At 51.7% G+C, this 72,089-nt stretch overlaps 2 protein-coding genes across 3 annotated transcripts; one reads left to right on the forward strand and one right to left on the reverse strand.

Moving 5' to 3' along the window:
• Positions 1-7,790: 7,790 nt before the first annotated feature.
• On the forward strand, positions 7,791-21,314 carry LOC122923404 (protein Njmu-R1-like). 2 transcript variants are annotated; one of them, XM_044274204.1, is made up of 10 exons: positions 7,791-8,106; positions 11,659-11,730; positions 11,817-11,942; positions 18,149-18,274; positions 18,868-18,913; positions 19,540-19,659; positions 19,906-19,970; positions 20,038-20,177; positions 20,385-20,488; positions 20,612-21,314. In XM_044274204.1, exons 1-10 carry the CDS (start codon positions 7,970-7,972, stop codon positions 20,831-20,833), a joined length of 1,158 nt encoding a protein of 385 aa, XP_044130139.1. In that variant the 5' UTR covers positions 7,791-7,969; the 3' UTR covers positions 20,834-21,314. The 2 variants fall into 2 exon arrangements, with proteins under 2 accessions (XP_044130139.1, XP_044130138.1); XM_044274203.1 differs by having other exon boundaries at positions 7,792-8,106; positions 18,862-18,913.
• Positions 21,315-25,107: 3,793 nt separating this feature from the next.
• Positions 25,108-52,948, reverse strand: LOC122923406 (rhomboid-related protein 3-like). The gene is made up of 8 exons (XM_044274207.1): positions 52,723-52,948; positions 39,665-39,823; positions 39,335-39,559; positions 38,773-38,924; positions 38,323-38,435; positions 38,149-38,249; positions 35,227-35,287; positions 25,108-26,090 (listed from the first exon to the last, which is right to left on the reverse strand). Exons 1-8 carry the CDS (start codon positions 52,789-52,791, stop codon positions 25,819-25,821), a joined length of 1,152 nt encoding a protein of 383 aa, XP_044130142.1. The 5' UTR covers positions 52,792-52,948; the 3' UTR covers positions 25,108-25,818.
• Positions 52,949-72,089: the final 19,141 nt, after the last annotated feature.

Genomic DNA, 72,089 nt, shown 5'->3' on the forward strand with positions numbered 1-72,089 from the left:
GAAACTGGTAGGACAGACAGAATATTTAATGAAGTAAAGTAATCAAATAAATCCACGCCCCCATTACCTCACTATAAGAGGCCAAACCCCCCATACATCAGTGTGTTTTTTTCTGTCCTTGGGACTGCAGGACAGACGGGGGCAGCCATTTGGCTGCCACACTCTTAGATTTCATGCTAACCTTGTGTTTCTCTTTCAGGGTTGCAGCTTATCTGATGAAGCTGGTGCTGCCGGCATGTTGGAGGCACGGAGCTCATGCAATCAGCTTCATGTTTGGCTTACACACATTGTGTGCCAGCGCCCTCTGGTGGTTTGTTGCTGAACAACAATGATTAAAGTTTGTTCAAACCTGGCGTCTGACGTCATTTTGGGCGCCAAATTTGAATATATAAAGCCTCCAGTCCTTCCAGGCTGTGCTGTTTGCAGCCTTGTGTTGGTTACTGAGGCAGACTACTTTAGTTACCAGCTTTCCTGTGTCTGGTAGGTTTGCTGCTTCCTTGTTTAGCTAATGAATAGACATTGTTCATTCATTTTTAACTCTTTCTCTGCAGATAATGTCCTCTGCCGGTGATGGGGATCGGACTGGGCGCAAGACGTCATCCAAGCGCAAGCATTTGGCGTGTAGGGATTGTGACACCCCTCTAGCGAGCTCCTATGAATTTAATAGGTGTCCCTCTTGCCGTCCTCCTCCTCTGCCTCCTGATACGGAGCCTACCATACGGGACGTAGTAGTCTGGGTAAAGGACTTTGTGGAGTCCTCAATGAACACCCTAAGGGATTCCGTGTCATCCAGAAGACCCAGTGTCCGATCTCCTCTGAGACCCACTCCTATGCAGGAGGAAGCCTACCATACCGTGGACGAAGTCCATTCCTCTGAGTCTAGCGGGGAGGAAGAAGAGGCTGGAAGGTACGCCTTTCCTGTAGAGAAGACCCAGAGGTTACTTAGATCCATCCGGTCGGGGGACCAGGATGTTGATCCCGGGGAAGCTTCAGAGTCCACCTCTAGGGGGCCAAGGGCCTTCAAAGTGGACGAGACTCTGTCTCGATTAATGAAGCTAGAATGGAAACATCCTGAGAAGGCACCGGTCATCTCAAAGCGCTTCAAGTCCATGTTCCCGATTGTGACTTCCCAATTTGACCAGTGGGGCACTGTGCCCAAAGTTGATTTGGCAATTGCAAAATTGTCTAAGAGGACTCTTGTCCCGGCTGATGACGGCTCCAACTTACAGGACCCGATGGACAGGCGGGTAGAATGCACCTTGAGAAGGTCTTACTCCACTGCTGCTGCTGCTGCATCTGTGGCCATATCCTCTACGGAGGTAGCCGTCTTCCTCCAAAGACGCCTCCGACAGGTGCAGTCGGATATCGACTCTGGCATATCCCGTGATGACATCCTGGCGCAGTTTAAGTCCATTCTACTTGCCGTGGAATTTCTGTGTGACTCTGGCCCACAACAGTTAAAATTAGCCTCTAAAGCTATGGCCCTCTCTGCAGCAGGGTAGGAGGCCACTATGGCTAAAACCTTGGGTGGCAGATAATGCCTCCAAGTATAATTTATGCAGCCTCCCTTACGAGCCAGGAAGGCTTTTTGGGACTGAACTGGACCGCATTATGGAGGGTCTTGCCGATAAAAAGGGCAAATGCCTTCCTCAAACCCCTAAGGGTAGGGGTAGGTAGGGTAGAGGGTCCTGATCCTTTCAGGGCCAATCCAGGCCTCAGCGAGGCCGTGGGTCCAGGAGGGGAGGATCATATCGTTCCGGTGGGAACAAAAACAATAAAGCCGACCAGTGACGGCCCTCCCCTTCCGTCAGATCCAGTCATAAATTTGACTCCTATTCTTTCAGACCTCCCAGTCGGAGGCCGTTTAACTTTTTTTCTAAATACCTGGACAGAGTTTGTTCCAGATCCCTGGGTCCTGAATATAATAAGGACAGGGTACAGGATAGAATTTTTATCTGTTCCCCCAGAAAAATTTGTTTTGACAAGATTACTTCCACGCGAGAAGCAAACGGTGTTGGAGGAGTCTATACTGGAATACAGGCGGAAAGGGGCCTTGGAGGAGGTTCCTCCAGAAGAGATTGGATCCGGCGTCTATTCGCCAGTTTTCCTTGTTCCCAAAGCCACAGGAGGTTGGCGCATGATCATAGATCTCCGCTACCTCAACCGATTCATAAAGAAAAGGCGGTTCCGGATGGAAACCATCAAATCGGTAATCAGCATCCTGAGCCCAGGGGACCTGATGGTCACACTGGATCTAAGGGATGCCTATCTCCACATCCCTGTGAGCCAGGCCCACAGGAAGTATCTACGAGTGGCAGTGAGTCTCAGAGGGACGGTGAAACATTTTCAGTTTGCCGCGCTTCCCTTCGGCATCACAACCGCGCCCTACATCTTCACCAAAGTGGTAATAGCTGTAGTAGCTCCCCTCAGATTGAGAGGCCTGGAGATCATTCCATATCTGGACGATTGGCTTCTAAAAGCCCACTCGGTAGAGATGCTTCATCTTCATCTTCTGCAGGCTCAGTCCTTCCTCCAGCACTTGGGCTGGATTATCAATTGGCAGAAGTCAGATTTCTCCCTCCACTACCAGGAGGTTTCTGGGGTTCATAATAGATTCTACCAACATGACGCTCTACCTTTCTCCGGAAAGGAAGTTACGCATTTCCAAGACTGCAGATCAACTCATGGTTCCCCGCCGGGTAACTATCAGAGTATTGATGAGGATGTTAGGCCTAATGTCAGCAGCCGTGGATGCGGTTCCTTGGGCCTTGTGGCATATTCGCCCTCTTCAAGCGGAAGTTCTGAGTCTATGGGATCGAACTCCCAGAGGGCTAGAGACAAAGTGCTCCCTGTCATCTCAAGCTCGCCGCTCACTGAAGTGGTGGAAACAGGTCAAAGATGGGAGGTCCTTGATCCAACCTTGTTGGATCCTGTTGACGACAGATGCATCCCTTCTAGGCTGGGGTGCCCATCTAGAGGAACTTCAAGTTCAAGGATCCTGGAGCCCTCAAGAGCGTTTGATGTCATCCAATCTGAGAGAACTCAGAGCAATCCGGATGGCTCTCTTTCATTTTTTCCCCCTTATCAGAAACAAGGCTGTAAGGGTTCGCTCAGACAATTCTACTGCGGTATCTTACATCAACAAACAGGGAGGCACCAGGTCTCAGAGTCTACTCTCAGAAGTAGGTCTAATTCTGTCTTGGGCAGAGCAGAATCTTTCCCACCTTTTAAGCAGTCCACATTCGGGGGTCCCTGAATGTGGTTGCAGACCAGCTCAGCAGAGGAGTCCCAGCTCTGGGAGAAATGTCTCTGAATCAGGAGATCTTTCATCAGATCACTCTCCGGTGGGGTCGCCTGGACATAGATCTCATGGCGACAAGATTCAATGCCTAAGTGGAAACGTTCTGTTCCCTGTATCGGGAGGACAATCCCTTGGCAGTAGATGCTCTGTCAATTCCATGGGAGTTCAGGCTGGCCTACATCTTTCCTCCCATCGCCATGATACCCAGGGTATTGATGAAGATTCGGCAGGACCAAGCCTCAGTAATAGCCGTGATTCCATTCTGGCCCAGGTCTTGGTTTACCCTGCTCATGCAGATGAGCCGAGGGCAATATTGGAAGCTTCCCCCAATGCAGAACCTGGTGTCCCGGGGCACTCAGCTCTGCCTGGATCCATCCAGACTCAATCTGACAGCCTGGAGATTGATGAGTCCCTTCTAGAGCCTGAAGGGCTATCAGCAGCGGTCTTAAGAACGATGTCTCATTCCAGAGCTCCTGCGACTGTCAAGGCCTACGCCAGGGTAAAGCGCATTTTTATTCTATGGTGTGCATCTCATCAAGTACCATCTCAGGATCCTCCAGTATCAGCTATTCTACAGTTCATGCAGGATGGACTAGATAAGGGCCTCAGCCCTTCTACACTCAAGGTACAGATCTCTGCTCTGTCAGCCGCCTTTGGCAGATCTTTACATCAAGACCCTCTGATTAAGAGGTTCCTGAAAGGAGCCGTACGTCTTAAGCCTAGCATTTCAAGACCTATACCGCAGTGGGATCTCTCAGTGGTGCTTAAAGGGTTGAGTGGTCCTCCCTTTGAACCCTTGGAAGAAGTGGACTTTAAGTTTTTATCCTGGAAGGTAACCTTTTTGTTGGCGGTAACTTCGGCCAAACGCATTTCAGAGCTTCAGGCTTTTTCGGCGTATGAGCCATACACTTTATTTTTACCGGACAGAGTCCTTTTACGTTTTTTACCCACCTTTTTGCCTAAGGTGCCCTCTGTGCACAACATTAATCAAGTTGTGTCTTTGCCTGTGTTATGTTCCTCTTCTTCCTCTGCAGAAGAAACTTCCCTCCATACTCTGGATGTGGCCAGATGTTTGAGAATCTACATTGAGAGATCCCGGGAGTTCAGAAGGTCTGAGAATCTTCTTATCCTGTTCTTTGGCAGGAATAAAGGGAAGAAGGCCTCTAAGCCTACTCTAAGTAGATGGATCAGAGAGGCCATCAGAGAATCTTTCGCTTCCCAGAATAGACCTCCTCCTGCCTTTGTCACTGCTCACTCCACCCGAGCAGTCTCTACTAGTTGGGCCGGATTTATTTGATTACTTTACTTCATTAAATATTCCGTCTGTCCTACCAGTTTCACTGGGGCGGATAAACCCCCACATGTGCTGCTGTTAGGACTAAGGGAAAACAAATTATCGTTAAGAAATTAACGCTTATCTCCTGTAGAGCTCTGTGAGGGTATATAATAGTATTATCTCCTGTAGAGCTCTGTGAGGGTATATAATAGTATTATTTCCTATAGAGCTCTGTGAGGGTATATAATAGTATTATCTACTATAATTCTCTGTGAGGGTATATAATAGCATTATCTCCTGTAGGGCTCTGTGAGGATACCATTATATACCCTCACAGAGCCCTACAGGAGATAATACTATTATATACCCTCACAGAGCCCTACAGGAGATAATACTATTATATGGGGCACATCTGGGTATATTACTGTGAGGGGGCACATCTGGGTATATTACTGTGAGGGGGCACATCTGGGTATATTACTGTGAGGGGGCACATCTGGGTATATTACTGTGATGGGGCACAGCTGGGTGTATTACTGTGAGGGGGCACATATCTAAGAATAATACTGTGAGGGGGCACATATCAAAGCATAGCTACTGTGAGGGGGCACATATTTGGGTATAACAACTGTGAGAGGGAACATATATGCTATAACTACAGTAAAAGGGCACATATCTGGAAAAATACTATAAGGAGGCACATATCTGTCCATTACTGTGAGGGGTAGATATGTGGGCATAATACTGTGAAGGGCACATATCTGGTATAACTACTGTGATTGGGCACATATCTGGTAATAACTACTGTGAGGGGGCACATATCTGGTCAAAATTACTGTGAGCGGGCACATATCTGGTATAACTACTGTGAGTGGGGACCTATCTGGTATAACTACTGTGAGGGGGCACATATCTGGGCATAACTACTGTGAGGGGGGCACATATCTGATATAACTACTGTGAGGGGCACATATCTGGTATAACTACTGTGAGGGGCACATATCTGGTCATAACTACTGTGAGGGGGCACATATCTGGTAATAACTACTGTGAGGGGGCACATATCTGGTAATAACTACTGTGAGGGGCACATATCTGGTATAAATTCTGTGAGGGGCATATATCTGGTATAACTACTGTGAGGGGGCACATATCTGGTATAACTACTGTGAGGGGCATATATCTGGTATAACTACTGTGAGGGGCATATATCTGGTATAACTACTGTGAGGGGGCACATATCTGGTAATAACTACTGTGAGGGGCACATATCTGGTATAACTACTGTGAGGGGGCACATATCTGGTAATAACTACTGTGAGGGGCACATATCTGGTATAACTACTGTGAGGGGCACATATCTGGTATAAATTCTGTGAGGGGGCACATATCTGGTATAACTACTGTGAGGGGGCACATATCTGGTATAACTACTGTGAGGGGGCACATATCTGGTATAACTACTGTGAGGGGCACATATCTGGTATAACTACTGTGAGGGGGGCACATATCTGATATAACTACTGTGAAGGGCACATATCTGGTATAACTACTGTGAGGGGGCACATATCTGGTATAACTACTGTGAAGGGCACATATCTGAGCATAACTACTGTGAGGGGGCATATATCTGGCCATAACTACTATAATATATCTGGCACATATCTGGTAATAACTACTGTAAGGGGCACATATCTGGTATAACTACTGTGAGGGGCACATATCTGGTATAACTACTGTGATTGGGCACATATCTGGTATAACTACTGTGAGCGGGCACATATCTGGTATAACTACTGTGAGGGGGCACATATCTGGTATAACTTCTGTGAGGGGCACATATCTGGTATAACTACTGTGAGGGGGCACATATCTGGTATAACTACTGTGAGGGGCACATATCTGGTATAACTACTGTGAGGGGCACATATCTGGTATAACTACTGTGAGGGGGCACATATCTGGTATAACTACTGTGAGGGGCATATAATCTGGTATAACTACTGTGAGGGGGCATATATCTGGTATAACTACTGTGAGGGGGCACATATCTGGTATAACTACTGTGAGGGGCACATATCTGGTATAACTACTGTGAGGGGCACATATCTGGTATAACTACTGTGAGGGGCACATATCTGGTATAACTACTGTGAGGGGGGCACATATCTGGTATAACTACTGTGAGGGGCACATATCTGGTAATAACTACTGTGAGGGGCACATATCTGGTAATAACTACTGTTAGGGGCACATATCTGGTATAACTACTGTGAGGGGCACATATCTGGTAATAACTACTGTGAGGGGCACATATCTGGTAATAACTACTGTGAGGGGCACATATCTGGTAATAACTACTGTGAGGGGCACATATCTGGTAATAACTACTGTGAGGGGGCACATATCTGGTAATAACTACTGTGAGGGGGCACATATCTGGTAATAACTACTGTGAGGGGGCACATATCTGGTATAACTTCTGTGAGGGGCACATATCTGGTATAACTACTGTGAGGGGCACATATCTGGTAATAACTACTGTGAGGGGCACATATCTGGGTATAACTACTGTGAGGGGCACATATCTGGTATAACTACTGTGAGGGGCACATATCTGGTAATAACTACTGTGAGGGGCACATATCTGGTAATAACTACTGTGAGGGGCACATATCTGGTAATAACTACTGTGAGGGGCACATATCTGGTAATAACTACTGTGAGGGGGCACATATCTGGTAATAACTACTGTGAGGGGGCACATATCTGGTAATAACTACTGTGAGGGGGCACATATCTGGTATAACTTCTGTGAGGGGCACATATCTGGTATAACTACTGTGAGGGGCACATATCTGGTAATAACTACTGTGAGGGGCACATATCTGGTAATAACTACTGTGAGGAGGCACATATCTGGTATAACTTCTGTGAGGGGGCACATATCTGGTATAACTTCTGTGAGGGGCACATATCTGGTATAACTACTGTGAGGGGCACATATCTGGTATAACTACTGTGAGGGGGCATATATCTGGTAATAACTGCTGTGAGGGGGAACATATCAGGGCATAAAGTGGGTTAATTACCATGAGGGGGGATTTAGACTAATGGGATTAGGTGTGTAGTTATGGGCGGAGTTAGGGGCGTGGCCTAGTGCAGAACTCTTGTGCACACAGGGTCCCTTCTTCTCATTAGGTCTGACGTCATACAGCTCAGGGGTCTTCCTGGCCGTCCGCAGGCCCGGGTCCGTCCGCTTCCGGTCTCCGGGTGACGTCAGGTCTTTGCAGCTTTGTAAAGGTCGGAACCTTTGTTTTTTCGCGGAACTGTTGTGTGAGTCTCCAGGGGACTGGTAATGAAGACGGACCGCTGATCTGTCATTCGTGGTGATGTTACCGGCGCAGAGCTCTCTGGCCGAGTCCGTGGACGGTGACGATGTGAGAAGCGAGGATGGCGGCGACGAGAGGAAGGGAGAGCGGCCCGGCGGCCATTACTACTGCCTGTACCTGTACCAGCAGGCCGGGGGGTGAGAGGAGCCCCCAATATCTATTATACCCCCTATATCACTACTACCACCTGTACCAGCAGGCCGGGGGGTGAGAGGAGCCCCCAATATCTATTATACCTCCTATATCACTACTACTACCTGTACCAGCAGGCCGGGGGGTGAGAGAAGCCCCCAATATCTATTATACCCCCTATATCACTATTACTACCTGTACGAGCAGGCCGGGGGGTGAGAGGAGCCCCCAATATCTATTATACCCCCTATATCACTACTACTACCTGTATCAGCAGGCCGGGGGGGGGTGAGAGGAGCCCCCAATATCTATTATACCCCCTATATCACTACTACTACCTGTACGAGCAGGCCGGGGGGTGAGAGGAGCCCCCAATATCTATTATACCCCCTATATCACTACTACTACCTGTACCAGCAGGCCGGGGGGGTGAGAGGAGCCCCCAATATCTATTATACCCCCTATATCACTACTACCTGTACCAGCAGGCCGGGGGGTGAGAGGAGCCCCCAATATCTATTATACCTCCTATATCACTACAACTACCTGTACCAGCAGACCTGGGGGTGAGAGGAGCCCCCAATATCTATTATACCCCCTATATCACTACTACTACCTGTACCAGCAGGCCGGGGGGTGAGAGGAGCCCCCAATATCTATTATACCCCCTATATCACTACTACTACCTGTACCAGCAGGCCGGGGGGTGAGAGGAGCCCCCAATATCTATTATACCCCCTATATCACTACTACTACCTGTACGAGCAGGCCGGGGGGTGAGAGGAGCCCCCAATATCTATTATACCTCCTATATCACTACAACTACCTGTACCAGCAGGCCGGGGGGTGAGAGGAGCCCCCAATATCTATTATACCCCCTATATCACTACTACTACCTGTACGAGCAGGCCGGGGGGTGAGAGGAGCCCCCAATATCTATTATACCCCCTATATCACTATTACCTGTACCAGCAGGCCTGGGGGTGAGAGGAGCCCCCAATATCTATTATACCCCCTATATCACTACTACCTGTACCAGCAGGCCGGGGGGTGAGAGGAGCCCCCAATATCTATTATACCCCCTATATCACTACTACTACCTGTACCAGCAGGCCGGGGGGTGAGAGGAGCCCCCAATATCTATTATACCCCCTATATCACTACTACTACCTGTACCAGCAGGCCGGGGGGTGAGAGGAGCCCCCAATATCTATTATACCCCCTATATCACTACTACCACCTGTACCAGCAGGCCGGGGGTGAGAGGAGCCCCCAATATCTATTATACCCCCTATATCACTACTACTACCTGTACCAGCAGGCCGGGGGGGTGAGAGGAGCCCCCAATATCTATTATACCCCCTATATCACTATTACTACCTGTACCAGCAGGCCGGGGGGTGAGAGGAGCCCCCAATATCTATTATACCCCCTATATCACTACTACTACCTGTACCAGCAGGCCGGGGGGTGAGAGAAGCTCCCAATATCTATTATACCCCCTATATCACTACTACTACCTGTACCAGCAGGCCGGGGGTGAGAGGAGCCCCCAATATCTATTATACCCCCTATATCACTACTACTACCTGTACCAGCAGGCCGGGGGGTGAGAGGAGCCCCCAATATCTATTATACCCCCTATATCACTACTACTACCTGTACCAGCAGGCCGGGGGGTGAGAGGAGCCCCCAATATCTATTATACCCCCTATATCACTATTACTACCTGTACCAGCAGGCCGGGGGGTGAGAGGAGCCCCCAATATCTATTATACCCCCTATATCACTATTACTACCTGTACCAGCAGGCCGGGGGGTGAGAGGAGCCCCCAATATCTATTATACCTCCTATATCACTATTACCTGTACCAGCAGGCCTGGGGGTGAGAGGAGCCCCCAATATCTATTATACCCCCTATATCACTACTACCTGTACCAGCAGGCCGGGGGGTGAGAGGAGCCCCCAATATCTATTATACCCCCTATATCACTACTACTACCTGTACCAGCAGGCCGGGGGGTGAGAGGAGCCCCCAATATCTATTATACCCCCTATATCACTACTACTACCTGTACCAGCAGGCCGGGGGGTGAGAGGAGCCCCCAATATCTATTATACCCCCTATATCACTACTACCACCTGTACCAGCAGGCCGGGGGGTGAGAGGAGCCCCCAATATCTATTATACCCCCTATATCACTACTACTACCTGTACCAGCAGGCCGGGGGGGTGAGAGGAGCCCCCAATATCTATTATACCCCCTATATCACTATTACTACCTGTACCAGCAGGCCGGGGGGTGAGAGGAGCCCCCAATATCTATTATACCCCCTATATCACTACTACTACCTGTACCAGCAGGCCGGGGGGTGAGAGTAGCTCCCAATATCTATTATACCCCCTATATCACTACTACTACCTGTACCAGCAGGCCGGGGGTGAGAGGAGCCCCCAATATCTATTATACCCCCTATATCACTACTACTACCTGTACCAGCAGGCCGGGGGGTGAGAGGAGCCCCCAATATCTATTATACCCCCTATATCACTACTACTACCTGTACCAGCAGGCCGGGGGGTGAGAGGAGCCCCCAATATCTATTATACCCCCTATATCACTATTACTACCTGTACCAGCAGGCCGGGGGGTGAGAGGAGCCCCCAATATCTATTATACCCCCTATATCACTATTACTACCTGTACCAGCAGGCCGGGGGGTGAGAGGAGCCCCCAATATCTATTATACCTCCTATATCACTATTACCTGTACCAGCAGGCCTGGGGGTGAGAGGAGCCCCAATATCTATTATACCCCCTATATCACTACTACCTGTACCAGCAGGCCGGGGGGTGAGAGGAGCCCCCAATATCTATTATACCCCCTATATCACTACTACTACCTGTACCAGCAGGCCGGGGGGTGAGAGGAGCCCCCAATATCTATTATACCCCCTATATCACTACTACTACCTGTACCAGCAGGCCGGGGGGTGAGAGGAGCCCCCAATATCTATTATACCCCCTATATCACTACTACCACCTGTACCAGCAGGCCGGGGGGTGAGAGGAGCCCCCAATATCTATTATACCCCCTATATCACTACTACTACCTGTACCAGCAGGCCGGGGGGGTGAGAGGAGCCCCCAATATCTATTATACCCCCTATATCACTACTACTACCTGTACCAGCAGGCCGGGGGGGTGAGAGGAGCCCCCAATATCTATTATACCCCCTATATCACTACTACTACCTGTACCAGCAGGCCGGGGGGTGAGAGGAGCCCCCAATATCTATTATACCCCCTATATCACTACTACTACCTGTACCAGCAGGCCGGGGGGTGAGAGAAGCTCCCAATATCTATTATACCCCCTATATCACTACTACTACCTGTACCAGCAGGCTGGGGGTGAGAGGAGCCCCCAATATCTATTATACCCCCTATATCACTACTACTACCTGTACCAGCAGGCTGGGGGAGAGAGGAGCCCCCAATATCTGTGATTTTCCCTGTTACCTCTTTTGCTGACATGTGATTCTCTCTTGCAGCGACTCCCAGCATAGAGATGGTGAGGATGATGAGAGTGGTGCTGCAGACACACCATGTGGAGAAGATTTCAGGTGATGTCCTCTGTGTATCCTGCCCCCCCATGACCCCCCGTTATAAGTCTTCTGCTCTGCTGACGTCTCTGTGCTTCTCTGTACAGCCTGTCTCTGGTAGACACTAACCTCGCTGCTGAGGCCGAGCCCGAGCTCCGGACGTTCATAGCAAAGCGCTTGTCCCGAGGAGCCTTGTTTGAGGGTGTGGGGAACGTGTCATCTGTGGACCTTGGGTAAGTAACCCTCTCTGATCACCCAGCTTAATGTTGGTCTGAAGGTGTGAATGCAGTGTAAAGCATGGTGGAAGAAGCTGCCTGAGCCACCGATAAGACTGGAGGGGTGTACATATCCCCCATGGACACTGCAGCTCAGCTACACTCACTGATGATAGCTGTGTCTTAATAGAGCATGGGAGCAGTATAAAGCATGGCGCCTCTGATGTGACCAGAGGTAGATTTCAATCTACCATAGACTCCTATAGCCACCCTCTATTCATGTCCTTCCATAGAAAATGATGCAGAGCATACAGCCCCTGCCTGCTGTCCTTCCTGTTCTAGAGTTGGGTGCGGGTCTCAGCGGTGGGACTTCCCCCCCCCCCCCCCCCCCCCCAATCTGACATTGGTGGCATAGTCTAGTGATTTGCCACCAGTGTCCCAGATGAGTCCACCCATTTATATCATAACAGAGAAATGACGTGTGGAAACCTGGACGCCCCGATCTGCAAGGCCTTCATCAGCAAATGAGCGCAGAGGAAGACTATGGCATGGCCGCCAGTGAGTAAGGAAAACGGTCACACTGGGCCGACAAACCTCGCCAATCAGGGCAGTACGCGCACAAACCGCGATCACACGATCATCCAAAAAAACACGGAAAGAGGAGGACCATGAAGTAAGTCCATGAGAAAGGAAAAGTGATGTGAACCAACACCTGAAGGGGGAGACAATGGGGCGAGCTCCTGTGTATACAGCATATAGCGGGGATATGACTCCTGGGGTATGTACCGAGCTGGGAGGTGTTTAGATGTAAAATGGCTCCAGAAATCTGCTCAGAACAGTCAGGCTGGACTCGTGAAATAGTGATAGAGCAGGGACTAATACCGTACAGGAGGCTGTCCTATAGAACTGCACCATGTCCTGCATGTACAGCAGAGGTCCAGTGAGAGAGCAGGGACTAATACCGTACAGGATGCTGTCCTATAGATCCGCACCATGTCCTGCATGTACAGCAGAGGTCCAGTGATAGAGCAGGGACTAATACCGTACAGGAGGCTGTCCTATAGAACCGCACCATGTCCTGCATGTACAGCAGAGGTCCAGTGATAGAGCAGGGACTAATACCGTACAGGAGGCTGTCCTATAGAACTGCACCATGTCCTGCATGTACAGCAGAGGTCCAGTGATAGAGCAGGGACTAATACCGTACAGGAGGCTGTCCTATAGAACCGCACCATGTCCTGCATGTACAGCAGAGGTCCAGTGATAGAGCAGGGACTAATACCGTACAGGAGGCTGTCCTATAGAACTGCACCATGTCCTGCATGTACAGCAGAGGTCCAGTGATAGAGCAGGGACTAATACCGTACAGGGGGCTGTCCTATAGATACGCACCATGTCCTGCATGTACAGCAGAGGTCCAGTGATAGAGCAGGGACTACGGTAATACTGTACAGGAGGATGTCCTATAGAACCACACCATGTCCTGCATGTACAGCAGAGGTCCAGTGATAGAGCAGGGACTAATACCGTACAGGGGGCTGTCCTATAGATACGCACCATGTCCTGCATGTACAGCAGAGGTCCAGTGAGAGAGCAGGGACTAATACCGTACAGGGGGCTGTCCTATAGAACCGCACCATGTCCTGCATGTACAGCAGAGGTCCAGTGAGAGAGCAGGGACTAATACCGTACAGGGGGCTGTCCTATAGAACCGCACCATGTCCTGCATGTACAGCAGAGGTCCAGTGATAGAGCAGGGACTAATACCGTACAGGGGGCTGTCCTATAGAACCGCACCATGTCCTGCATGTACAGCAGAGGTCCAGTGATAGAGCAGGGACTAATACCATACAGGAGGCTGTCCTATAGAACTGCACCATGTCCTGCATGTACAGCAGAGGTCCAGTGATAGAGCAGGGACTACCGTAATACCGTACAGGGGGCTGTCCTATAGAACTGCACCATGTCCTGCATGTACAGCAGAGGTCCAGTGATAGAGCAGGGACTAATACTATCTAGGGGGCTGTCCTAAAGAACCGCACCATGTCCTGCATGTACAGCAGAGGTCCAGTGATAGAGCAGGGACTACGGTAATACTGTACAGGAGGCTGTCCTATAGATCCGCACCATGTCCTACATGTACAGCAGAGGTCCAGTGATAGAGCAGGGACTAATACTATCTAGGGGGCTGTCCTATAGAACCGCACCATGTCCTGCATGTACAGCAGAGGTCCAGTGATAGAGCAGGGACTAATACTATCTAGGGGGCTGTCCTAAAGAACCGCACCATGTCCTGCATGTACAGCAGAGGTCCAGTGATAGAGCAGGGACTAATACCGTACAGGAGGCTGTCCTATAGAACCGCACCATGTCCTGCATGTACAGCAGAGGTCCAGTGATAGAGCAGGGACTAATACTATCTAGGGGGCTGTCCTATAGAACCGCACCATGTCCTGCATGTACAGCAGAGGTCCAGTGATAGAGCAGGGACTACGGTAATACTGTACAGGAGGCTGTCCTATAGAACCGCACCATGTCATACATGTACAGCAGAGGTCCAGTCATAGAGCAGGGCTTAATACTATCTAGGGGGCTGTCCTAAAAAACCAGGCTCCTGCAGAGTATTAGTCCCTGTTCTTTAACGGATTATCTTCTTGTCCAGTCTGACGGTTCATTGCACATTACTGGAGCCATCTTACCTCTACACACTAGCTGACGGCCATGCTGTAGTACTCCTCTGCTCTCATTTGCTGATGAAGTCCCTGTGACCGTGACGTCCAGATTTCCAGTCCTTCCTCTGTGCTTGTGATTTAATTTCCTAACAGGCCTGGTAAAATTGGAGTAAACCTTCCCCAAAACTTTTTTTTTTCTTGTAGATTTTTAATGTTTCTGCAATAAATCTTGCTGGCGGACAACTCCGGGGACACTATTGTATTTTTAACCCCTTAGTGACAAAATTAATTTTAGCCTTAAGGACCAATATTATTTCCCCCTTTGTGTTCCAGTAGTCATAACATTTTTTTATATTTTTTATTTCTGCACAAATTGGTCATAAAATGTGATCTGATCTTCATCTAAGTCACAACAATAGACAATCACAGTCTGCTTAACCTAATAACACACAAAGAGTTACATGTTACCATGTTTTTATTGAACACACCATGTAATCATTCACAGTGCAGGTGGAAAAAGTATGTGAACCCCTAGACTAATGACATCTCCAAGAGCTAATTGGAGTGAGGTGTCGGCCAGCTGGAGTCCAATCAATGAGATGAGATTGGAGGTGTTGGTTACAGCTGCCCTGCTCTATAAAAAACACACAGCAGTTCTGGGTTTGCTTTTTATAAGAAGCATTGCCTGATGTGAATGATGCCTCGCACAAAAGAGCTCTCAGAAGACCTACGATTAAGAATTGTTGACTTGCATAAAGCTGGAAAGGGTTATAAAAGTATCTCCAAAACCCTTGCTGTTCATCAGTCCACGGTAAGACGAATTGTCTATAAATGGAGAAAGTTCCGCACTGCTGCTACTCTCTCTAGGAGTGGCCGTCCTGTAAAGATGACTTCAAGAGCACAGCGCAGACTGCTCAATGAGGTGAAGAAGAATCCTAGAGTGTCAGCTAAAGACTTACAGAAGTCTTCGGCATATGCTGACATCCCTGTTAGCGAATCTACGATACGTAAAACACTAAACAAGAATGGATTTCATGGGAGGACACCACAGAGGAAGCCACTGCTGTCCCAAACAAACATTGCTGCACGTTTACAGTTTGCACAAGAGCACCTGGATGTTCCACAGCAGTACTGGCAAAATATTCTGTGGACAGATGAAACCAAAGTGGAGTTGTTTGGAAGAAACACACAACACTTTGTGTGGAGAAAAAGAGGCGCAGCACGCCAACCTCAAAACCTCATCCCAACTGTGAGGTATGGTGGTGGGGGCATCATGGTTTGGGGCTGCTTTGCTGCGTCAGGGCCTGGACGAATTGCGATCATCGAAGGGAAAATGAATTCCCAAGTTTATCAAGACATTTTGCAGGAGAAGTTAAGGCCATCTGTCCACCAGCTGAAGCTCAACAGAAGATGGGTGCTGCAACAGGACAACGACCCAAAGCATAGAAGTAAATCACCAACAGAATGGCTTAAACAGAAGACAATACGCCTTCTGGAGTGGCCCAGTCAGAGTCCTGACCTCAACCCGATGGAGATGCTGTGGCAGGACCTCAAGAAAGCGATTCACACCAGACATCCCAAGAACATTGCTGAACTGAAACAGTTCTGTAAAGAGGAACGGTGAAGAATTACTCCTGACCGTTGTGCACGTCTGATCTGCAACTACAGGGAACGTTTGGGTGAAGTTATTGCTGCCAAAAGAGGTTCAACCAGTTATAAAATCCAAGGGTTCACATACTTTTTCCACCTGCACTGGGAATGTTTACATGGTGCGTTCAATAAAAACATGGTAACATTTAACTCTTTGTGTGTTATTAGGTTAAGCAGACTGTGATTGTCTATTGTTGTGACTTCGATGAAGATCAGATCACATTTTATGACCAATTTGTGCAGAAATCCAGATCATTCCAAAGGGTTCACATACTTTTTCTTGCAACTGTGTATATAGTGTATTAAATAATTTGTATTGTCTTATTTTTATTAGGAAAAATAAATAAATTTTTTCCTTTTATTTTGTGGACTTTATTTACGGCGTTCACTGTGGTAAAAGTACCATAATTTCATTATGTGGGTCCCTACAGTGATGAGAGCGCCAGGATTTTTTCCTTTCCTCCTGCAGGCTGTCAGCTCTGCCCACCCTCCTCCTCCAGACTGACATGGAGGGGGGCGGTTGCTGTAGCTGCTCATATCTCTGATTTGGTACCAGCTAGAGATCTGGGCTTTATATTGTTTGAAAGCTGACATTCCAATAACATACAATACCCGAATGACAGCAATATCTTCAGTACATGGGAAGATATCACTGTTAGAAATCAGGGTGCTGTGAACACATCTGACCGTCAAAGCAGGTTTTACTGGCAATAATTCCTGACTCGATTTCTAACAGTGATATCTCCTGTTTAGCTTGGACTAATGCTCTCATTTTGGAATGCCAGCTTTTAAACGAGACCTGTTGCAATCCTCTCGCTGCTACCATTCAGAAGATATCGGGGGGGAAAAAAAGGCCTCCCCCCCTCAGCTCGGCAGAACAGTTAAAGGGGCTGAACCCGGACATGCCCCCCTTTCCCACCTGTATATGAGCATCAGAGCATTTCATCCTCCAATGCTCTTCTTTGCCCTGGGCTGTCAGAGATCCGGTGACATACTGGGCTCTCCGTAGGGACTGCTAGGTGGAGGCTTCTGTGGTGAAAATGAGGGTATGTCCAGGTTCAGTTCTGAACCAGGACAACCCCCTGCAAGTCCTCTGCGCTCCGGCAGAACAGATAGGTGTTGAATACGATCCAGTCACGTATTAAAGTTGTGTGTAATAAAGCATCTGATTGGCTGAGCCCCCGCGAGCACCACAATACTTAGTGGGAGCGCAGGTGTCAATTTTACATTTTGGAAACACAGAAGTGTCGCCTGATTAGTGAGGGTCCTGAGCGCAGAGCGGAGGGCGCACCAGCAGCGTCACTTCACTGTGTAAGAACTTGTGTGTGTGAGTCCATGATGCATTGCAGGGGCCCCAGGTCTCTGATGGCTGTGTGACCATGATGCATTGCAGGGGCCCCAGGTCTCTGATGGCTGTGTGACCTTGATGCATTGCAGGGGCCCCAGGTCTCTGATGCCTGTGTGACCATGATGCATTGCAGGGGCCCCAGGTCTCGTGTGTGTGTGTGTGTGACCATGATGCATTGCAGGGGCCCCAGGTCTCGTGTGTGTGTGTGTGTGTGTGTGTGTGTGTGTGACCTTGATGCATTGCAGGGGCCCCAGGTCTCTGATGCCTGTGTGACCATGATGCATTGCAGGGGCCCCAGGTCTCTGATGCCTGTGTGACCATGATGCATTGCAGGGGCCCCAGGTCTCTGATGGCTGTGTGACCATGATGCATTGCAGGGGCCCCAGGTCTCGTGTGTGTGTGTGTGTGTGTGTGTGTGTGACCATGATGCATTGCAGGGGCCCCAGGTCTCGTGTGTGTGTGTGTGTGTGTGTGTGTGTGACCATGATGCATTGCAGGGGCCCCAGGTCTCTGATGGCTGTGTGACCATGTTTGTGGTGTTCCTCTCTTTCCAGCTCTCCTGACTATGTGCTGGGCTGTTACTACTGCCTGATACAAGGTAAAGCAGAGGAGTGCAGCGCGACTGCGCCCCCGGAACACATCATCTGCTTCCTGGGGGGCAGCGAGAAAGGCCTGGATCTATATCCTTCATATGCCTCTACTTGGCATTGTACACACCTAGGCATTAGTGTCCAGTATATAAAGCCTAAGATGGTGCACCCAGAGTATACCTCCAGTGCCCCCCACATTACCCTGTGTAGATGGCTGTGTCCTCCCTGTTACCCCAGTGCCCCCCACATTACCCTGTGTAGATGGCTGTGTCCTCCCTGTTACCCCAGTGCCCCCCACATTACCCTGTGTAGATGGCTGTGTCCTCCCTGTTATCCCAGTGCCCCCCACATTACCCTGTGTAGATGGCTGTGTCCTCCCTGTTACCCCAGTGCCCCCCACATTACCCTGTGTAGATGGCTGTGTCCTCCCTGTTACCCCAGTGCCCCCCATCTCTGTAGTATAAGATATGTAATTCTATCCTTTCTGTAGAAGATGCTACAGAATAATATCATGGGGTTTATCCTCCTCCACTGGAGGCAGCATTTTGTGTTTTGAGGTCCCCCCTCCCCATATCCGATAAACCAGAGCTACTGTCTGCATCATGAAGGTGATGACTGATGATGGCTGCTCTGGTCCGTCCAGTATTGTCACCTCCTAGGTTTCCTTAATTTGTCACCTTCAGACTTGAGCTGGATCATTATGTGGACGGCCTGAAGAGCAAATTAAAGGTGAGAACCAGATCCAAAGCCTTCATGATATGAGTAACGTCCCCTCTCCTCCGGTTCTAGTCCTCCGTGTCCTCTACTTATAATGTCCCCTCTCCTCCGGTTCTAGTCCTCCGTGTCCTCTCCTTATAATGTCCGCTCATTGTCCGCTTTCCTCCGGTTCTAGTCCTCATTGTCCTCTACTTATAATGTCCCCTCTCCTCCGGTTCTAGTCCTCCGTGTTCTCTCTTTACAATGTCCCCTCTGCTCCGGTTATAGTCTGTGTCCTCTCCTTATAATGTCCGCTCTTCTCCGGTTCTAGTCCTCCGTGTTCTCTCCTTACAATGTCCACTCTCCTCCGGTTCTAGTCCTCCTTGTCTCCTCTCCTCCGGTTCTAGTCTTCCGTGTTCTCTCCTTACAATGTCCGCTCTCCTCCGGTTCTAGTCCTCCTTGTCCGCTCTCCTCCAGTTCTAGTCCTCCGTGTTCTCTCCTTACAATGTCCGCTCTCCTCCGGTTCTAGTCCTCCTTGTCCCCTCTCCTCCGGTTCTAGTCTTCCGTGTTCTCTCCTTACAATGTCCCCTCTGCTCAGTTTCTAGTCCTCCGTGTGGTTATAATCTCCGGTTCTGTCATCTTTGTTTTCCTCCTTGTAGATGGGTTACGTGGAATTGGAGATTCGGCCATATCTCGTTGCCTGGTTTGAAGATTCGGTGTTGCCCATACATCGGGTGGTGAACCTCTTTCAGGAGAAGCTGGCTTATTTGCTGTATGCGGTGAGATACTGGGGGTTATAATATAGTGTTTGGACAATGAGGACTGTTTCCTGAGTAACTATAGATAACGTTCTCCTCATGAGTGTGCACCAGCAGAGCGTTGTGTCTCCTGGAACCCCCAGCCTTCTGCTGCTTTCACCATGAAAGGTGTAGGTTATAGGGAAGAGGGCATCCTGTTCTACATGTATGGAGTATAACCCCCAGCTCACTCACCTATGGTTCCTGTATGTCTCGCCCTTTGTGTAGGCGCTGAGCTACACCCCTGTGGAAGTTGTGAACTCCACTGAGCAGACGCAGAACGATATCAGTAGGTAAGTGACCACCGCTGTGCGCGCACCCCTCAGTGGGGTCCTGCCTGACCCTTGTACTCTGCTGTAGGTTCCTGACCTCGGCCAGTCTGCAGGGCTTAGTCCAGGAGGGCACCATGACATCCCTGTGCCTGGCAATGACTGAGCTGCAGCAGCAGCGATCTGTGACCGTGGACGCCGGTGACGGTCAACCGCAGCTGGGTAATGCAGGTGAGAACCTGAGGGAATACTGCCAACTGGAGGGGGGAGGGAATATAGACCCCTCTGTGTGTGGCACCTCTACCAGCAGACCCCCCCCCCCCATGTTGTATGTGTGGCACCTCTACCAGCGGACCCCTGCCCCGTGACACCCGCTCATTGACCACCCCTCAGGATTTGGGGTGGGGGTCTGCTGACTTTGCTGCTCTCCTCCTGCAGTCAGTAACCGCTTCTGTGAGGACTGGATGCAGGTCTTCATCAACACCTACGACGGGGGCAGCCCCTTTCTCTTCCGCCAGAAGCTGGAGAACTTCAAGCTGAAGGTAAGAATGAATCCTGCGGACCTTGTGCCTCTCTAGTGCAGTATAATGTATGTGAGCCGCAGTGTAAAGCATGACGGACAGAGCCTGAGCCCAGCTGCTGTTTCATTCTGTCTCTCCTCACAGGTCATTCAAGACATGAACAATCTGAAGCGCCTGATCCGCCAGGCGGAGAGCAGCCATTACGCCCTGTTCCGCTGCTACAACTTCCTGAAGAACTGTGGGAATGGCGACCTCCTGCTGCAGATCGTGGCGGTGGAGCACGCTGAGCTGCCCGAGGCCCGGAGCGTGGTGAGGGTGCTGGAGGAGTTCATCCGTGAGGAAGGCTTCCCCGTCCGGGACTCCTGACCCCCCAGGAGTGTGTGTGGTTTACAGTCCTGCCCCCTGACGCCATTAATTCTGACCTACGAGACCCCCGCCCTCCGCATGTGGTGGTCAGGGCTCTGCCATGCCCCCACTCGGCACTTTGTTTGTGGTTTACAGTCCTGTCTGTGCCCCCCCACCCCAATCATTTCTGTGGCCGTTTTTAGGTTTAATCAGGCCGGTTTACACGTGGCCCCCTCCTCGCTGCGGCCACCACCCTGTAGTTGTGCCCAGAGGTGTAATGGGGGGGAATAAAGCCGTCATCTACACGGCAGAGAGGAGGTGGAATGAATTCACCCCCCATCATTACCCGCTCCTCCCCCTGTACTCAGACACTTTATCCTCCAGACATTTCAGGGGTCCCCTGCCCCCCTCAGTGTGTGATAGACTGCACTACTGCTGTCCAGCTGCCTCAGTACTACTGCCCTGTGCTCTGTATTAATAAAGCTGCTGTGCTGGACTGACACTGGGCTCACACTCCCATCATCCGTGCAGTCTCCGCTGAGGCTGGGGGTTAGTCTGGGAACATCTGAGGGTGTAATGACTGCACACCCTTGCAGCTGCCTCAGTGGGCACGTGTGCCCCTGTCCCAGTATGGTATACTGACTGGTCATGTGACTTGCTTGGTGCCATGCGGCCGGTTCGGTCGTGTGCACGTGAAGCTTGTGGGGCTGAGGAGGCTCTTTGGAGCTGGGCTCAGTGGGCACCAGTGTTACCTGAGCGCGGCTGCTGTGGGTTGCTGCGTCATGTCGGATTTGAGAGTTGCAGTCACAACGCTGTTAGCAGTGCATTGTGGGAATGCGGGGCTCAGCCGCATTATTATAGTAAGAAAGGGAGGCAGAATGGGTTAAAAGTCACAATAATTACCTCCCCGATGCTGCTCCATTTCGTGGACTGGCCAGCAGCAGTCAGTGGCGGGGGAGGAGGGGGCTGCTGCTGCTGCTGCTGTTTGTTTTTCCCATTTGGCCCCATAGAAGAAACGCCATTGCTGGCGGACGGAGGAGTCTGGAGAAGGACTGAGGGGTAGAGAAGTGTAGAAAGGTCTGGAGGAGGGGTGATGGCTACCTGCAGAATATGATCTCATGCAGCAGAATTGTGATTGCAGCTCTGGATGTGACTTAATGAGATATTTGGGCAGGATGAGGAAGGAATAACCCTTTACGTATAAATCAGCAGCTTCTTTTCAGTAAGGCCTCATTCACACGTCTATTGACTTCCTTAGGCTGAAGTGGTTTCCAGATCATGTCCCATCCATGTCCTGTCGGTGGTCTTGCTGCACACGGCCGTGACGCTGTACATAATGATCCCTCCGTATTCCTGAGTGCCCCCTACCCAGTGGGGCGAGTCTCCCATCTCCTCGCATGTAATGTTCTTCACACTCTGTAGTGCAGTCTCATCATTGTGGGCTGCACTACTGACTGGTCTCCTGTGAGGTGCAGTGTTGTCATGGAGACGGTCACAACACCAGGCAGCCACTAGGGGGAGCAGCTGGAGCCCCTAGTGACTGCTGCTGGGAGCTTAATGCAATAGCGGATGAGTGGACGCGGCACCGCTAGTCGCCAGGAGGTGTAATGGCGGATGAGTGGACGCGGCACCGCTAGTCGCCAGGAGGTGTAATGGCGGATGAGTGGACGCGGCACCGCTAGTCGCCAGGAGGTGTAATGGCGGATGAGTGGACGCGGCACCGCTAGTCGTCAGGAGGTGTAATGGCGGATGAGTGGACGCGGCACCGCTAGTCGCCAGGAGGTGTAATGGCGGATGAGTGGACGCGGCACCGCTAGTCGCCAGGAGGTGTAATGGCGGATGAGTGGACGCGGCACCGCTAGTCGTCAGGAGGTGTAATGGCGGATGAGTGGACGCGGCACCGCTAGTCGCCAGGAGGTGTAATGGCGGATGAGTGGACGCGGCACCGCTAGTCGCCAGGAGGTGTAATGGCGGATGAATGGACGCGGTGCCGCCTGTCACCAGGAGGTGTAATGGCGGATGAATGGACGCGGCACCGCTAGTCGTCAGGAGGTGTAATGGCGGATGAGTGGACGCAGCTCCGCTTGTCGTCAGGAGGTGTAATGGCGGATGAGTGGACGCGGCTCCGCTAGTCGTCGGGAGGTGTAATGGCGGATGAGTGGACGCGGCACCGCTAGTCGTCAGGAGGTGTAATGGCGGATGAGTGGACGCGGCACCGCTAGTCGTCGGGAGGTGCAATGGCGGATGAGTGGACGCGGTGCCGCCTGTCACCAGGAGGTGTAATGGCGGATGAGTGGACGTGGCACCGCTAGTCGCCAGGAGGTGTAATGGCGAATGAGTGGACGCAGCTCCGCTTGTCGTCAGGAGGTGTAATGGCGGATGAGTGGACGCGGCACCGCTAGTCGTCAGGAGGTGTAATGGCGGATGAGTGGACGCGGCACCGCTAGTCGTCAGGAGGTGTAATGGCGGATGAGTGGACGCAGCTCCGCTTGTCGTCAGGAGGTGTAATGGCGGATGAGTGGACGCAGCTCCGCTTGTCGTCAGGAGGTATAATGGCGGATGAGTGGACGCAGCTCCGCTTGTCGTCAGCAGGTGTAATGGCGGATGAGTGGACGCAGCTCCGCTTGTCGTCAGGAGGTGTAATGGCGGATGAGTGGACGCAGCGCCGCTAGTCGCCAGGAGGTGTAATGGCGAATGAGTGGACGCGGCACCGCTTGTCGTCAGGAGGTGTAATGGCGGATGAGTGGACGCGGCACCGCCTGTCACCAGGTGTAATGGCGGATGAGTGGACGCAGCTCCGCTTGTCGCCAGGAGGTGTAATGGCGGATGAGTGGACGCGGCACCGCTTGTCGTCAGGAGGTGTAATGGCGGATGAGTGGTCGCGGTGCCGCCTGTCACCAGGAGGTGTAATTGCGGATGAGTGGACGCGGCACCGCTAGTCGTCAGGAGGTGTAATGGCGGATGAGTGGATGCAGCTCCGCTTGTCGTCAGGAGGTGTAATGGCGGATGAGTGGACGCGGCACCGCTAGTCGCCAGGAGGTGTAATGGCGGATGAGTGGACGCGGCACCGCTAGTCGTCAGGAGGTGTAATGGTGGATGAGTGGACGCGGCACCGCTAGTCATCAGGAGGTGTAATGGCGGATGAGTGGACGCGGCACCGCTAGTCGCCAGGAGGTGTAATGGCGGATGAGTGGACGCGGCACCGCTAGTCGTCAGGAGGTGTAATGGTGGATGAGTGGACGCGGCACCGCTAGTCATCAGGAGGTGTAATGGCGGATGAGTGGACGCGGCACCGCTAGTCGTCAGGAGGTGTAATGGCGGATGAGTGGACGCGGCACCGCTAGTCGTCAGGAGGTGTAATGGCAGATGAGTGGACGCGGCACCGCTAGTCGCCAGGAGGTGTAATGGCGGATGAGTGGACGCGGCACCGCTAGTCGTCAGGAGGTGTAATGGTGGATGAGTGGACGCGGCACCGCTAGTCATCAGGAGGTGTAATGGCGGATGAGTGGACGCGGCACCGCTAGTCGTCAGGAGGTGTAATGGCAGATGAGTGGACGCGGCACCGCTAGTCGCCAGGAGGTGTAATGGCGGATGAGTGGACGCGGCACCGCTAGTCGTCAGGAGGTGTAATGGTGGATGAGTGGACGCGGCACCGCTAGTCGTCAGGAGGTGTAATGGCGGATGAGTGGACGCCGCACCACTTGTCGTCAGGAGGTGTAATGGCGCATGAGGCGCCAGTTATCAGGAAGCAGATAAGCGGACACGGATTTTCTAGAAACAACACTTTTATAAAACAAACATCATAGAAAAATACTGCTATACATCATGGCTGGGGCGGGGATCAGCATATCATATGAAGTTGAACTGGTGCTCTGTGGGTCTGGAGCTCTCCTACTAGAGGGTTAATATTCATGGGGGGCTATTCTATTTGTCAGCAGCGTACTAGAATTGGGGATGAGCGACTCGATTTCAGATGAAACATCCAAAGTCAATTTGCATAAAACTTAGTTTCAATACTGTACGGCGCGAGCGCTCCATGCAGTATTAGAATGTATTGGCTCCGATGAGCCGAGACTTCGCAGAATAACTTCAGAAATTCATTTATACTGTAAAAAAAACCTTTCCTAAACCCAAGTTCGGGAATTTTTTTTACAGTATAAATCAATTTCTGAAGTTATTCTGCGAAGTCTCGGCTCATCGGAGCCAATACATTCTAATACTGCATGGAGCGCTCGCGCCGTACAGTATTGAAACTAAGTTTTATGCAAATTGACTTTGGATGTTTCATCAGAAGTCGATTTGCTCATCCCTAACTCGAATAATTAATGCTTTCTTAAGACCCCTGCTTGCTGTCACTGAGTGGAAACCTGTTCTGAGCCATTTCTGCTCTTACGGTTGAGGGTTTGTTACAATGTGACCTGTCTAGGCAAGTGTCATGGACTCCAGACTGATGCATTATATCTGCACTGACACACTGTAACAAACGCTGCTGCGTTCAGCTCTCAGAGGACTGTCTGCACAGATACACTGTAACAAATCCTCAGCTGTGAGCACAACCCATTCAGGATGGATTTTCCACCTTCTGGATGTAAACAAGTAAGTTTCTATTCCCTGACAGCAAGCAGAGATCTTGAAACTGGTAATAAATATGTTTATGGAGACTGAAGCACTGGGGAGGTGGGATAAGGGGCCGCCAAGAGTCTTATCGCTGTTCTCGGGGGTGGAGCTTAGATTTCTCCTTTACACTGTGTCCAGAACATGAACAGAATCCCAAGATGGCGGCCAGCGAAGGTCACTTTAGTGAGGAGACGCCAGGACTGCAGATCATGTGACACCCCCGTGTGTAGCCTCGTCATGTGCCACCAAACCCCCCTCCCCGTGGTCAGCCTTGTTGTGTGACACCCCCCACCCCGTGTCAGCCTCTTCGCGTGACACCGCCCCTTGCGTGTCACCCTCGTCATGTCACCCCCTCCCCCGTGTGTCTCAGCCTCGTCGTGTGACCCCCGTTAAGGCGGGGGTGGTAGCCGCAGACCGGCCATGCTGAATGCAAACACGTTCCAGAAGACTGCGAAAATCACAAAGAGCAGGAAGCTGCCGAGGAGGATCCACCAGATCGCCCGATCCCGGAGCCGCTGCTCGAAGTTCCTGAGGATCACAACTCCCAGCGTGATCCCCACCACAACTCCTCCCAGGTGTGCCACAAAACTGGGGTGAGGGCACGGGGCGTACGAGGAGGGGTAAAACCGGAGCCAGACCGCCCTGCCGAACTCCAGACTCACTGCAACGAGAGAATAGACGGGGTCACCCGCAAAGCATTACATCACACCAGAGACCTGCAGAGCATTACAGTGCTCAGAGACCAAGACAACAGAGGCATTCTGCAGGTCTTTATCTCCTGCAGATCATTACACCTTTGACATCTCGATCTGCAGAGCATTGTGCTGTCCTCTCTACCTCCTCACAGTGATACATCCTGCAGATTATTACACCTCTAGAGATCTGCAGATTGTTCCACCATCCTTCTCTATCACTGCTGTGCTTTCAGCTCCTGTCATTCATGTAGAGGCCAGCAGGGGGCGGCCTTTGGATGTGTGTTTGGTCTGCGGTAATGCCCTTGCCATGCTGGGGGGGGGGGGGGGGGGGGGGGATAAATCCCACAGCAAGTTATGATATAAGGGGGAACAATGCAGCTCCACATCTAAAATATTTAAATACGCAGTAAAAAACCTGCACCCCATTTCTCCAGTGCTGCGCCCACTCCTTGAGCGCCTCCGACTGAACCGTCCTCGCCCGACCTTGTAGAGGAAAAAGACGAAGGGACCCCGAGGAGAACATGTGATGAAATGATGGTGATGGCTGTATGAGGGAAATCAGAGGATAATGAGTAAATAAATGCCGAAAATTAGTTTCTTACTTTGTGTTGATTGAAGAATTAACGAAGAAAGAAAAAGCAACAACAGGAAAATTGCTGAAAAAAATGTAACAAAATTCCAAATGGAGTAATGGATGACTAAGGGCTCGTTCACACTTGCGTTATTGTCTTCCGGCATAGAGTTCCGTCGTCGGGGCTCTATGCCGGAAGAATACTGATCAGGATTATCCTAATGCATTCTGAATGGAGAGAAATCCGTTCAGGATGCATCAGGATGTCTTCAGTTCCGGACCGGAACGTTTTTTGGCCGGAGAAAATACTGCAGCATGCTGCGCTTTTTGCTCCGGCCAAAAATCCTGAAGACTTGCCGCAAGGCCGGATCCGGAATTAATGCCCATTGAAAGGCATTGATCCGGATCCGGCCTTAAGCTAAACGTCGTTTCGGCGCATTGCCGGATCCGACGTTTAGCTTTTTCTGAATGGTTACCATGGCTGCCGGGACGCTAAAGTCCTGGCAGCCATGGTAAAGTGTAGTGGGGAGCGGGGGAGCAGCATAATTACCGAAATGCTGAAATGCTTTCAGTTCACTTGCGTTTTTCCGGATCCGGCGTGTAATTCCGGCAAGTGGAGTACACGCCGGATCCGGACAATGCAAGTGTGAAAGAGGCCTAAGAAAGAGTGTGAAGTAGGAATCAGGTTCTGAGAGCCGCAGCGAAGACGCGCAGAAAGTTCCTAATACGAGGAGAGACGGAATAAACGCACGACCACAGTTTGTCTCTCCTTATTTTCACAAATATTTCTCCACATAAAATTTCCCATATAGCCCCACAGATCAGCTCCGTGTATTATCCTATATCCCCACAGATCAGCTCCGTGTAGTATCCTATATCCCCACAGATCAGCTCCGTGTAGTATCCTATATCCCCACAGATCAGCTCCGTGTAGTATCCTATATCCCCACATCAGCTCCGTGTATTATCCTATATCCCCACAGATCAGCTCCGTGTAGTATCCTATATCCCCACAGATCAGCTCCGTGTAGTATCCTATATCCCCACAGATCAGCTCCACGTGTCATCCTATATCCCCACAGATCAGCTCCACGTGTATTATCCTATATCCCCACAGATGAGCTCCACGTGTCATCCTATATCCCCACATATCAGCTCCATATATTATCCTATATCCCCACAGATCAGCTCCATGTGTCATCCTATATCCCCACAGATCAGCTCCACGTGTCATCCTATATCCCCACAGATCAGCTCCACGTGTCATCCTATATCAGCTCCATATGTCATCATAAATCCCCACATATCAGCTCCATATATCATCCTATATCCCCACAGATCAGCTCTGTATGTCATCCTATATCCCCACAGATCAGCTCTGTATGTCATCCTATATCCCCACAGATCAGCTCTGTATGTCATCCTATATCCCCACAGATCAGCTCCGTATATCATCCTATATCCCCACAGATCAGCTCCGTATGTCATCCTATATCCCCACAGATCAGCTCCGTATGTCATCCTATATCCCCACAGATCAGCTCCGTATGTCATCCTATATCCCCACAGATCAGCTCCGTATGTCATCCTATATCCCCACAGATCAGCTCCGTATGTCATCCTATATCCCCACAGATCAGCTCCGTATGTCATCCTATATCCCCACAGATCAGCTCCGTATGTCATCCTATATCCCCACAGATCAGCTCCGTATGTCATCCTATATCCCCACAGATCAGCTCTGTATGTCATCCTATATCCCCACAGATCAGCTCTGTATGTCATCCTATATCCCCACAGATCAGCTCTGTATGTCATCCTATATCCCCACAGATCAGCTCTGAATGTCATCCTATATCCCCACAGATCAGCTCCATGTATTATCCTATATCCTCACAGATCAGCTCTGTCATCATATGTCTCCACAGATCGCTTTATATGTCATCCTATATCCCCACAGATCAGATCCACATGTCATCCTATGGAGCTTATCTGTGGGGATATAGGATGACATGGAGCTGATCTGTGGCGATATAGGATGATCCACAGAGCTGATCTGTGAGGATATATGATGACATATAAAGCGATCTGTGGAGATATATGATGATACACGGAGCTGATCTGTGTGAATGTATGAGGACACGGAGCTGATCAGTGGGGATATTTGATATATAGAGCTGATCTGTGAGGATATAGGATAATACACAGCTGATCTGTGAGGATATAGGTCATCCTATATCCCCACAGATCAGCTCCACGTGTCATCCTATATCCCCACAGATCAGCTCCATGTAGTATCCTATATTCCCACAGATCAGCTCCGTGTATTATCCTATATCCCCACAGATCAGCTCCACGTTTCATCCTATATCCCCACAGATCAGCTCCACGTTTCATCCTATATCCCCACAGATCAGCTCCACGTTTCATCCTATATCCCCACAGATCAGCTCCACAGGTCATCCTATATCCCCACAGATCAGCTCCACAGGTCATCCTATATCCCCACAGATCAGCTCCACAGGTCATCCTATATCCCCACAGATCAGCTCCACAGGTCATCCTATATCCCCACAGATCAGCTCCACAGGTCATCCTATATCCCCACAGATCAGCTCCACAGGTCATCCTATATCCCCACAGATCAGCTCCACAGGTCATCCTATATCCCCACAGATCAGCTCCACAGGTCATCCTATATCCCCACAGATCAGCTCTACGTGTCATCCTATATCCCCACAGATCAGCTCCACGTGTCATCCTATATCCCCACAGATCAGCTCCACGTGTCATCCTATATCCCCACAGATCAGCTCCACGTGTCATCCTATATCCCCACAGATCAGCTCCACGTGTCATCCTATATCCCCACAGATCAGCTCCATATATCATCCTATATCCCCACAGATCAGCTCCATATGTCATCATAAATCCCCACAGATCAGCTCTGTATGTCATCCTATATCCCCACAGATCAGCTCTGTATGTCATCCTATATCCCCACAGATCAGCTCCATGTATTATCCTATATCCTCACAGATCAGCTCTGACATCATATATCTCCACAGATCGCTTTATATGTGTTCATATATCCCCACAGATCGCTTTATATGTCATCCTATATCCCCACAGATCAGCTCTGTGTATCATCCTATATCCCCACAGATCAGATCCACATGTCATCCTATGGAGCTGATCTGTGGGGATATAGGATGACATGGAGCTGATCTGTGGCGATATAGGATGACATATGGAGCTGATCTGTGGAGATATAGGATGATCCACAGAGCTGATCTGTGAGGATATATGATGACATATAAAGCGATCTGTGGAGATATATGATGATACACGGAGCTGATCTGTGTGGATGTATAAGGACACAGAGCTGATCAGTGGGGATATTTGATATATAGAGCTGATCTGTGAGGATATAGGATAATACACAGCTGATCTGTGAGGATATAGGTCATCACATATTCTCACAGATCAGCTCTGTATGTCATCATATATTCACACAGATCAGCTGTGCATTATCCTATATCCTCACAGATCAGCTCCGTGTCCTTATACATCCACACAGATCAGCTCCGTGTATCATCATATATCCCCACAGATCGCTTTATATGTCATCATATATCCTCACAGATCAGCTCTGTGGATCATCCTATATCTCCACAGATCAGCTCCATATGTCATCCTATATCTCCACAGATCGCTTTATATATCTTCCTATATCCCCACAGATCAGCTCCACATGTCATCCTATATCCCCACAGATCAGCTCCGTGTGTCATCACATATCTCCACAGATCAGCAACCACCAAATATCCAGGGCGACTCCTGATAGGCTGCTGGATGGTCAGAGGATGGATCTCCATTATCACCTGCGCTGTGATCTACTGTTGGAAATCACTCGGTGTGAAATCTGGAGCTCCCAATAACCCCCATTATATTCAGACTTCACATTCAAACTTCTCTCAGTTTAAAAATAATGAGCAATGACCGTAAAAAGCAAAAAAAAATAACAGTTTCTGAAAACTGCCTGATATTTGTATTGCATGGAGTCAACCAACTTCCTGTCCCTCTGAACAAGTCTTCCAGTTTAGGTGGCTTGGACTACATTCCACAGTTCTTCTGCATTTTGGGGTTTTTCCTCGTAAATCCTATATGGGACTCAGGTTGGGGGATTGGGCGGCCGCTCCATTACCTCAGTCCTGTTTGTCTGTATTGATCTCTCACTGGTGGGTTCTGGGTCATTGTTGCTGAAAATCCCATTTCAAGGACCTTTCTTCTTCAGCATAGGACAATATGATCTCCTCCAGTATTCTAATATATTCACACTGATTCCTTGTATGTGATAAATAGGCCCAGCACCATGGTATGAGACACATCCCCATATCAGGATATCTGCCCCACCATGCTTTACAGTCTTCACAGTGCACTGTGGCTTGAATCCAGTGCTCGGGGGACAACTGACACTGTCTGCAGCCACTAGACCCATGTCTTTGGGCCTTTGCCGCGAGTTATTTCTGGTAATTTGTCTTCTGATTATAGCAGCACTCACTGGTGACCAGATCTTCTCATCTTTCTGGAGGTGACCATTGGCTTCACATCATCGTTTTCTGATTATAGCAGTGCTCACTGGTGACTTCAGATCTTCCTTCATCTTTCTGGAGGGGATCATTGGCTTCACATCATCGGCTTCTGATTATAGCAGTGCTCACTGGTGACTTCAGATCTTCTCTCATCTTTCTGGAGGGGATCATTGGCTTCACATCATCGTCTTCTGATTATAGCAGTGCTCACTGGTGACTTCAGATCTTCCTCCATCTTTCTGGAGGGGATCATTGGCTTCACATCATCGGCTTCTGATTATAGCAGTGCTCACTGGTGACTTCAGATCTTCTCTCATCTTTCTGGAGGGGATCATTGGCTTCACATCATCGTCTTCTGATTATAGCAGGGCTCACTGGTGACCAGATCTTCTCATCTTTCTGGAGGGGATCATTGGCTTCACATCATTGTCTTCTGATTATAGCAGTGCTCACTGGTGACCAGATCTTCCCCCTCCAGAAAGATGAGGGATCATTGGCTTCACATCATCGTCTTCTGATTATAGCAGTGCTCACTGGTGACCAGATCTTCTCATCTTTCTGGAGGTGATCATTGGCTTCACTTCATTGTCTTCTGATTGTAGCAGTGCTCACTGGTGACCAGATCTTCTCTCATCTTTCTGGAGGGGATCATTGGCTGAGACTTTGCCATTTTGGCTATTCTTCCATATATTTGTACAGTAGTCCCCACTTCCTTCTGCATCTTTAAGTTTTGGTTGCCACTTCCAAGCATCCGAGATCACTTTTGCTGCACTTCTCTGCATGTTTTTCCCTTCGATCAACTTTTTAATCAAGGTACGTTCTTCATCAGAACAATTAGACATTTTCCCCAGTATTTTAGAAGGAAATACACTATGACCAAAATGAGCACCATCCGCCACGCTCCTGCCTTAAATAAGGGCCAAAATTAACCCGTTATTCCACAGAATAAATGACCACTAATCTAACTGCTCACTGCCATTATTTTGAGCCTCTTTCCATTTATTAGTCAATTCTTCAGGATGAGCATGCCGCTCATCCTGAAGAATTGACTAATAAATGGAAAGAGGCTCAAAATTGATGGATCTGTTTATACTATCACACTGGATGAGTAGCATGCAGGTCCTGATTGTTGGGTATGTTTTTACTATTATTCTGGATGAGTAGCATGCAGGTCCTGATTGTTGGGTATGTTTTTACTATTATTCTGGATGAGTAGCATGCAGGTCCTGATTGTTGGGTATGTTTTTACTATTATTCTGGATGAGTAGCATGCAGGTCCTGATTGTTGGGTATGTTTTTACTATTATTCTGGATGAGTAGCATGCAGGTCCTGATTGTTGGGTATGTTTTTACTATTATTCTGGATGAGTAGCATGCAGGTCCTGATTGTTGGGTATGTTTTTACTATTATTCTGGATGAGTAGCATGCAGGTCCTGATTGTTGGGTATGTTTTTACTATTATTCTGGATGAGTAGCATGCAGGTCCTGATTGTTGGGTATGTTTTTACTATTATTCTGGATGAGTAGCATGCAGGTCCTGATTGCTGGGTCGGTTTTTTTATTACTGTACTAAGGGTGGCTGTACACAAGCAGGTTCTTCATCTGGATGCGATGCATGTAGTGAACCGGACTGAATCCTCATCCAGTCATTTTGCACGCATTATGTTTGCATTCAGGACAAATCGCTGCATGTTCTACGAGTTGCTCTACGAGTTGCTCACACAGCTCTAAATAGGGCTGTGTGAAATATGGAAGGCATCTGACTGCAGTGTTCTTCACTGATGGTTGCTGGAAGATGTCATTCTTCAGTTTTTCTTCACGTGTGAAAAATGCTGCAATCTGGATACAATCCCGGACAGGAAAAAAACACCCGGAAAGAAATCGCAGACAAAACGGATTCAACCAGTGTGCAAAACCATTAGATCTTTCCTGAACGGATCCTGAAGCAATCGGGATCACTCATGTGACAGAGGCCTAAGGGTGCTGCCCCACCCCATGGCAGGGCTATGTTTTAGACGTGGCAAAAAAAGCATTGACAGAAGGCATGCAGTTTTAACAACGTACCTGTGGTCACGGCGCTTTTTATTCCAGCAAAGGGGAAATAAGTAAATGATGCAACAAAACTGAATGTCATTAGTCTCAGGGCAGAGCTACACTCAGGTGGTCGAGGTCGCTGGGTTCTACCTTTACAGGAAGAAACTCCCCAAAACCGCAGGGACGTTGTTGCAAAAACTGCATGCAGGTTTTTTTTGTTTTTTTTTTGCCACATCCAAAACACAGCCCGGCGACGCCATGTGCCAGCATCCGGACAAGTCAGTCACCTGCTTGGCAGAAGTATCTCTTCTACCAAGACCTTTATCTGCTAGTTTTCTATATTCATTGCTCCATACGGAATTCTACAGAATTTTCAGCTTCTGTTTAGAACTGTTTTCAGCAGTTTTCTTCTTTTCTTACTTTTTTTGTTAAAAAGGAAAACACAAATAATCCGGCATTTATTTATTCTTCATCCCTCTGACCAATTTCCCTCATACACCAGTCACTGTCATCATCATTGTCACCATCATCACCACCATCATTGTCACCATCATCACCAGCATCATAGGCACCATTATCACTACCATCATCATAGTCACCACTGTCACCATCATCATCATAGTCACCATCATCACCACCACTGTCACCATCATCATCACCACTGTCACCATCATCACCACTGTCACCATCATCATCACCACTGTCACCATCACCATAGTCACCACCACTGTCACCATCACCATAGTCACCATCATCATCACCACTATTGTCTCCATCATGGTCACCATCAGTCCGCACCATTGTCAACATCACCACCATCATCGTCACCATCATCATCGTCACCATCATAGGCACCATTATCACTACCATCATCATAGTCACCACTGTCACCATCATCATCATCATCATGATGATAGTCACCATCATCATCATCATCATGATGATAGTCACCATCATCACCACCACTGTCACCATCACTGTGACCATCACCACCACTGTCACCATCATCATAGTCACCATCATCATCGTCACCATCATCATCACCACTATTGTCTCCATCATGGTCACCATCAGTCCGCACCATTGTCAACATCACCACCGTCATCATAGTCACCATCATCATTGTCACCATCACCATTGTCACCACCATCACCATTGTCACCACCATCACCATTGTCACCACCATCATCATAGTCACCACTGTCACCATCATCATCACCACCATCATCGTCACCACCGTCACCATCATCATCATGATAGCCACCATCACCATCATTATAGTCACCATCATCACCACCACTGTCACCATCATCATCACCACTGTCACCATCACTGTGACCATCATCACCACCACTGTCACCATCACCACTATTGTCTCCATCATGGTCACCATCAGTCTGCACCATTGTCAACATCACCACCATCATCATAGTCACCATCATCATCACCATTGTCGCCATCATCACTGTCTGTTCTTTCCACTCTGGGCTTTTGAACGCTGTCCACAGGACGGTTCAGTAAGATGCGTCTGAGGAGCAGGTGGAGCGCAGGAGAACGGCGTTGCAGGCTTTTTATTGTATTTTAGTCTATTTAAGAGGCGTCTCCCGAGCTGCACCCTCTTATCACTATGTGCAGGACATCCCTGACGGTCTCAGTGCAGGAGGAGCAGCCGCGAGCGCTCGGAATCAGCTCTGCTACATGCTCCTGCCCCTGTAAGCAGCCAGGAGGTACCTCAGGGGCCAGTCAGACATGAAGCAGTTATGGGGTTCACCACCTCCTTATCTCGCTTGACAGATGACGATGATGAAATCTCTGTATGTTCTACAGGCTGAGGGGCAGAGTCCTGGTGCATGGAGGACCCCTAAACTGCAGTCATGGGGGCTTAGGTGTCTCATACTCACTACATATTAAGGCGAAGGACATGCGCAGGAGCTTGAAGTGACAGCGCATCCCGGACCAGTTCTGAGGACAAAGAAAAGATTAGTCATTCCAAAACATTGCACCCCAAAGCCCCTGGACGCCCCACACATCGCAACCCAATACCCCTGGACCCCCCACACATCGCACCCCAAACTCCTAGACCCCCTCACACATCGCACCCAATACCCCTGGACCCCCCACACATTACACTCCAATACCCCTGGACCCCCCACACATCACACCCCTATACCAACCACACATCGCACCCCAATATCCGTGGACCCCCATCACACCCTAATACCCCTGGACCCCACACACATCGCACCCCAAACTCCTAGACCCCCATCACACCCTAATACCCCTGGACCCCACACACATTGCACCCCAAACTCCTAGACCCCCTCACACATCGCACCCCAATACCCCTGGACGCCCCACACATCCCAACCCAATACCCCTGGACCCACCCCACACATCGCACCCCAATACCCCTGGACCCCCCCCACATTGCACCTCGAACCCCTAACACATCGCACCCCAAACTCCTGGAGGCCCCACACATTGCACCTTAACCCCTAGACCCCCCCACACATCTCACTCCAATACCCCCCACACATCACACCCCCCCCTGGACCCCCCACACATCGCACTCCAATACCCCCCACACATCACACCCCCCCTGGACCCCCCACACATCGCACTCCAATACCCCCCACACATCACACCCCAATACCCCTGGACCTCCTACACATCGCACCCCAAACCCCTGGAGGCCCCACATATCGCACTCCAATACCCCTGGACCCCCCACACATCACACCCCAATACCCCTGGACCCGACACACATCGCACCACAAATTCCTGGACGCCCCACACATCGCATGCCAAAACCCTTGGAACTCCCACATACACTACTCACAAAATATTCAGGCTATTTGGCTTTCGGGTGAAATTTCAGGAAAACTTAAGAAGTTCCGGCTTACATAAGAAAAGTTGGGCATTTACGTAGAATCAGTAATGGTGTTTACCGCCGGCCGAGTGACGTCACGACTTGTATCAACTGGCCTGGGAGGGGCTAAGCTCCATTCAAGGGAACAGAGCTTAGCCGCGCCCAGGCCATAGATACTAGTCATGACGTCACTCGGCCAGCAGTAAACAGTGAGAAGGCCGCGGTGCTGCTGGAGCGCCGCTGCCTTCTCAAACAGCTGATTGGCAGAGGTCCTGGGTGTCGGACACCCGCCGATCAGATGCTGATGATCTATCCAGAGGATAAATCATCAGTTTAAACAAAGTGCAGAACCCCTAGTTCTCCTGTAAAGGTTAGAAGCATTTTAGGGTCATCCGGACTTTTTGTGAGTAGTGCATCACATCACAAAACCAAGAAACCCCACATATCACACCCCAAAACCCCTGGAACACCCACACATCAAACTCCAAAACACCAGTCACCCCCATGTCCCACCGCAAAACCCAAGCACCAGACAGAACTCCTGATGGTCACTTCTGGGCGACACTATGGCCCCTGTAGGCATCACTAGATCTTGGGGTTCACGCACACTTCTACTGGCATAGAACCAAGGAGAGGTTCTGTCCCTCGCTGATGGGGGGGAATGGAGGTTCTGTCCCTCGCTGATGGGGGGGAATGGAGGTTCTGTCCCTCGCTGATGGGGGGGAATGGAGGTTCTGTCCCTCGCTGATGGGGGGGAATGGAGGTTCTGTCCCTCGCTGATGGGGGGAATGGAGGTTCTGTCCCTCGCTGATGGGGGGGAATGGAGGTTCTGTCCCTCGCTGATGGGGGGGAATGGAGGTTCTGTCCCTCGCTGATGGGGGGGAATGGAGGTTCTGTCCCTCGCTGATGGGGGGGAATGGAGGTTCTGTCCCTCGCTGATGGGGGGGAATGGAGGTTCTGTCCCTCGCTGATGGGGGGGAATGGAGGTTCTGTCCCTCGCTGATGGGGGGGAATGGAGGTTCTGTCCCTCGCTGATGGGGGGGAATGGAGGTTCTGTCCCTCGCTGATGGGGGGGAATGGAGGTTCTGTCCCTCGCTGATGGGGGGGAATGGAGGTTCTGTCCCTCGCTGATGGGGGGGAATGGAGGTTCTGTCCCTCACTGATGGGGGGGAATGGAGGTTCTGTCCCTCACTGATGGGGGGGAATGGAGGTTCTGTCCCTCACTGATGGGGGGGAATGGAGGTTCTGTCCCTCACTGATGGGGGGGAATGGAGGTTCTGTCCCTCACTGATGGGGGGGAATGGAGGTTCTGTCCCTCACTGATGGGGGGGAATGGAGGTTCTGTCCCTCACTGATGGGGGGGAATGGAGGTTCTGTCCCTCACTGATGGGGGGGAATGGAGGTTCTGTCCCTCACTGATGGGGGGGAATGGAGGTTCTGTCCCTCACTGATGGGGGGGAATGGAGGTTCTGTCCCTCACTGATGGGGGGGAATGGAGGTTCTGTCCCTCACTGATGGGGGGGAATGGAGGTTCTGTCCCTTGCTGACAGGATTCGGGGGTTCTGTCACTAATGGGGGGACTGTGGGGTTCTGTCGGTCACTGAAAGGAGGATTGGGTGGGGTTCTGTGCCTCATTGATGGGGTATTGGGGGGGGGTTCAGTCCCTTACTGACAGGGGATTGAGGGGTTCAGTCCCTTACTGACAGGGAGAATGGGGGGGGGGGTTCAGTCCCTTACTGACGGGGAGAATGGGGGGGGGGGTTCAGTCCCTTACCGACGGGGAGAATGGGGGGGGGGTTCAGTCCCTTACTGACGGGGAGAATGGGGGGGGGGGGGTTCAGTCCCTTACTGACGGGGAGAATGGGGGGGCTCAGTCCCTTACCGACGGGGAGAATGGGGGGGGGGGGGGTTCATTTCCTTAGTGACAGGGGGATTGGGTGGCTCTGTTGCTCACCATAACAATATTGGCCAGGTGGGCGGACACAATGGCGTAGACTCCCCCCGATGATCCCACCACCGGAGCTGTCATGTCGGCCACAGACACGGCGAGGGAACCTGCAGAGACCAGAACAACCATCAGACATCTCCAGACCCCCCGAAACAATGAGCAGCCAACGTGACCCCTCACCTGCCAGGACTCCGGCAACGTACACAAAGCCGATCCTCAGCGCCCCGTGCACCATCTCGAGGGGGACACCCACCAGCAGCTGCAGCACGACGTTCACCCCCAGATGCTCTATCCTGGAAGACACGACCCCCATATTAGAGGATGATGTGGGCCACTGATGGGCGGCGGCCTGTTACATCCCCTCCCCCTCCCAGTGTTAATCACTGATGACATCACACAGTGCGGGCTCAACCCACACATAACCTCCCACTTTGGGTGAGGAGCCCCGAGACCTCTGCATGACCCATATCCTGCACGAGCCAGGAGCCAGTATTAAAGGGGGGGGTCTGACTTCAGCAAGTGGCAGTTATCATGTAGATGCAGTTAATAGCAGGCGTATTAATCCCCCTAAAGCTAGGAGTAATTGTACCAGGGGTTGCTTTCATGGTCATGGGTGGGGGCACTACTCACCCGGCATGCATGAATATGTAGCTGAGGTATCGCCAGGCCTGCGCCCGGAGCTGCGGGTGGTACACCAGAGGATTCTTCTTTAGGTACTGAGAATGCGTCACTTGCAGGACGAAGCGGTTCAGCAGCAGGCCATAATATACAAAGATGGCGACCTGCGACACAGATAGAGCAACTATCATCATCCACCAGGCGTCACTGAACCCACACAAATAAAACGCCTTTGCCTATGAGGCACGACTTGGAACTAGCGGTCTACTGTATTGAGAAGGCACTGGCGCTTCTGTGAGCCCGTGGCCTACTCTCCTAGGTCACGGACAGCGCGTTCATCAGCCACGTGGCCTCAGAGCAGCTCAGCCTCATTGAAGTGAATGGAGCTGAGGGCGGCCACAATAAAACGTACGGCGCTGTTCTTGGTGAGCACAGAGAAGGCTGATCGGCGAGGGCCCCGGATGTCGGACCCCCACCGATCAGTATTAAAATCTCAGAAAACCCTTTTAAGATGGAGGTTTGTGGTCTTGTGTAGGCTCGTTCTGTCTGGGAGCAGGAACTCAGCGGCACTTACCTCCACAATGGTGACCGTGATCATGAACCAGGGAGGGGGGCACCCCGTGTAGTTGTCATAGAACCACTTCCGGTCTATCTCACGGGGCAGGGTCTCATAGGCAACATGGCGGATCAGGCGCTGCGTGAGATCCAAGCTGGATTCCTCCAGAAGAGTTTTCTTGCACAGGTGTCGGTTTCCCTGCAGAATGGCGCGCCGGAAGCTGTCAGACCTTCTGTTGCCTATCTAAAGACACAAAGAGAAGGAGCATTATAACGGTCTAATGTCCAGTCAGTTGCTGGGGGTCACTTGACGGCACCAGGTCCTGCTGCCCTCGCTGCGGGCACTCACCAGATTCAGGACATCCTGGTAGCAGATCTTTCCCTCTGCATTGCTGTGTGCTAGGGCCAGCAGGACATCCAGCTTGTGGGGGTCCAGCTCAGGACCATGCTTCTGCAGGAGGGTCCAGAACTGTTGACTGCTGATGTAGCCGCTGCTTTCACAATCAAACTGGAAGAGACAAGAAGGCTTAGGCCTCAGACACTGGCTCCTCTCACACATAACTAGGGGCCACAGTTCTGGAGGGCCCCAGCACCAAGTACAGCAGTTACAGAAATGTGAGAAACCATCACGACCAGATCCTCCACATATAACATAACCACCACATCCATGTAATACGACGTAACAACTCATACATGTAAAATGATAGGTATGACACATACATTATAGGACCTACCACACACATGTACACCACAGGACCCATCACATACATATAACACTAAAATTATGGGGTCCATGTAAACCTGATGTTCGAGATCATGAAAACAACCTACAACACAGATAAAAAAAAACTATTAAATATCTAAGAATACACATTGGAGAGGGGGGATGTGGGCTTGAGGATTCAGGAAGACATTTTTAGCTTATCAAAATAACCTATTGTAAAGAAAACGACCCAAGGCGGAACCAGAGACACCGGCCCATAAGAAATTGGGGGAACCAAAGCGACTGCCCAGGAGGAACCAGAGGCACCACCCTGGTGAAACGAGAGAAACAACCCAGGAGTAACCAGAGGTACAATCCAGTAGTAACTAGAGAGACTCGAGTGTGTGTGTGTGGGGGGGCATAAGACAGAGCGTCTAGGAGAAATTGAAGACACTACAAAAGACAGAACCCAGAAGTAACCAGAGAAAACACCCAGGAGAAAATGGAGGAACAAGAGACACCACCCAGCAGTAACCAGAGACAAAATTGGTAGAAATAAGACATCAAACTGAGGAGAAACTGAAGGAACTAGAGACAGAACCCAGAAGTAACCAGAGAAGGAACCACACAGAACACCCAAGAAAAACTGGAAGAACTAGAGACACAACACATAAGGAATCAGAGACACCACCCAAACTGGAGGACTTAGAGACCACCCAGGAGGAACCAGTGACACCACCCTGAAGGAACCAGAGAGAACACACTGGAATAACCAGACTACCCAGGAGAAACCAGAGCAACTGCCCAGGAGGAACCAAATACACCACCCTGGAGGAACTAGAGAGAACAGCCAGGTGAGACTGGAGAATCTTGAGACACCGTTTAAAAGTAACCAGAGAGACATCCAGGAGGAACCAGAGAACAACCAGAAGAAACTGGAGAAATTAAAGACTAACCAGTGAGACCACACAGAATGAACCAAAGACATAGCCCATCTGTAACTAGAGACACTGCCCAGGATAAACTAGAAGAGCTTGAGAAACCACCAGAGCTGTCCAGGGGAAACAAGAGACACCGCCATAGAGTAACCAGAGACAACATCTAGGAGAAAAAGAAAGAACTAGAGTAACCACCAGGAGAAACATGAAAGACCATCCTGAATGAACCAAAAACAGGCAAGATGTACCCATAGACACCGCCCAGGTGGAACCAGAGAAACTGGAAGAACTAGATAAATCACCCAGGAGTAACCAGAGATGACACTAGGGACTAACTAACCATAGACATCACCCATTAGAAACTGGAAGAGCTAGAGACAACAATAAGGACGGGAAAAAAAAAAAAAAAAAAAAAAAAACAGGGGGCACCAGAGAGGCCATTCAGGAGAAATTGGGGGAACTAGGCGCACCACTCAGGAGAAACCAGAAAGACCACCCAGCATGAAATGAAGAGATTCAGGAAAACACATGGGACAGCTGAAATGTGGGATTTATGATCACAGAAGACACTTAGCTTATCAAAACAAATTATCCTAAATAAAAATATACAAAGGAGAAACTAGAGACACTGGCTTAGAGGTACCGAGAAAAAAATTGTTCAGAAAGAACCGGGAGAAACTGACAAATCAGTAAAAACACCCAGGAGGAGCCAGAGAGAACACTCAGGAGAAACTGGAGAATGTAGATATGACCACCCAGGATGAACCACAAACTAGAGGGACCAGAGAAACTGGAGTTATCACATGTACTTCATGTAACCACAGCTCTATAACCTCAATGCCTTCATCTCCTTTTTTTCCTTCCCTTTTCCCTTTCTTGTTTTCCTTCCTATAATCTTCCTTCACCATCTTATTAATCCTCCCTTTCTCCCTATTCTTCACCCTCCTCTTCTTTTCCTTCCTCTTCTAGTCCCTTTTTCTCTCCCCTTCTAGCTCACCCATCTCCTTCTCTTCATCTTCTTTTTCCTCTACTTCCTCCCATTTTTTCTTTTCTCGTTCATTTGCAAATTGCGACCTCTTCTCCGTTCCCCTCTTCTCTTCTCCCCTTTCTTTTTCCCGTTCTTTCCTCTCGTATTCTTCTTCCTCCTCTTTTTTGCATTCCTCATCCTATTCTTTACTTTTTTTCTTGTGTTATTCTTTTGTTTCTCCTCTTTGTTTCATCCTCTTCTTCCCATTGACCCTAGCAGTCTTTCTTCTTTATTTTATTCTCTTATTCTTCCTCCTCTTCATCTGGTTTATCTTCCTCCTTTTCATTTTTCCTTCTTCCTCCTCCTCCTCCAATTTCCCCCCACTGTATCTTCTTCATTTAATTATGTATTCCTCTTCTTGTTTTTCTTCTTTCCTCCTCAGTTCCTTCCTCCTTTCTTCTTCCTCTTTATTTATTATTTCCTTTCTCCTCTATTTTTTTGCCCCTCTTCATTTTCTTCCATCCTTTTTTCATAGTCCTCTTCTTTTTATTTCCTTCTTTCTTCTTTTTTTTCCATAGTCCTCTTCTTCTTCCTCCTATTTTTCCTTCCTCCTTTCTTCTTCCTCTTTATTTCCTTTCTCTATTTTTTTGCCCCTCTTCATTTTCTTCCATCCTTTTCTTTTTCCTCCTCCTCTTTTTTCATAGTCCTCTTCTTTTTATTTCCTTCTTTCTTCTTTTTTTCCATAGTCTTCTTCTTCCTCCTATTTTTCCTTCCTCCTTTCTTCTTCCTCTTCCCCTTAGCCTCCAGATCCCAGCTCAAGCACACAGCGTTGCGCCTCGCTCACATCTCAGTGACAGAGAGACCATTGTTATCTGGAGATGTCCAGCTGGGACGCTGGGTGAAGAGCCGCAGACAAAAGAGCGGCAGATGGCGAAGATGGCCAGACACGGTGGGGTTTATCCGCTTATGTGGAGGATGGGCCGGCAAGTATTACTCTTCAGATAATAGACCTTTGTCTGGATGCACGGGCTGCTGGGGCCACGGAGTCCACACAACTCCCGCTATTCTTATCTAGCAATACTTTGAGGTCATACAAGAGCATCGGCGGCAATGACAACAAATAATTATGTGAACCCAGCAATGGTCCTTCTGAGGTCAGGTGACACATCTGATCTCCAAATAAACCTCAGAATGGAAATCAGGGAAACTATGAGGAGTATCATGCAGCATGAAGAACGGACCGCCATGCTGGACACTGCGCCCTGCATGCATAACATGCCAAATAATGGCGCCGAACGCAGCGGGATTTCTGTACACATGGCTCATGGGGTCACCAGGTTACTGCGGGGAGGATGGATTGTGGGTACTGGGCTGTGCGCAGCAAGGGCCACATGGGGAACGGGTCACACGTGCTGCTGACGTTATAATGTATGGCTGCATCCAAGTGTCAGAGCCAGCGCACCAGAATACAATGCGATGGGCGATGCCATGAAGGGGCGACTCCTGTACTGTAATATTAACCAGCTCCTTCCCACACCAACATAGGGGGCTGATGGAATGGACACGTCCGGACAATGGAGACTTTATAATGTCCAGCCGATCGGTCTACTGCCCACATCCAGTACCAAGGGATGATCTCCTGAAATCCTTTGTACTGCTGGGGGCCCTGGCTTCCTCCACAATGACACGGTTAGTCTGCTACCCTAACTTCTCCCCTGAAGTACTCTGCACCGTACACTGCAGGTAGTGCTTGGTGTCTGGCATACTTCCCACAGAACTGCAGCAGCCGCCTCCAGACATCACAGCGCAGGCGGCAGAAACGTCACAGGCGAAGCTTAGACAACTGCTCAGCTCTGCAAACAAATGTCCTCAATATGACGGGGCAAAGCGTGAGCTCTTCAGTCCAGAAATTATCACATATATGGAGAATGGTGACGTCAACTGATAGCTGGAGAGCGGTGATGTCACCTCCTAAATAATATAATGTACATCTATAGATTGGTGATGTCACCTCCTGTATAATATAACTGATATCTGGAGAGCGCTGATGTCACCTCCTGTATAATATAACTGATATCTGGAGAGCGGTGATGTCACCTCCTGTATAATATAACTGATATCCGGAGAGCGGTGATGTCACCTCCTGTATAATATAACTGATATCCGGAGAGCGGTGATGTCACCTCCTGTATAATATAACTGATATCTGGAGAGCAGTGATGTCACCTCCTGTATAATAACTGATATCCGGAGAGCGGTGATATCACCTCCTGTATAATATAACTGATATCTGGAGAGCGGTGATGTCACCTCCTAAATAATATAATGTACATCTATAGATTGGTGATGTCACCTCCTGTATAATATAACTGATATCTGGAGAGCGCTGATGTCACCTCCTGTATAATATAACTGATATCCGGAGAGCAGTGATGTCACCTCCTGTATAATATAACTGATAGCTGGAGAGCGGTGATGTCACCTCCTAAATAATATAATGTACATCTATAGATTGGTGATGTCACCTCCTGTATAATATAACTGATATCTGGAGAGCGCTGATGTCACCTCCTGTATAATATAACTGATATCCGGAGAGCAGTGATGTCACCTCCTGTATAATATAACTGATATCTGGAGAGCGGTGATGTCACCTCCTGTATAATATAACTGATATCCGGAGAGCGGTGATGTCACCTCCTGTATAATATAACTGATATCCGGAGAGCAGTGATGTCACCTCCTGTATAATAACTGATATCCGGAGAGCGGTGATGTCACCTCCTGTATAATATAACTGATATCTGGAGAGCGGTGATGTCACCTCCTGTATAATATAACTGATATCTGGAGAGCGGTGATGTCACCTCCTGTATAATAGAACTGATATCTGGTGGGCGGTGATGTCACCTCCTGTATGATATAACTGATATCTGGAGAGTGGTGATGTCACCTCCTATGTAATATCAGTTACATCCAGAGGGTGGTGATGTCACAGCTGTACAGCTCTGGAAAGGTAATAGCGTTGGTGGAGAGGACAGGTCATGGAAGTAGTGTTACAGGCCGGGAAGGGTGCAGGCGATGAGGACAGGTTGTGGCGTCCGCGCTGAGTGCAGGGGAGTGTGCAGGCGGTGAGGACAGGTTGTGGCGTCCGCGCTGAGTGCAGGGGAGTGTGCAGGCGGTGAGGACAGGTTGTGGCGTCCGCGCTGAGTGCAGGGGAGTGTGCAGGCGGTGAGGACAGGCTGTGGCCTCCGCGGTGAGGACAGGCTGTGGCCTCCGCGGTGAGGACAGGCTGTGGCCTCCGCGGTGAGGACAGGCTGTGGCCTCCGCGGTGAGGACAGGCTGTGGCCTCCGCGGTGAGGACAGGCGATTCTCCTGTTTATAATGTTGAAGTTCCCGCATACTATAAAAGCCGAGACGAGGGGCAGAGATCTGCGGATTCTCCACATGAGATCACAGGTTCTGCTGCAGCAGGTCGCACCCGAGCTCAGTGACAACCAGCAGCACAAGTCCCTCCCCTGCTGGACACCCAGCACAGAAATGGATGAACGTCCCCCTCCCTATATGGCCACCAAATGGAGGTTGGCGCTGTCCAATGAGAAACAACAGAATCCTCTCCACATTCTGTAAAAAAAAAAAACTGTGGAAGGCGTCGCTGTGGACGGGGCGGCTGAGAATTATTACCGGCAAGTCTCGTCATCACCGCAATCACAGGAATGTGCCGGACAATCACCCCCATTTTCAACAACCATGTGAGGAGCAGAGTGGTCACCGACCCAGACTGTGCACAAGAGCAGGCTCCGCCTCCTGGAGATTATAAACCAGAGTGACATCATCACACACAGCGGAGATTATAAACCAGAGTGACATCATCACACACCGGAGATTATAAACCAGAGTGACATCATCACACACCGGAGATTATAAACCAGAGTGACATCACACACCGGAGATTATAAACCAGAGTGACATCATCACACACCGGAGATTATAAACCAGAGTGTGAAAGTCAAAAAAAATAAAAATCCCTTTATTATATCACGTAGATGGTAAGGGTACAGGTGTGCCCATATTAAAAACGTATTGCTGTATAGCTATAACAAAAAAACTCCCACAAAAAGAAAAAGGGGGGGGGGGGAGGGAAATATTATATATAAACAAATAATATATACATATGTAATAGGGAAGTCAGGGGGGTGGAATATGGTGAACCGTCCCCGAGTCACCCAGGGCTGCCCCCTGATGGTGGAGGTTCCCCGCTCCTAAAACTGATACATCCCTATTACAACCCTACAAGGATAAGTTCAAAAAGAGTAGAAAGATAACACCACGCAAAAAAAACACGTATTCGTCTGCTACTGGGCAAAAACCATCTGTCCTATACTAAACCGAGTGTGCGGATTACATATCCGAAGCCAGAATTGTGGTACCGCGTTGTCACGATATTTGGCTCTGCATTAGTACGCCTACAGGAGTGAAGCACTTGGAAAGCGTTGAATCATATGGAACAGAACGAGTTTTACTCCAACAATTTCCTGATTGCGCAGTAAACAGTGTACGAAAATGTAATGGAATAAGGCTACTTTCACACTCGCGTTCGGTGCGGATCCGTCATGCATCTGCACAAACGGATCCGCACCAATAATGCAAACCCTTGTATCTGTTAATAACGGATCCGTTTGCATTATTCATAAAAAAAAAAAAAGTCTAAGTCAAAATGGATCCGTCTCAACTTACACTGAAAGTCAATGGGGGACGGATCCGTTTTCAATTGCACGGTACTGTATCAGTGAAAAATGGATCCGTCCCCATTGACTTACATTGTAAGTCAGGACGGATCCGTTTGGCTCCGCATCGTCAGACGGTCACCAAAACGCTGGAAGCAGCATTTTAGTGACCGTCTAAAAAACGCAACGGAGACGCAGCCAAATTGATGCTTTCTGAACGGATCCTTATCCATTCAGAATTCATTGGGGCTGAACTGATCCGTTTTGGGCCGCTTGTGAGAGCCCTGAACGGATCTCTTAAGTTTCTGACTTGAGCGAGGCCCAGTATCTTTATGGAACCGCTTTCCATGTTCGTCACTTACGTGTCCCAAATTGGGTGGGAAAAAGTCAAGATGGGAATGTAAGAAATGCAATGACATTCGGCAGCCAAGTTGTTCATGTGCTGTTAGCATGTTGTCCACTAGTTCAGCAGAGTCTGCAGCTCGTCTGTTCCCAAGGAAGTACTAGCACAAATGCATCCCGAGCTGCAAGACGCCCTCGCTCTGTCAGATTCTGGCGCTGATCATAAGTAGTGTATTTGCCACATATGTAGCAGAAATTGTCTGGATCGTTAACACATTTGTATTTATCTTAAGTTTCAGAACTGATAGCACTATAGCAGATCACTGTATCCAAATCTGTCCAGCTTGCCTTATATACTTACTGCTGACATCAGCCTGAGGGCGTCCGGACATGGCCATTGGAATCTCCAATATAATGCATTAATATTATAACTAAATAGGCTTTGCATGTACTTAACCCTTTAAGGACCTCCGCCGTACAAGTCCGATCCCCAAACATGGCTCCCGCTTGCACGGGTTTCTGTTATTTTAAATATCAGAGACCCACGGCACATGTATGCGATCAGCCATAAGGCTGATCGCATACATTTTCCCTTTCAGATGCCAAGGTCAAATGTAACCACCGCATCTGCGCAGTCCGGAAGCGGAAGTTGCGCACTTCTGCTCCGGTGACAGGGTTCCCCGGCTGAGATCGTGGAACCTGTTACATTGATCTAATAGGCTGAAGCCTCAAGCAGGCTTCGGTGCCTATTAGATGACTATACCAATACAGGTCACTAGGTGGCAGCATAGTATTGGTATAGTGCAGGGATGCTTAACCTGCGGCCCTCCAGCTGTTATAAAACTACAACTCCCATCATGCTCTGCTGTAGGCTGTCCAGACATGCTGGGAGTTGTAGTTTTGCAACAGCCACAGGTTGGGCATCCCCGGTAGAGTGCAAATTAAGTGTTCAATGGTGTCTATATACACATCAATGAACACAATAGCCAATCTAATGATTGCCATTGTCACCCAAGGTGAATAAAAAAATAAATAAAAATAAAAAGTAAAAAAAAAAGTTTTTGCAAATAAAAAAAATAAAAAAGTTTAAATCACCCCCCTTTCCTTAAAATAAAAAAATAAACATCATGGGCATCGGCACATGCGAAAATGCCCATACTATTAAAATATAACAATATTAATGACATACGGTAAATGGCGTAATGGGAAAAAAAAAAAACCTGCCAATTATCCATTTTTTGTCACTTCAACTACCCAATATTTTTTTTTATAAGTGATCAAAAAGTCGCACACACTTCAAATTGGTATCACTGAAAAGAATGAGCCCTCACACAGCCACGTACACATAACCTCAAAAAAGATATAGGGTTCAGAATATGGTTATAAAAAATAAATATTTCCCTCAAAAGGTTTTAATTTTTTTTTCAGTATTAAAATACAAGAAAAATTATACAAGTGTGGTATCGTTGTAACCGTTCTGAACTGGAGAATGAAGATAACAGGTTAATTTTACCGCATAGTGTACAGTGTAAAAAATAAAAACCTTTATCAGAAGTTTTTTCCCAATTTTACCCCATTTGGAATTTTTTTTCCCGCTTCCTACTACATGGTATGCAACCGTAAATGGTGCCATTAGAAAGTACAACTTGTCCCGCAAAAAATAAGCCCTCATAAGGCTATTTGAATGGAAAAATAAAAAAGGCAGGACTATGGGAAGGCGCGGAGTGAAATACGAAAACGCAAAAATGGAAAATCCCAGGGTCCTTAACCCCTTAAGGATCGGGCCATTTTTCACCTTAAGGACTTGGCCATTTTTTGCAAATCTGACCAGTGTCACTTTATGTGGTGATAACTTTAAAGGGACTCTGTCACCACTTTCTAACCCCCACTTTTAAAACTATAGTTCCGTCCATGGAGCCCCTGTGATTTCAATGGTGGTGTTATATGCGAAATCCGCAGGCTCGTTTTGATAAAAAAAGCTTTTAACTAACCTGTCAGTCATGAGGATAAGGTGCCCAGGGCGTTTCTCCCGGTCTGAACATGCCGCCAGCCGCCGCCGCCGTTGGTGCCCAGCTCCTCCTCTGCTCTGAATTAGCGCCGCCTGAATGTGAAGAAATACGCCTCCGGCTCTCCCTCAGTCCCCCCTCCTTTTCCAAAATTTCGCGCGTGCGCACAGGCCTGTGCCTGATGCGCCCGTGCAGACTTTACGATTCAGCCTCATTGAGCGAAGTGCGCATGCGCATGCGCACGCGCACTTCGCTCATCCTCCCGATAACGCGAACACTGCCGCACGCGCGGGATCTTAGAAAAGAAGGAGGGGGGACTGAGGGAGAGCCGGAGGCGTATTTCTTGACATTCAGGCGGCGCAAATTCAAGGCAGAGGAGGAGCTGGGCACCAACGGCGGCGGCGGCTGGCGGCATGTTCAGACCAGGAGAAACGCCCTGGGCACCTTATCCTCATGACTGACAGGTTAGATAAAAGCTTTTTTTATCAAAACGAGCCTGCGGATTTCGCATATAACACCACCATTGAAATCACAGGGGCTCCATGGACAGAACTATAGTTTTAAAAGTGGGGGTTAGAAAGTGGTGACAGAGTCCCTTTAAAACGCTTTGACTTATCCAGGCCATTCTGAGACTGTTTTCTTGTCACATATTGTACTTCATGACACTGGAAAAATGGAGTAAAAAAAAAATAAAAAAATGTTATTTATTAAAAAAATTCCAAATTGACCAAAAATTGGGAAAAATTATTTCTCTACTTTTATAATAGATAGTAATACCTCTAAAATAGTTATTATTTACATTCCCCATATGTCTACTTCATGTTTGGATCATTTTGGGAATGATATTTGATTTTTGGGGGATGTTACAAGGCTTAGAAGTTTAGAAGCAAATCTTGAACTTTTTCAGAAAATTTCTAAAACCCACTTTTTAAGGACCTCACTTTGTGAGGCTTACATAATAGAAACCACCCAAAAATGACCCCATTCTAGAAACTACACCCCTCAAGGTATTCAAAGCTGATTTTTACAAACGTCGTTAACCCTTTAGGTGCTCCACAAGAATGAATGGAAAATAGAGATACAATTTCACTTTTTTGACAGATTTTCCATTTTAATATTTTTTTTTCCAGTTACAAAGCAAGGGTTAACAGCCCAACAAAACTAAATATTTTTAGCCCCGATTCTGTCGTTTATAGAAACACCCCATATGTGGTCGTAAACTGCTGTATGGGCACACGGCAGGGCGCAGAAGGAAAGGAACGCCATACTTTTTTTTGACATGTCCCATTTGAAGCCCCCCTGATGCACCCCTAGAGTAGAAACTCCCAAAAAGTGACCCCATTTTGAAAACTACAGGATAAGGTGGCAGTTTTGTTGGTACATATGATTTTTGGTTGCTCTATATTACACTTTTTGAGAGGCAAGGTAACAAGAAATAGCTGTTTTGGCAGAGTTTTTATTTTTTGTTATTCACAACATTCATCTGACAGGTTAGATCATGTGGTATTTTTATAGAGCCGGTTGTCACGGACACGACAATACCAAATATGACAACTTTTTTTTGTTGGTTGTTTCAGTTTTACATAACAAAGCATTTTTGTAAAAAAAAAAGATTCTTTAGTGTCTCCACATTCTGAAAGCCGTAGTTTTATTTATTTTTTGGGCGACTGTCTTGTGTAGGGGCTCATTTTATTCGGGATGACATGACGGTTTGATTGGCACTATTTTGGGGTGCGTGTGACTTTTTGATCGCTTGCTATTATACTTTTTGTGATGTAAGGTGACAAAAAAATAGCTTTTTTACACCGTTTTTATTTAATTATTTTTACAATATTCATTTGAAGGGTTAGGTCATGGGATATTGTTATAGAGCAGGTTCGTATGGACGCGGCGATACCTAATATGTTTTTTATTTACTTAAGTTTTACCCAATACCAGCATTTTTTAAACAATAAAAATTATGTTTTAGCGTCTCCATAGTCTGAGCCATAGTTTTTTTATTTCTTGGGTGATTGCAATTATTTATTGGGCTTAGGTAGGGGCTCATTTTTTGCGGGATGAGGTGACGGTTAGATTGGTACTATTTTGGGAGGCATATGACTTTTTGATTACTTGGTGTTGCACTTTTTGTGATGTAAGGTGACAAAAATAGCTTTTTTTTTTTTACACCGTTTTTATTTTTTTATGGTATTTATCGGACAGGGTGGATCATGTGATATATTTATAGAGCCGGTTATTATGGATGCGGTGATACCTAATATGTGTGTGTTTTTTTTTTTTATTATAAAATAAGGAGAAAGGGGCGTTTTTTTTTATCTTTTTTTACTTTATTACTTTATAAAATTTTATCAAAAATACATTTTTTTTTTCTTTACTTTATTTCTGATGTTCACTTTTGGAGGTCTGATCCCCTCTCGATGTGCTCACTCAAACACAAACCCCTTCTATGCCGCGGTCAGCAATCGCCAATACGGGGGGGGGGGGTACACAGGACCCCCGGCATTGACCCAGGGTGCCCGCTGCAGTGATTTCAAACACACAGGGCGTACAGGTACACCCTGAGTCAGTAAGTACCAGGACATCAGGGCGTACCTGAGGTTAAGGGGTTAAAATCTAGAGGTGTCAGGCAAATTCATCTTTGGAATCAGCGCTCATTTTAGTAGAAATCACATGTTTTTGTCTCAGTAGCAAAATGATTGTTGTGCGGTGTAATAGCACAGAGATGTGATGGAGCGACATATACATCACCATCACACCCAGTGGAGATTAGTGACATCACCATCACACCCAGTGGAGATTAGTGACATCACCATCACACCCAGTGGAGATTAGTGACATCACACACAGTGGAGATTAGTGACATCAACATCACACACAGTGGAGATTAGTGACATCACACACACAGTGGAGATTAGTGACATCACACACACAGTGGAGATTAGTGACATCAACATCACACACAGTGGAGATTAGTGACATCACACACACAGTGGAGATTAGTGACATCAACATCACACACAGTGGAGATTAGTGACATCATCACACACAGTGGAGATTAGTGACATCATCACACACAGTGGAGATTAGTGACATCATCACACACAGTGGAGATTAGTGACATCATCACACACAGTGGAGATTAGTGACATCATCACACACAGTGGAGATTAGTGACATCATCACACACAGTGGAGATTAGTGACATCATCACACACAGTGGAGATTAGTGACATCATCACACACAGTGGAGATTAGTGACATCATCACACACAGTGGAGATTAGTGACATCATCACACACAGTGGAGATTAGTGACATCATCACACACAGTGGAGATTAGTGACATCATCACACACAGTGGAGATTAGTGACATCATCACACACAGTGGAGATTAGTGACATCATCATCATCACACACAGTGGAGATTAGTGACATCACACACAGTGGAGATTAGTGACATCATCATCACTGGAGATTAGTGACATCATCATCATCACACACAGTGGAGATTAGTGACATCACCATCACACACAGTGGAGATTAGTGACATCACACACAGTGGGTCCGGCCGGCGTGGCTACATTACAGTGCACTTTCCTGCGTCATACAGAACATACAGACAGCCTGGTTTTGGGCAGAGAGGGATAATGGGGTCACCCTGTATGGAGGGGCCCCGCATACTGCTCTGGCGGACCCCGGGATAGTGAATGACAGCCCCTCTTACCTGCATGAAGAGCCCCTCCAACGGCGAGAGCGGAGGAGCGGGGTAAGTGACAGACGTGACCCCAGTCATCGCCAGGCTCGGCTGACAGAGCTCCCTAGAAAGTCCACATCACCTGACGGTCCATCCTGGAGCACAGCAGTGATGTCCGGATCATGAACGGACCGTTCTTTTGAATAGATTCAGATCACTGAACCGGAGGAGTCCGTTCACCTGCCTGATCCGAGTGAAGCCGCTCAGTCAGATCAGCAGCAGGCAGGGGAAGCTAGCCCCGCCCCTCCCCGCCCTACAACCAATTAGAAGCAGCAGCAAGCAGTGGGTACTAGCCCCGCCCCTCCCCGCCCTCCAACCAATCAGAGGCAGCAGCCGTGACTCACAGCACAGGGGGAGTAGGCTGAGAGTTTATTACTCTCAGCCGACCACAGGGGGGGGGGGGTAAGTATTGCATGTAGCAGAGCTGTGTGTGTACAGAGTGCATGCAGCAGTGTAGCATGTAGCGGAGCTGTGTACAGGGTGCAGGCAGCAGTGTAGCATGTAGCAGAGCTGTGTGTGTACAGGGTGCAGGCAGCAGTGTAGCATGTAGCGGAGCTGTGTGTGTACAGGGTGCAGGCAGCAGTGTAGCATGTAGCAGAGCTGTGTGTGTACAGGGTGCATGCAGCAGTGTAGCATGTAGCGGAGCTGTGTGTACAGGGTGCAGGCAGCAGTGTAGCATGTAGCAGAGCTGTGTGTGTACAGGGTGCAGGCAGCAGTGTAGCATGTAGCGGAGCTGTGTGTGCAGGCAGCAGTGTAGCATGTAGCAGAGCTGTGTGTGTACAGGGTGCAGGCAGCAGTGTAGCATGTAGCGGAGCTGTGTGTGCAGGCAGCAGTGTAGCATGTAGCAGAGCTGTGTGTGTACAGGGTGCATGCAGCAGTGTAGCATGTAGCGGAGCTGTGTGTGTACAGGGTGCATGCAGCAGTGTAGCAGAGCTGTGTGTGTACAGGGTGCATGCAGCAGTGTGGCATGTAGCGGAGCTGTGTGTGTACAGGGTGCATGCAGCAGTGTAGCATGTAGCGGAGCTGTGTGTGTACAGAGTGCATGCAGCAGTGTAGCATGTAGCGGAGCTGTGTGTACAGGGTGCAGGCAGCAGTGTAGCATGTAGCAGAGCTGTGTGTGTACAGGGTGCAGGCAGCAGTGTAGCATGTAGCGGAGCTGTGTGTGTACAGGGTGCAGGCAGCAGTGTAGCATGTAGCAGAGCTGTGTGTGTACAGGGTGCATGCAGCAGTGTAGCATGTAGCGGAGCTGTGTGTACAGGGTGCAGGCAGCAGTGTAGCATGTAGCAGAGCTGTGTGTGTACAGGGTGCAGGCAGCAGTGTAGCATGTAGCGGAGCTGTGTGTGCAGGCAGCAGTGTAGCATGTAGCAGAGCTGTGTGTGTACAGGGTGCAGGCAGCAGTGTAGCATGTAGCGGAGCTGTGTGTGTACAGGGTGCAGGCAGCAGTGTAGCATGTAGCAGAGCTGTGTGTGTACAGGGTGCACGCAGCAGTGTAGCATGTAGCGGAGCTGTGTGTACAGGGTGCAGGCAGCAGTGTAGCATGTAGCAGAGCTGTGTGTGTACAGGGTGCAGGCAGCAGTGTAGCATGTAGCAGAGCTGTGTGTGTACAGGGTGCAGGCAGCAGTGTAGCATGTAGCGGAGCTGTGTGTGTACAGGGTGCAGGCAGCAGTGTAGCATGTAGCGGAGCTGTGTGTACAGGGTGCATGCAGCAGTGTAGCATGTAGCGGAGCTGTGTGTGTACAGGGTGCAGGCAGCAGTGTAGCATGTAGCGGAGCTGTGTGTGTACAGGGTGCATGCAGCAGTGTAGCATGTAGCGGAGCTGTGTGTGTACAGGGTGCAGGCAGCAGTGTAGCATGTAGCAGAGCTGTGTGTGTACAGAGTGCATGCAGCAGTGTAGCATGTAGCGGAGCTGTGTGTACAGGGTGCAGGCAGCAGTGTAGCATGTAGCAGAGCTGTGTGTGTACAGGGTGCAGGCAGCAGTGTAGCATGTAGCGGAGCTGTGTGTGTACAGGGTGCAGGCAGCAGTGTAGCATGTAGCAGAGCTGTGTGTGTACAGGGTGCATGCAGCAGTGTAGCATGTAGCGGAGCTGTGTGTACAGGGTGCAGGCAGCAGTGTAGCATGTAGCAGAGCTGTGTGTGTACAGGGTGCAGGCAGCAGTGTAGCATGTAGCGGAGCTGTGTGTACAGGGTGCAGGCAGCAGTGTAGCATGTAGCAGAGCTGTGTGTGTACAGGGTGCAGGCAGCAGTGTAGCATGTAGCGGAGCTGTGTGTGTACAGGGTGCAGCAGCAGTGTAGCATGTAGCGGAGCTGTGTGTACAGGGTGCATGCAGCAGTGTAGCATGTAGCGGAGCTGTGTGTGTACAGGGTGCAGGCAGCAGTGTAGCATGTAGCGGAGCTGTGTGTGTACAGGGTGCATGCAGCAGTGTAGCATGTAGCGGAGCTGTGGTGTGTACAGGGTGCAGGCAGCAGTGTAGCATGTAGCGGAGCTGTGTGTGTACAGGGTGCATGCAGCAGTGTAGCATGTAGCGGAGCTGTGTGTGTACAGGGTGCATGCAGGTGTAGCATGTAGCGGAGCTGTGTGTGTACAGGGTGCATGCAGCAGTGTAGCATGTAGCGGAGCTGTGTGTGTGTACAGGGTGCAAGGCAGCAGTGTAGCATGTAGCAGAGCTGTGTGTGTACAGGGTGCAGGCAGCAGTGTAGCATGTAGCGGAGCTGTGTGTACAGGGTGCAGGCAGCAGTGTAGCATGTAGCAGAGCTGTGTGTGTACAGGGTGCAGGCAGCAGTGTAGCATGTAGCGGAGCTGTGTGTACAGGGTGCAGGCAGCAGTGTAGCATGTAGCAGAGCTGTGTGTGTACAGGGTGCAGGCAGCAGTGTAGCATGTAGCGGAGCTGTGTATGTACAAGGTGCATGCAGCAGTGTAGCATGTAGCAGAGCTGTGTGTGTACAGGGTGCACGCAGCAGTGTAGCATGTAGCGGAGCTGTGTGTGTACAGGGTGCACGCAACAGTGTAGCATGTAGCAGAGCTGTATGTGTACAGGGTGCATGCAGCAGTGTAGCATGTAGCAGAGCTGTGTGTGTACAGGGTGCATGCAACAGTGTAGCATGTAGCAGAGCTGTGTGTGTACAGGGTGCATGCAGCAGTGTAGCGGAGCTGTGTGTGTACAGGGTGCATGCAGCAGTGTAGCGGAGCTGTGTGTGTACAGGGTGCAGGCAGCAGTGTAGCGGAGCTGTGTGTCCAGGGTGCATGCAGCAGTGTAGCATGTAGCAGAGCTGTGGGTGTACATGGTGCATGCAGCAGTGTACCATGTAGCGGAGCTGTGTGTGTACAGGGTGCATGTGTAGCATGTAGCGGAGCTGTGTGTGTACAGGGTGCATGCAGCAGTGTAGCATGTAGCAGAGCTGTGTGTGTACAGGGTGCAGGCAGCAGTGTAGCATGTAGCGGAGCTGTGTTTGTACAGGGTGCAGGCAGCGGTGTAGCATGTAGCAGAGCTGTGTGTGTACAGGGTAAATGCAGCAGTGAAGCATGTAGCGGAGCTGTGTGTGTACAGGGTGTAGGCAGCAGTGTAGCATGTAGCAGAGCTGTGTGTATACAGGGTGTAGGCAGCAGTGTAGCATGTAGCGGAGCTGTGTGTGTACAGGGTGCAGGCAGCAGTGTAGCATGTAGCGGAGCTGTGTATGTACAAGGTGCATGCAGCAGTGTAGCATGTAGCAGAGCTGTGTGTGTACAGGGTGCACGCAGCAATGTAGCATGTAGCGGAGCTGTGTGTGTACAGGGTGCACGCAACAGTGTAGCATGTAGCAGAGCTGTATGTGTACAGGGTGCATGCAGCAGTGTAGCATGTAGCAGAGCTGTGTGTGTACAGGGTGCATGCAACAGTGTAGCATGTAGCAGAGCTGTGTGTGTACAGGGTGCATGCAGCAGTGTAGCGGAGCTGTGTGTGTACAGGGTGCATGCAGCAGTGTAGCGGAGCTGTGTGTGTACAGGGTGCAGGCAGCAGTGTAGCGGAGCTGTGTGTCCAGGGTGCATGCAGCAGTGTAGCATGTAGCAGAGCTGTGTGTGTACATGGTGCATGCAGCAGTGTACCATGTAGCGGAGCTGTGTGTGTACAGGGTGCATGTGTAGCATGTAGCGGAGCTGTGTGTGTACAGGGTGCATGCAGCAGTGTAGCATGTAGCAGAGCTGTGTGTGTACAGGGTGCAGGCAGCAGTGTAGCATGTAGCGGAGCTGTGTTTGTACAGGGTGCAGGCAGCGGTGTAGCATGTAGCAGAGCTGTGTGTGTACAGGGTAAATGCAGCAGTGTAGCATGTAGCGGAGCTGTGTGTGTACAGGGTGCATGCAGCAGTGTAGCATGTAGCAGAGCTGTGTGTGTACAGGGTGCAGGCAGCAGTGTAGCATGTAGCGGAGCAGGAAGTCTGGCAAGGACTCGGTGACACGATTCTTTTAACTAAAAAACTCTCAGACAATTCTCTGAGTCCCTGCAATAACTATACAGTGTAATTACATCCCAGTCTGCTCCACTACATTCACTGCAGCAGAGCTGTGTTTGCCAGGAGCGAGTCCCTCCTGATCTTCGGTTCACTTAAGAGCCGTCTCAGCAAGTGAACCGAAGATCCGATTCATTAAAACACACAGCCTGGTTTTGGGCAGGCATCACTGGAGGGGGCCCCACTAAGTTCTGCTCCACCTGCACACCGCTAACCACTGGGGGCCCCACTAAGTTCTGCTCCACCTGCACACCGCTAACCACTGGGGGCCCCACTAAGTTCTGCTCCACCTACACACCGCTAACCACTGGGGACCCCACTAAGTTCTGCTCCACCTGCAGACCGCTGACCACTGGGGACCCCACTAAGTTCTGCTCCACCTGCACACCGCTAACCACTGGGGGCCCCACTAAGTTCTGCTCCACCTACACACCGCTAACCACTGGGGACCCCACTAAGTTCTGCTCCACCTGCAGACCGCTGACCACTGGGGACCCCACTAAGTTCTGCTCCACCTGCACACCGCTGACCACTGGGGACCCCACTAAGTTCTGCTCCACCTGCAGACCGCTGACAACTGGGGACCCCACTAAGTTCTGCTCCACCTGCAGACCGCTGACCACTGGGGACCCCACTAAGTTCTGCTCCACCTGCACACCGCTGACCACTGGGGACCCCACTAAGTTCTGGTCCACCTGCAGACCACTGGGGACCCCACTAAGTTCTGCTCCACCTGCAGACCGCTGACCACTGGGGACCCCACTAAGTTCTGCTCCACCTGCACACCGCTAACCACTGGGGGCCCCGCTAATTTCTGCACCACCTGCAGAACGCTGACCACTGGGGGCCCCACTATGTTCTGCGCTACCTGCACACCGCTAACCACTGGGGGCCCCACTAAGTTCTGCTCCACCTGCACACCGCTGACCACTGGGGACCCCACTAAGTTCTGCTCCACCTGCACACCGCTGACCACTGGGGACCCCACTAAGTTCTGCTCCACCTGCACACCGCTGACCACTGGGGGCCCCACTAAGTTCTGCTCCACCTGCAGACCGCTAACCACTGGGGACCCCACTAAGCTCTGCTCCACCTGCAGACCGCTGACCACTGGGGACCCCACTAAGTACTGTTCCACCTGCAGACCGCTGACCACTGGGGACCCCACTAAGTTCTGCTCCACCTGCACACCGCTAACCACTGGGGACCCCACTAAGTTCTGCTCCACCTGCAGACCGCTGACCACTGGGGACCCTACTGAGTTCTGCTCCACCTGCAGACCGCTGACCACTGGGGACTTCACTAAGTTCTGCTCCACCTGCAGACCGCTGACCACTGGTGACCCCACTAAGTTCTGCTCCACCTGTAGACCGCTGACCGCTGACCACTGGGGACCCCACTAAGTTCTGCTCCACCTGCACACCGCTGACCACTGGGGACCCCACTAAGTTCTGCTCCACCTGCACACCGCTAACCACTGGGGACCCCACTAAGTTCTGCTCCACCTGCACACCGCTAACCACTGGGAACCCCACTAAGTTCAGATCCACCTGCACACCGCTGACCACTGGGGGCCCCAGTAAGTTCTGCTCCACCTGCACACCGCTGACCACGGGGGACCCCACTAAGTTCTGCTCCACCTGCAGACCGCTGACCACTGGGGACCCCACTAAGTTCTGCTCCACCTGCACACTGCTAACCACTTGGGACCCAACTAAGTTCTGCTCCACCTGCAGACTGCTGACCACTGGGGACCCCACTAAGTTCTGCTCCACCTGCACACCGCTAACCACTGGGAGCCCCACTAAGTTCTGCTCCACCTGCACACCGCTAACCACTGGGGGCCCCACTAATTTCTACTCCACCTGCACACCGCTGACCACTGGGGGCCCCACTAAGTTCTGCTCCACCTGCACACCGCTAACCACTGGGGGCCCCACTAAGTTCTGCTCCACCTGCACACCGCTAACCACTTGGGACCCCACTAAGTTCTGCTCCACCAGCAGACCGCTGAGTACTGGTGACCCCACAAAATTCTGCTCCACCTGCAGACCGCTGACCACTGGGGACCCCACTAAGTTCAGCTCCACCTGCACACCGCTGACCACTGGGGACCCCACTAAGTTCTGCTCCACCTACACACCGCTAACCACTGGGGACCCCACTAAGTTCTGCTCCACCTGCACACCGCTGACTACTGGGGACCCCACTAAGTTCTGGTCCACCTGCAGACCACTGGGGACCCCACTAAGTTCTGCTCCACCTGCAGACCGCTGACCACTGGGGACCCCACTAAGTTCTGCTCCACCTGCACACCGCTAACCACTGGGGGCCCCGCTAATTTCTGCACCACCTGCAGAACGCTGACCACTGGGGGCCCCACTAAGTTCTGCTCCACCTGCACACCGCTAACCACTTGGGACCCCACTAAGTTCTGCTCCACCTGTACACCGCTGACCACTGGGGACCCCACTAAGTTCTGCTCCACCTGCACACCGCTAACCACTGGGAGCCCCACTAAGTTCTGCTCCACCTGCACACTGCTAACCACTGGGGGCCCCACTAATTTCTACTCCACCTGCACACCGCTGACCACTGGGGGCCCCACTAAGTTCTGCTCCACCTGCACACCGCTAACCACTGGGGGCCCCACTAAGTTCTGCTCCACCTGCACACCGCTAACCACTTGGGACCCCACTAAGTTCTGCTCCACCAGCAGACCGCTGAGTACTGGTGACCCCACAAAATTCTGCTCCACCTGCAGACCGCTGACCACTGGGGACCCCACTAAGTTCAGCTCCACCTGCACACCGCTGACCACTGGGGACCCCACTAAGTTCTGCTCCACCTACACACCGCTAACCACTGGGGACCCCACTAAGTTCTGCTCCACCTGCACACCGCTGACTACTGGGGACCCCACTAAGTTCTGGTCCACCTGCAGACCACTGGGGACCCCACTAAGTTCTGCTCCACCTGCAGACCGCTGACCACTGGGGACCCCACTAAGTTCTGCTCCACCTGCACACCGCTAACCACTGGGGGCCCCGCTAATTTCTGCACCACCTGCAGAACGCTGACCACTGGGGGCCTCACTAAGTTCTGCTCCACCTGCACACCGCTAACCACTTGGGACCCCACTAAGTTCTGCTCCACCTGTACACCGCTGACCACTGGGGACCCCACTAAGTTCTGCTCCACCTGCACACCGCTTACCACTGGGGACCCCACTAAGTTCTGTTCCACCTGCACACCGCTGACCACTGGGGGCCCCACTAAGTTCTGCTCCACCTGCAGACCGCTAACCACTGGGGACCCCACTAAGCTCTGCTCCACCTGCAGACCGCTGACCACTGGGGACCCCACTAAGTACTGTTCCACCTGCAGACCGCTGACCACTGCAGGGGACCCCACTAAGTTCTGCTCCACCTGCACACCGCTGACCACTGGGGACCCCACTAAGTTCTGCTCCAACTGCACACCGCTAACCACTGGGAACCCCACTAAGTTCAGATCCACCTGCACACCGCTGACCACTGGGGGCCCCAGTAAGTTCTGCTCCACCTGCACACCGCTGACCACTGGGGACCCCACTAAGTTCTGCTCCACCTGCACACCGCTAACCACTGGGGGCCCCACTAAGTTCTGCTCCACCTGCAGACCGCTGACCACTGGGGACCCCACTAAGTTCTGCTCCACCTGCACACCGCTAACCACTGGGGGCCCCACTAATTTCTACTCCACCTGCACACCGCTGACCACTGGGGGCCCCACTAAGTTCTGCTCCACCTGCACACCGCTAACCACTGGGGGCCCCACTAAGTTCTGCTCCACCTGCACACCGCTAACCACTTGGGACCCCACTAAGTTCTGCTCCACCAGCAGACCGCTGAGTACTGGTGACCCCACAAAATTCTGCTCCACCTGCAGACCGCTGACCACTGGGGACCCCACTAAGTTCAGCTCCACCTGCACACCGCTGACCACTGGGGACCCCACTAAGTTCTGCTCCACCTGCACACCGCTGACCACTGGGGACCCCACTAAGTTCAGCTCCACCTGCAGACCGCTGACCACTGGGGACCCCACTAAGTTCTGCTCCACCTGCACACCGCTGACCACTGGGGAACCCACTAAGTACAGCTCCACCTGCAGACCGCTGACCACTGGGGACCCCACTAAGTTCTGCTCCACCTGCACACCGCTGACCACTGCAGGGGAACCCACTAAGTTCTGCTCCACCTGCACACCGCTGACCACTGCAGGGGACCCCACTAAGTTCTGCTCCACCTGCACACCGCTGGGGGCCCCACTAAGTTCTGCTCCACCTGCACACTGCTGACCACTGGGGACCCCACTAAGTTCTGCTCCACCTGCACACCGCTGGGGACCCCACTAAGTTCTGCTCCACCTGCACACCGCTGACCACGGGGGCCCCACTAAGTTCTGCTCCACTTGCAGACCGCTGACCACCGGGGACCCAACTAAGTACTGCTCCACCTGTACACCGCTGACCACTGGGAGCCCCACTAAGTTCTGCTCCACCTGCAGACCGCTGACCACTGGGGACTCCACTAAGTTCTGCTCCACCTGCACACCGCTGACCACTGGGGGCCCCACTAAGTTCTGCTCCACCTGCAGACCGCTGACAACTGGGGACCCCACTAAGTTCTGCTCCACCTGCACACCGCTGACCACTGGGGACCCCACTAAGTTCTGCTCCACCTGCAGACCGCTGACTAATGGGGACCCCACCAAGTTCTGCTCCACCTGCAGACCGCTGACTACTAGGGACCCCACTAAGTTCTGCTCCACCTGCACACCGCTAACCACTGGGGATTCCACTAAGTTCTGCTCCACCTACAGACCGCTGACTAATGGGGGCCCTACTAAGTTCTGCTCCACCTGCAGACCGCTGACCACTGGGGACCCCACTAAGTTCTGCTCCACCTGCAGACCGCTGACCACTTGGGACCCCACTAAGTTCTGCTCCACCTGCAGACCGCTGACCACTGGGAGCCACACCAAGTTCTGCTCCACCTGCAGACCGCTGACTAACGGGGGCCCCACTAAGTTCTGCTCCACCTGCAGACCGCTGACCTTTGGGGACCCTACTAAGTTCTGCTCCACCTGCACACCGCTGACCACTGGGGACCCCACTAAGTTCTACTCCACCTGCACACCGCTGACTACTTGGGCCCCCACTAAGTTCTGCTCCACCTGCACACCGCTAACCACTGGAGGCCCCACTAAGTTCTGCTCCACCTGCACACCGCTAACCACTTGGGGCCCCACTAAGTTCTGCTCCACCTGCACACCGCTGACCACTGGAGCCCCACTAAGTTCTGCTCCACCTGCAGACCGCTGACTAATGGGGACCCCACCAAGTTCTGCTCCACCTGCACACCGCTGACCCCTCTAAGTTCTGCTCCACCTGCAGACCGCTGACTAATGGGGACCCCACCAAGTTTTGCCCCACCTGCACACCACTGACCACTGCGGACCGAACTAAGTTCTGCTCCACCTGCAGACCGCTGACCACTGGGGACCCAACTAAGTGCTGCTCCACCTGCAGACCGCTGACCACTGGGGACCCCACTAAGTTCTGCTCCACCTGCAGACCGCTGACCACTGGGGACCCCACTAAGTTCTGCTCCACCTACAGACCGCTGACTAATGGGGGCCCTACTAAGTTCTGCTCCACCTGCAGACCGCTGACCACTGGGGACCCCACTAAGTTCTGCTCCACCTGCACACCGCTGACCACTGGGAGCCCCACCAAGTTCTGCTCCACCTGCACACCGCTGACCACTGGGGACTCCACTAAGTTCTGCTCCACCTGCACACCGCTGACCACTGGGGGCCCCACTAAGTTCTGCTCCACCTGCAGACCGCTGACAACTGGGGACCCCACTAAGTTCTGCTCCACCTGCACACCGCTGACCACTGGGGACCCCACCAAGTTCTGCTCCACCTGCAGACCGCTGACCACTAAGTTCTGCTCCACCTGCACACCGCTGACCACTGGGGGCCCCACTTAGTTCTGCTCCACCTGCACATCGCTGACCACTGGGGACCCAACTAAGTGCTGCTCCACCTGCAGACCGCTGACCACTGGGGACCCCACTAAGTTCTGCTCCACCTGCAGACCGCTGACCACTGGGGATTCCACTAAGTTCTGCTCCACCTACAGACCGCTGACTAATGGGGGCCCTACTAAGTTCTGCTCCACCTGAAGACCGCTGACCACTGGGGACCCCACTAAGTTCTGCTCCACCTGCACACCGCTGACCACTGGGGGCCCCTCTAAGTTCTGCTCCACCTGCACACCGCTGACCACTGGGGGCCCCACTAAGTTCTGCTCTACCTGCACACCGCTGACCACTGGGAGCCCCACCAAGTTCTGCTCCACCTGCACACCACTGACCACTGGGGACTCCACTAAGTTCTGCTCCACCTGCAGACCGCTGACCACTGGGCGCCCCACCAAGTTCTACTCCACCTGCAGACCGCTGACTAATGGGGGCCCCACTAAGTTCTGCTCCACCTGCACACCGCTAACCACTTGGGACCCCACTAAGTTCTGCTCCACCAGCAGACCGCTGAGTACTGGTGACCCCACAAAATTCTGCTCCACCTGCAGACCGCTGACCACTGGGGACCCCACTAAGTTCAGCTCCACCTGCACACCGCTGACCACTGGGGACCCCACTAAGTTCTGCTCCACCTGCACACCGCTGACCACTGGGGACCCCACTAAGTTCAGCTCCACCTGCAGACCGCTGACCACTGGGGACCCCACTAAGTTCTGCTCCACCTGCACACCGCTGACCACTGGGGAACCCACTAAGTACAGCTCCACCTGCAGACCGCTGACCACTGGGGACCCCACTAAGTTCTGCTCCACCTGCACACCGCTGACCACTGCAGGGGAACCCACTAAGTTCTGCTCCACCTGCACACCGCTGACCACTGCAGGGGACCCCACTAAGTTCTGCTCCACCTGCACACCGCTGGGGGCCCCACTAAGTTCTGCTCCACCTGCACACCGCTGACCACTGGGGACCCCACTAAGTTCTGCTCCACCTGCACACCGCTGACCACGGGGGCCCCACTAAGTTCTGCTCCACTTGCAGACCGCTGACCACCGGGGACCCAACTAAGTACTGCTCCACCTGTACACCGCTGACCACTGGGAGCCCCACTAAGTTCTGCTCCACCTGCAGACCGCTGACCACTGGGGACTCCACTAAGTTCTGCTCCACCTGCACACCGCTGACCACTGGGGGCCCCACTAAGTTCTGCTCCACCTGCAGACCGCTGACAACTGGGGACCCCACTAAGTTCTGCTCCACCTGCAGACCGCTAACCACTGGGGACCCCACTAAGTTCTGCTCCACCTGCAGACCGCTGACTAATGGGGACCCCACCAAGTTCTGCTCCACCTGCAGACCGCTGACTACTAGGGACCCCACTAAGTTCTGCTCCACCTGCACACCGCTGACCACTGGGGATTCCACTAAGTTCTGCTCCACCTACAGACCGCTGACTAATGGGGGCCCTACTAAGTTCTGCTCCACCTGCAGACCGCTGACCACTGGGGACCCCACTAAGTTCTGCTCCACCTGCAGACCGCTGACCACTTGGGACCCCACTAAGTTCTGCTCCACCTGCAGACCGCTGACCACTGGGAGCCACACCAAGTTCTGCTCCACCTGCAGACCGCTGACTAACGGAGGCCCCACTAAGTTCTGCTCCACCTGCAGACCGCTGACCTTTGGGGACCCTACTAAGTTCTGCTCCACCTGCAGACCGCTGACCACTGGGGACCCCACTAAGTTCTACTCCACCTGCACACCGCTGACTACTTGGGCCCCCACTAAGTTCTGCTCCACCTGCACACCGCTAACCACTGGAGGCCCCACTAAGTTCTGCTCCACCTGCACACCGCTAACCACTTGGGCCCCACTAAGTTCTGCTCCACCTGCACACCGCTGACCACTGGAGCCCCACTAAGTTCTGCTCCACCTGCAGACCGCTGACTAATGGGGACCCCACCAAGTTCTGCTCCACCTGCACACCGCTGACCACTGGGGACCCCGCTAAGTTCTGCTCCACCTGCAGACCGCTGACTAATGGGGACCCCACCAAGTTCTGCTCCACCTGCACACCACTGACCACTGCGGACCCAACTAAGTTCTCCACCTGCAGACCGCTGACCACTGGGGACCCAACTAAGTGCTGCTCCACCTGCAGACCGCTGACCACTGGGAGCCCCACCAAGTTCTGCTCCACCTGCAGACCGCTGACCACTAAGTTCTGCTCCACCTGCACACCGCTGACCACTGGGGACCCCACCAAGTTCTGCTCCACCTGCAGACCGCTGACCACTAAGTTCTGCTCCACCTGCACACCGCTGACCACTGGGGGCCCCACTTAGTTCTGCTCCACCTGCACATCGCTGACCACTGGGGACCCAACTAAGTGCTGCTCCACCTGCAGACCGCTGACCACTGGGGACCCCACTAAGTTCTGCTCCACCTGCAGACGGCTGACCACTGGGGATTCCACTAAGTTCTGCTCCACCTACAGACCGCTGACTAATGGAGGCCCTACTAAGTTCTGCTCCACCTGAAGACCGCTGACCACTGGGGACCCCACTAAGTTCTGCTCCACCTGCACACCGCTGACCACTGGGGGCCCCTCTAAGTTCTGCTCCACCTGCACACCGCTGACCACTGGGGGCCCCACTAAGTTCTGCTCTACCTGCACACCGCTGACCACTGGGAGCCCCACCAAGTTCTGCTCCACCTGCACACCGCTGACCACTGGGGACTCCACTAAGTTCTGCTCCACCTGCAGACCGCTGACCACTGGGCGCCCCACTAAGTTCTGCTCCACCTGCAGACCGCTGACTAATGGGGGCCCCACTAAATTCTGCTTCACCTGCCGACCGCTGACCACTGGGACCCCACTAAGTTCTGCTCCACCTGCACACCGCTAACCACTGGGGACCCCACTAAGTTCTGCTCCACCTGCACACCGCTGACCACGGGGGCCCTAGTAAGTTCTGCTCCACCTGCAGACCGCTGCCACCGGGGACCCAACTAAGTTCTGCTCCACCTGCACACTGCTGACCACTGGGGACTCCACTAAGTTCTGCTCCACCTGCACACCGCTGACCACTGGGGGCCCCACTAAGTTCTGCTCCACTTGCAGACCGCTGAAAACTGGGGACCCCACTAAGTTCTGCTCCACCTGCACACCGCTGACCACTAGGGACCCCACTAAGTTCTGCTCCACCTGCAGACCGCTGACTAATGGGGACCCCACCAAGTTCTGCTCCACCTGCAGACCGCTGACCACTGGGGACCCCACTAAGTTCTGCTCCACCTGCAGACCGCTGACCACTGGGGACCCCACTAAGTTCTGCTCCACCTGCAGACCGCTGACCACTGGGGACCCCACTAAGTTCTGCTCCACCTGCAGACCGCTGACCACTGGGGACCCCACTAAGTTCTGCTCCACCTGCACACCGCTGACCACTGGGAGCCTCACCAAGTTCTGCTCCACCTGCAGACCACTGACCACTGGGGACCCAACTAAGTTTTGCTCCACCTGCAGACCGCTGACCACTGGGAGCCCCACCAAGTTCTGCTCCACCTGCACACCGCTGACCACTGGGGACTCCACTAAGTTCTGCTCCACCTGCAGACCGCTGACCACTGGGCGACCCACCAAGTTCTGCTCCACCTGCAGACCGCTGACTAATGGGGGCCCCACTAAATTCTGCTTCACCTGCAGACCGCTGACCACTGGGGACCCCACTAAGTTCTGCTCCACCTGCACACCGCTGACCACTGGGGGACCCACTAAGTTCTGCTCCACTTGCAGACCGCTGACAACTGGGGACCCCACTAAGTTCTGCTCCACCTGCACACCGCTGACCACTGGGGACCCCACTAAGTTCTGCTCCACCTGCAGACCGCTGACTAATGGGGACCCCACCAAGTTCTGCTCCACCTGCAGACCGCTGACCACTAGGGACCCCACTAGTTCTGCTCCACCTGCACACCGCTGATCACTGGGGGCACCACTTAGTTCTGCTCCACCTGCACATCGCTGACCACTGGGGACCCAACTAAGTGCTGCTCCACCTGCAGACCGCTGACCACTGGGGACCCCACTAAGTTCTGCTCCACCTGCAGACCGCTAACCACTGGGGATTCCACTAAGTTCTGCTCCACCTACAGACCGCTGACTAATGGGGGCCCTACTAAGTTCTGCTCCACCTGCACACCGCTGACCACTGGGGCCCCCACTAAGTTCTGCTCCACCTGCAGACCGCTGACCACTGGGAGCCCCACCAAGTTCTGCTCCACCTGCACACCGCTGACCACTGGGGACTCCACTAAGTTCTGCTCCACCTGCAGACCGCTGACCACTGTGGACCCCACTAACTTCTGCTCCACCTGCAGACCGCTGACTAATGGGACCCCACCAAGTTCTGCTCCACCTGCAGACCACTGACCACTAGGGACCCCACTAAGTTCTGCTCCACCTGCACACCGCTGACCACTGGGGACTCCACTAAGTTCTGCTCCACCTGCACACCGCTGACCACTGGGGGCCCCACTAAGTTCTGCTCCACCTGCAGACCGCTGACAACTGGGGACCCCACTAAGTTCTGCTCCACCTGCACACCGCTGACCACTGGGGACCCCACCAAGTTCTGCTCCACCTGCAGACCGCTGACCACTAAGTTCTGCTCCACCTGCACACCGCTGACCACTGGGGGCCCCACTTAGTTCTGCTCCACCTGCACATCGCTGACCACTGGGGACCCAACTAAGTGCTGCTCCACCTGCAGACCGCTGACCACTGGGGACCCCACTAAGTTCTGCTCCACCTGCAGACCGCTGACCACTGGGATTCCACTAAGTTCTGCTCCACCTACAGGACCGCTGACTAATGGGGGCCCTACTAAGTTCTGCTCCACCTGAAGACCGCTGACCACTGGGGACCCCACTAAGTTCTGCTCCACCTGCACACCGCTAACCACTGGGGACCCCACTAAGTTCTGCTCCACCTGCACACCGCTGACCACGGGGGCCCTAGTAAGTTCTGCTCCACCTGCAGACCGCTGCCACCGGGGACCCAACTAAGTTCTGCTCCACCTGCACACTGCTGACCACTGGGGACTCCACTAAGTTCTGCTCCACCTGCACACTGCTGACCACTGGGGGCCCCACTAAGTTCTGCTCCACTTGCAGACCGCTGACAACTGGGGACCCCACTAAGTTCTGCTCCACCTGCACACCGCTGACCACTAGGGACCCCACTAAGTTCTGCTCCACCTGCAGACCGCTGACTAATGGGGACCCCACCAAGTTCTGCTCCACCTGCAGACCGCTGCCATGGGGACCCCACTAAGTTTCTGCTCCACCTGCAGACCGCTGACCACTGGGGACCCACTAAGTTCTGCTCCACCTGCAGACCGCTGACCACTGGGGACCCCACTAAGTTCTGCTCCACCTGCAGACCGCTGACCACTGGGACCCCACTAAGTTCTGCTCCACCTGCAGACCGCTGACCACTGGGGACCCCACTAAGTTCTGCTCCACCTGCAGACCGCTTGACCACTGGGGACCCCACTAAGTTCTGCTCCACCTGCACACCGCTGACCACTGGGAGCCTCACCAAGTTCTGCTCCACCTGCAGACCACTGACCACTGGGGACCCAACTAAGTTTTGCTCCACCTGCAGACCGCTGACCACTGGGAGCCCCACCAAGTTCTGCTCCACCTGCACACCGCTGACCACTGGGGACTCCACTAAGTTCTGCTCCACCTGCAGACCGCTGACCACTGGGCGACCCCACCAAGTTCTGCTCCACCTGCAGACCGCTGACTAATGGGGGCCCCACTAAATTCTGCTTCACCTGCAGACCGCTGACCACTGGGGACCCCACTAAGTTCTGCTCCACCTGCACACCGCTGACCACTGGGGGCCCCACTAAGTTCTGCTCCACTTGCAGACCGCTGACAACTGGGGACCCCACTAAGTTCTGCTCCACCTGCACACCGCTGACCACTAGGGACCCCACTAAGTTCTGCTCCACCTGCAGACCGCTGACTAATGGGGTCCCCACCAAGTTCTGCTCCACCTGCAGACCGCTGACCACTAGGGACCCCACTAAGTTCTGCTCCACCTGCACACCGCTGATCACTGGGGGCACCACTTAGTTCTGCTCCACCTGCACATCGCTGACCACTGGGGACCCAACTAAGTGCTGCTCCACCTGCAGACCGCTGACCACTGGGGACCCCACTAAGTTCTGCTCCACCTGCAGACCGCTAACCACTGGGGATTCCACTAAGTTCTGCTCCACCTACAGACCGCTGACTAATGGGGGCCCTACTAAGTTCTGCTCCACCTGCACACCGCTGACCACTGGGGCCCCCACTAAGTTCTGCTCCACCTGCAGACCGCTGACCACTGGGAGCCCCACCAAGTTCTGCTCCACCTGCACACCGCTGACCACTGGGGACTCCACTAAGTTCTGCTCCACCTGCAGACCGCTGACCACTGTGGACCCCACTAACTTCTGCTCCACCTGCAGACCGCTGACTAATGGGACCCCACCAAGTTCTGCTCCACCTGCAGACCACTGACCACTAGGGACCCCACTAAGTTCTGCTCCACCTGCACACCGCTGACCACTGGGGACTCCACTAAGTTCTGCTCCACCTGCACACCGCTGACCACTGGGGGCCCCACTAAGTTCTGCTCCACCTGCAGACCGCTGACAACTGGGGACCCCACTAAGTTCTGCTCCACCTGCACACCGCTGACCACTGGGGACCCCACCAAGTTCTGCTCCACCTGCAGACCGCTGACCACTAAGTTCTGCTCCACCTGCACACCGCTGACCACTGGGGGCCCCACTTAGTTCTGCTCCACCTGCACATCGCTGACCACTGGGGACCCAACTAAGTGCTGCTCCACCTGCAGACCGCTGACCACTGGGGACCCCACTAAGTTCTGCTCCACCTGCAGACCGCTGACCACTGGGGATTCCACTAAGTTCTGCTCCACCTACAGACCGCTGACTAATGGGGGCCCTACTAAGTTCTGCTCCACCTGAAGACCGCTGACCACTGGGGACCCCACTAAGTTCTGCTCCACCTGCACACCGCTGACCACTGGGGGCCCCTCTAAGTTCTGCTCCACCTGCACACCGCTGACCACTGGGGGCCCCACTAAGTTCTGCTCTACCTGCACACCGCTGACCACTGGGAGCCCCACCAAGTTCTGCTCCACCTGCACACCACTGACCACTGGGACTCCACTAAGTTCTGCTCCACCTGCAGACCGCTGACCACTGGGCGCCCCACCAAGTTCTGCTCCACCTGCAGACCGCTGACTAATGGGGGCCCCACTAAGTTCTGCTCCACCTGCACACCGCTAACCACTTGGGACCCCACTAAGTTCTGCTCCACCAGCAGACCGCTGAGTACTGGTGACCCCACAAAATTCTGCTCCACCTGCAGACCGCTGACCACTGGGGACCCCACTAAGTTCAGCTCCACCTGCACACCGCTGACCACTGGGGACCCCACTAAGTTCTGCTCCACCTGCACACCGCTGACCACTGGGGACCCCACTAAGTTCAGCTCCACCTGCAGACCGCTGACCACTGGGGACCCCACTAAGTTCTGCTCCACCTGCACACCGCTGACCACTGGGGAACCCACTAAGTACAGCTCCACCTGCAGACCGCTGACCACTGGGGACCCCACTAAGTTCTGCTCCACCTGCACACCGCTGACCACTGCAGGGGAACCCACTAAGTTCTGCTCCACCTGCACACCGCTGACCACTGCAGGGGACCCCACTAAGTTCTGCTCCACCTGCACACCGCTGGGGGCCCCACTAAGTTCTGCTCCACCTGCACACCGCTGACCACTGGGGACCCCACTAAGTTCTGCTCCACCTGCACACCGCTGACCACGGGGGCCCCACTAAGTTCTGCTCCACTTGCAGACCGCTGACCACCGGGGACCCAACTAAGTACTGCTCCACCTGTACACCGCTGACCACTGGGAGCCCCACTAAGTTCTGCTCCACCTGCAGACCGCTGACCACTGGGGACTCCACTAAGTTCTGCTCCACCTGCACACCGCTGACCACTGGGGGCCCCACTAAGTTCTGCTCCACCTGCAGACCGCTGACAACTGGGGACCCCACTAAGTTCTGCTCCACCTGCAGACCGCTAACCACTGGGGACCCCACTAAGTTCTGCTCCACCTGCAGACCGCTGACTAATGGGGACCCCACCAAGTTCTGCTCCACCTGCAGACCGCTGACTACTAGGGACCCCACTAAGTTCTGCTCCACCTGCACACCGCTGACCACTGGGGATTCCACTAAGTTCTGCTCCACCTACAGACCGCTGACTAATGGGGGCCCTACTAAGTTCTGCTCCACCTGCAGACCGCTGACCACTGGGGACCCCACTAAGTTCTGCTCCACCTGCAGACCGCTGACCACTTGGGACCCCACTAAGTTCTGCTCCACCTGCAGACCGCTGACCACTGGGAGCCACACCAAGTTCTGCTCCACCTGCAGACCGCTGACTAACGGGGGCCCCACTAAGTTCTGCTCCACCTGCAGACCGCTGACCTTTGGGGACCCTACTAAGTTCTGCTCCACCTGCACACCGCTGACCACTGGGGACCCCACTAAGTTCTACTCCACCTGCACACCGCTGACTACTTGGGCCCCCACTAAGTTCTGCTCCACCTGCACACCGCTAACCACCGGAGGCCCCACTAAGTTCTGCTCCACCTGCA

The sequence above is a fragment of the Bufo gargarizans genome, unplaced genomic scaffold (genome assembly GCF_014858855.1).
Source record: "Bufo gargarizans isolate SCDJY-AF-19 unplaced genomic scaffold, ASM1485885v1 original_scaffold_1577_pilon, whole genome shotgun sequence".
NCBI lineage: Eukaryota > Metazoa > Chordata > Amphibia > Anura > Bufonidae > Bufo > Bufo gargarizans.

Excerpts from the sequence above, each read along its gene's own strand:
- LOC122923404 (XM_044274203.1), top strand. The coding sequence starts at position 7,970 with ATGTTACCGGCGCAGAGCTCTCTGGCCGAGTCCGTGGACGGTGACGAT. Across the intron at positions 11,943-18,148 it reads GTGTCATCTGTGGACCTTGG|CTCTCCTGACTATGTGCTGG; the intron begins GTAAGTAACCCT and ends CTCTCTTTCCAG. Across the intron at positions 19,660-19,905 it reads TGGCTTATTTGCTGTATGCG|GCGCTGAGCTACACCCCTGT; the intron begins GTGAGATACTGG and ends CCCTTTGTGTAG.
- LOC122923406 (XM_044274207.1), bottom strand. The coding sequence starts at position 52,791 with ATGACTGGGGTCACGTCTGTCACTTACCCCGCTCCTCCGCTCTCGCCG. Across the intron at positions 39,824-52,722 it reads TGGAGGGGCTCTTCATGCAG|TTTGATTGTGAAAGCAGCGG; the intron begins GTAAGAGGGGCT and ends TGTCTCTTCCAG. Across the intron at positions 26,091-35,226 it reads GTCCTTCGCCTTAATATGTA|TGAGTCTGGAGTTCGGCAGG; the intron begins GTGAGTATGAGA and ends CTCTCGTTGCAG.